At 42.1% G+C, this 72,089-nt stretch overlaps 1 long non-coding RNA gene across 1 annotated transcript; it reads right to left on the bottom strand.

Annotated features, from left to right (window-relative positions):
* Window positions 1-22,551: 22,551 nt before the first annotated feature.
* On the bottom strand, window positions 22,552-57,582 carry LOC112623259. The gene is made up of 4 exons (XR_003119113.1): window positions 57,458-57,582; window positions 50,345-50,463; window positions 45,756-45,900; window positions 22,552-22,655 (listed from the first exon to the last, which is right to left on the bottom strand). It is a non-coding gene; the product is annotated as an uncharacterized LOC112623259 (long non-coding RNA).
* Between the last annotated feature and the right edge of the window lie 14,507 nt (window positions 57,583-72,089).

The following is a 72,089-nucleotide window of genomic DNA, read 5'->3' as shown; positions in this document are numbered from 1 at the left end:
CAGTGCTAGACATAGTTATTTTTCTTATTGGGTATGGGGACATGTTTGCCATCCTATTCTTGAGCTTTTCTGGGAGAGGCGGTAAGTTACTTGAAAGTAGTTTGATTCTGAGCCATTTGAGTTTTGCTTTGTATATATTTTAGGAGAGACCAGAGCCGTGCTTTGTCCAGCCCCGATATTTCCCCCAGCTGGGCAAACCCCTTGTGCAACCTCTCCAATGGGCTGTGCTTCTGAGGCCTTTCTGACTAGTGGGAAAAGGCACCATTCCAGGCCTGGGTGAGCTGTGGGCACTGTTTCTCTCAATCCTTCCAGATGGTTCCCTCCCTGGGAGTAACTACCTTGGCCTCAGGTGGTTTTTCCCATAGGCATGTGCTGATCAATATTCTATTGAATGCTGCAGGATTACCCTGGGAAGATCAGGACAGATCAGTGGAGTTCTCATTCCAGCCCTCTCATCTCAGAGACTCACTCCAGTGGCCTGCGTAGCCCCTTTGGTCTTCCTGAGGCCTGAGCTCTGCCTCCTCCGCTCAGGGAGTCACCAGGTTCTTCTCGGTTTCCTCCCGTCTGGGCTGTGGCCTGGAACCCCCTCAAAGCAGCACCTTTGGGCCATTGTGGGGCTCAGTGCTTTTTGCTTTACTCTGTCATGGGTCACTGTCCTTTGTTGCTCCATGTCCAGTGTCTCAAAAGCCATTTTAAATAGATTCCATCCCTCTTTTGGTAGATGGATTAGATCCCTTTCATACACTTGAAGCAGAAGTTATCCACTAGTCTATGTTTGCATATGTGCACTCACTACCAGTTTTCACACATTGTGAATCATGAACTTAGTAACGGCCACGTAATAGGTTCTCACACAGCCAACATGAGGTTGGTGGTAAAGACAAGGCCTCAGAAGTCTAAAGTTAACACAGCTCTACTTTTACAACCAGCAGAGACTGCTCAAAACGTTGCTAACAATCACAAGCACAACCACAACAACAAGGCAAACCTACAAGTAGTCATCTAATTCTTTTTCTGGAGTTTTAAAACTACGACAACATTTAATGACTTTCTCTGTCTTAAGCAGAGGGTTGGGAAGTGATGCAGAATTTATCATTGGGATATGAGGTTTGTGCCAATCCTGTGGCATATGGCGGAGGTTGTGGAGGCAAGCAGGCCAGATTTAGGCCCAATCTCTTCATTCCATGAAGTGGGATTTTGGTGGAGTCATAAAACATCAATAAGCTTCCACTTCTTTTCTGCAAATATAACAGTATTTCCTGCCATGCGAGGCTGTTGCAAACACTGAGAAAATATGTAAATCTCCAATACAGTAAGAGCTCTAACAATGTTAACTGTTATGGAATAATATTGCTATTGATTTAATATTTAATAATATTGTTATTTTATTTATTTATAATATTGCCATTATTTATCTTTTTCTTACTAATAATCAAACACAACTCAGAATCAGAGAAAATATTTTTCCCAGAAGCGTTTTCACTTTGCGTACCTATGACCAGCAGAGACTGCTCAAATCGTGAACTTACTAATGCGTCCAAAGTCCCATGTCATGGAAATATTCTCAGGATTTGTCACCGCTCATTGTTTCTCCCTCGTGGGCCATGACTGCTCCTCATTGCTGTCCAGGTGGGACTCAGAGTTCCTTTCCACTTGGTCTGCAGGGTCTTCAAAGGCGTCCTTAGAAAAAGATTAATTCCAGTATGTCTTAGGCATGATCATTTGATTTTATTCCACTATGCCCAAGGGCTAAGATGTTTCTCACTGGCCCGGTGCGGTGGCTCAAGCCTGTAATCCCAGCACTTTGGGAGGCCGAGGTGGGCGGATCACGAGGTCAGGAGATCGAGACCATCCTGGCTAACATGGTGAAACCCCGTCTCTCCTAAAAATACAAAAAAAAAAATTAGCTGGGCGTGGTGGAGGGTGCCTGTAGTCCCAGCTACTCGGGAGGCTGAGGCAGGAGAATGGCGTGAACCCGGGAGGCGGAGCTTGCAGTGAGCCGAGATCGCACTACTACACTCCAGCCTGGGCAACAGAGCGAGACTCCATCTCAAAAAAAAAAAAAAAAAAAAGATGCTTCTAATTTTTTTCCTATTGGATCAAGGAAGCTATGTCCCAGTGTATAAATCTCACTTATTACACATAAATAAACTTAAAATATGATTGAAATCTCTGCATGTGGTTTCCACTGCGTCAGACAGAAGTTTGGAGACAGAAGTGGTTGAATACAGGTCAGACGAATCATACACCCTTCGCCCTTCGCCCTCCCCATCTTAGAGGTCGGATGTGGTGCATCGGGGCTTTCCACATGTCTGAAATGTCTGACATGGAAGTGGTTTTTTAAAATAAACTTCTTATAACTCTGTTTTATTTTACATTTACAGAAAAATTGAGAAAGCAGTACTGGAATCCCACGAGCCCCACACTGCTTTCTGCTGCTGTGATTGTTTTCCCTGGTGTGGTGCGTCTGCCTCAGTCATAGAAGCAGTGTTGGTAGTCAGCGTCGTGGAGGCGGTGTTGATAATCAGCATCAGCTCAGGGCGTCCTTCATCGGTGTCCCCTCAGTCTTCCCTCCTGCCCAGGATCCCACCTAACACTTAGTCCGCACATCTCTGCAGCTTCCTCTGCTCTGTGACAGTTTGACGTGCTCTTTTTCAAGAATATGTTTAAGATTCTTCTTAATTATTCCAAAAGCCCATTACCTAAAGTGGAATTCTAAATCTCCCTTTAAGAAATAAATAGCCAGGCACAGTGGCTCATGCCTGTGATCCCAGCACCCTGGGAGGCTGAAGCAGGCTGGGTTCACTTAAGCCCAGGGGTTCAAGACCAACCTGGGCAACATAGTGAGGCCTTATCTTTACAAAATAAAAATTGACAAGATATTGTGGTGTAGGCTGTCGAGGCCGTGGCCCCAGCTACTCAGGAGACTGAGGTGGGAGGACGGCTTGAGCCCCAGGAGGTAGAGCCTGCAGTGAGCCAGGATCGCACCACTGTACTGCAGCCTGGGTAGCAGAGCAAGACCTTGTCTCAGAAATAAATAAGAAAGGAAAGAAAGAAAGAAGGAAAGAAAGAAAAGAAAGAAAGGAAGGAAGGAAGGAAGGAAGGAAGGAAAGAAAGAAAGAAAGAGAAAGAAACAACGGCCGGGCGCGGTGGCTCAAGCCTGTAATCCCAGCACTTTGGGAGGCCGAGACGGGCGGATCACGAGGTCAGGAGATCGAGACCATCCTGGCTAACACGGTGAAACCCCGTCTCTACTAAAAATACAAAAAATTAGCCGGGCGTGGTGGCGGCGCCTGTAGTCCCAGCTACTCGGGAGGCTGAGGCAGGAGAATGGCATAAACCCGGGAGGCGGAGCTTGCAGTGAGCCGAGATCTCGCCACTGCACTCCAGCCTGGGCGACAGAGCGAGACTCCGCCTCAAAAAAAAAAAAAAAAAAAAAAAAAAAGAAACAAGGAAACAAAGAAAAACGTGAGTCCCATCTGACTCTGTTTTGTAAAGCAGACATGTATCTATAACCCTTGTTGTGGTTGTTTAAGTTACAGAGCAGCGATGATCCTCCCGGGTGAGGAGCAGAGTCCTCTGTCTTCCTGGGTGAGAATCGGGGTCCTCTCTGTCCTCCCGGGTGGGGAGCGGGGTCCTCTCTGTCCTCCCGGGTGAGGAGCAGAGTCCTCTGTCTTCCTGGGTGAGAATCGGGGTCCTCTCTGTCCTCCCGGGTGGGGAGCGGGGTCCTCTCTGCAGCTCCTCCTGCCTCTGTCTCCCCTCTTTCCTCCTCTCCTGCTTTCATATGCTCCTCCTCTTCCCTGCTTCTCTCCTCTTCCTTCTTTTCTTCTCCCTGCCTCTCCCTTTGTCTGACTTGCCCCTTCTCAGGAGTGCATATCCTCACACAATCTCCACCACAAGCATGTTCTGCCATTTCAGAATTTTTTTTTTTAGCCAAATCTTCAAAATTCCATAAACTTTGGTTTCCTTGAGTCAAAAATGTAGAAGCTTCTAATACTCATTGTGATAATTAGTACTGAGTGCCAACTTGACTGGATTGAAGGACACAAAGTGTTGTCCTGGCTGTGTCCGTGCGGGTGTTGCCAGAGGAGATTAATATTTGAGTCAGTGGGCTGGGAGAGGCAGACCCACCCTCAGTCTGGGTGGGCACCAGCTAATCAGCTACTGGCTTGGCTAGGATAAAAGCAGGCAGAGGAACATGGAAAGAGGACTGGCTGAGTCTTCCTGCCTCTATTTTTCTCCCGTGCTGGATGCTTCCTGCCCTCAAACATCAGATTCCAAGTTCTTCAGCTTTTGGACCCTTGGACCTTGGACTTACACTAGTGGTGTGCCAGGGGCTCTCCGGCCTTTGGCCACAGACTGAAGGCTGCACTGTCAGCTTCCCTACTTTTGAGGTTTTGGGACTTGGTTCGGCTCCCTTGCTCCTCAGCTTGCAGACGGCCTATTATGGGACTTCACCTTGTGATGGTGTGAGTGAATTCTCCTAATAAACTCCCTTTCATGTATACATCTCTCCTACTAGTCCTCTAGAGAACCCTGACTAATGCACTCAACCTTGGAGAGTTATCGAGAGAATTAAGTCAAATAACAGAATCAAAAGACTGACTCAGGTCAGGAGCTGAGAGATCCAGTTCCTTCTCTCATTCATGCTCAGATTCCCTCATCTCCTGCAGCACCAAAGGCATGGCGGGCTCACCCTGTAGCACACAGGTAAATTACAATTACATGATCTCATGCTGCCCACTGAATCTGGCACAGGCTTAAACTTATACCCCACTTTTTCTGTCTTCACTGCCCCCTCCCATGTATATCCCTCTATGACACTTCATTTCCGCTTACATCCTGAAACTCTCAGCTAGCAATTCTTTTCCTTGCCTCAGTTTCTCCATTGTGACCAGCATGCCCTGAGCCTCCTCCAGGTTCCCTTCCTTCCCATTATCGGGTGCGCTCCTGCTTAGCACCTTATCCCAGCTGCTCCTCACACCCTCACCTTTTTCCAGATAGATCTCCCTCTTCTGCACAGACTCCTCCCGGCTTCTCATCTGTTCTGAAAGTCAGCACGATTCCACGATCCTCAAATCACATTGCACACCAAGGACCCCGATGCTCACCTATTGCCTGGAGCATTCACCTTGCCCCACCACCCTCTTGTTCCTGCCTATCCAGCGTGGATTTCCTTACAGCACTGGCCTAGAACAAAATCAACCTGCAACTTTCAGTAATTCCATTTCTTCTGACTCAGTGAAAACATGGATGGAGCTCTGTCTTCCCCCAGGACTGGCCCCTCCTGCACTTGGATGGCTTTGCGCACTTCCCAATGTCCTGTCACGTTGAGTTTGCTTCAACTTCTATTTGTTCAATGAAATCAGTTTAACATTTTCGGAAAACATTCCTACATTCCACACCCAGTGCTGAGGGTAGGATCTCTGCTGAAAGCCACACTTGCTCAAGTCACCTGCTGAAAGCCACATCGGCTCAGGTCACCTGCTGAAAGCCACACCTGCTCAAGTCCATTGCTAAAAGCCACACCTGCTCAGGTCACCTGCTGAAAGCCACACCTGCTAAGGTCACCTGCTAAAAGCCACACCTGCTCAGGTCCACCTGCTGAAAGCCACACCTGCTCAGGTCACCTGCTAAAAGCCACACCTGCTCAGGTCCACCTGCTGAAAGCCACACCTGCTCAGGTCACCTGCTGAAAGCCACACCTGCTCAGACCCACCTGCACCCTGTGCTGCAGGAAGACAGAGGAGGCTTCTACTCTCATCTGGCCTTCCACATGCCATGCAGTGCATCTCATCCATAGGTTCTTAATACCATCCACAATCTGCTGACAAGGAAATTTGGAAAGTCTCCCCAGGTTTATATCTTTGTGATCCAAGGGGAAGTGCCAGTCCTGCCAGAGAACTGAGCCCTAGCTCCCTAAGCCCCTGTGTCTTTCCACTCCCTGTCCCAGGTGGTGCAGAGGCGTGTTTGTCAGTTGGGGAATGGGTGTCCTGGGAGGCACAGTGTTGTTTTAGTACTGTAGGGGGACTGCCCTCTCTTTCATTAGCAAATGTTTAAGCAACATTGTAAACATTTTTCGTGCAATAACCCATTAATGCTCACATAAGCCCGATTATGTGATGAATTAGTGACAAAGATTTTCTATTACAAACAGGAAGTGGGGGCTCCAGAGGTGAAGGCCCTGCCTGAGAGCACAGGACTGCTAAGTCTGGGCAGATGGAAGCAGGCTCAGCCCGCGGGACCCTTGCATCTAACCACTGCACAAAGCCCTGCCCTCCAAGAGTGGTGACTTGGGGAGACACCTGAGTGTGGTGGACCCCAGGGGAGATCCAGAGGAGAGTGGGAAATGCCATGTCTGCCAACCACGAGGAACCATCCAGTGAACACAGGCAGCTCCCCAGGACAGAGATGTGCACACAGGAGCCGCCGGGCACCGTGAGCTCTGCTTTCGTGAGTGCTTGGCATCTGGCCACAGGGTGATTGTATTTTCTGTGACACTTTTTATTCAGCGTGAGGTTTTCTTCTCCTTTATAGAGTTCTCTACTGAGTCCCTGATGATCCTTGGCTTAGAGCAACTCTATATCACATAGATCTCCAAATTCCCCAGACTAGAAAATGCACTTTTGAACAAATTGTGTGGCATTACTAGAGCATGATAGTTGGCAAAAAGAAAATTTGCAGGACTCAGGGCCCAACAGCCTGACAATCACAGATCAATCTCCATAGTTTTTGTCCACCTGTTGTGGCAAAGAGAGAATCTGAACTGTGGTCTTAAACCAGCGGCTGATGTGAAGCCCCTTGGGACCGAGTGGTGAGGAGCTCCTGTGCCAGAGTCATCCGACTGCACGTCCGGTGCTGTGTGACCTTAGAGGGGTCATCAGCACTTCCCAAACGCCAACACTTCCAGCACTGAAGAGGGGGTGTTGGTAGTGACTACAGCGTGGGGACTAGTGGCACCGAACGCTTTGCCACGCGGAATAACCAGGGCGGTCCATGGACACCCACGTGGAGTGGTGTGTGCTTGAATGAGCCCAGATCATCTGTCCCCCGCTCCCCCATCCGCAGAGCATTCAGACATCAGACCTTCTTACACGACTCACCCACACCGGAACAGAGGGGGCTGCTGTATCATTTTTGCTTGAAAATGATGATGGTGATGGAGGTTGTGAGACTTTGGGTCTGGTCTCAGTTTAAAAGGATTTAAGCAAGAGACACACAGCAAAGGAGATGCAGTGTGAAGTAATTTATTGCAAAGGAAAAATAATATTTTGAAAGTTAGGTGCAGAATAGACAGGAGAACTTGGGAGAGAGAGGATTCAGGGTGGGTCCTCTCCGGGGTGAGACAGCAGAGACCAGCAGGAGGGAGGCTCCCTCTGTGGGAATCTTCCATGGTTACCCAGGAGGGGGTGGGAAGACACACTGCTTGGGGCATGTTCTGGATGGTCCTCTGGGTGCACGCATGGTAGCTGTCCATGCTTGCTCACATGCCACATGTCTCAGGGTCTTGTATCTCCACCCAAGGTTTGCGTTTTATGAGTATAAAGAGCAAAGGGTCAGTTTGAGGACGGTAAAATCAAAGTGCACATGCTCTCTGCAGGGGAAATTCCCTACCGAAGGTAGCTTTGTTTGAGCGAGCTCAATGCCAATGCCAACATCGAGGCTTGCTGTATCAATTGTACAGTCACCATGTACACCAATGTCCACCACTACTGTGGACCGATGTCCACCCAAGGACACGGCTACTTCCTTGACTACCTATCCTGCCTCAGCGATTGGTATTTAATTTAAATTTTGGAACATTTTGAATTTAGAGTTTTTATCAGGGCTTGCTTCTATCCAGTGCTGACACTCCTAGCGAACCCCTGTGGCACAGAAGCCTTTGTTCTCTCATGGATATGTCACTCCCTTCTGACACCTCCTGTGATCCAAAAACCCAGGACTGACCAGCCCCAGTCTCCAAGGAACAGGCACGTTTTTCCTAAAGATGGATGTGCATACATTAAGCTGAAACGTGTGTACCAATGTGAAAAATAAGAAGATGCATTTAAAAAATGTTTCTACACAGAGTTATTTTTGGTCAATTATTAACTGATAACATGGTTGGATGAAACAAAGTGAAATGAAAAGATTAAATGTCTATTTACTTGAATGTGTGATTAATTCTATTTACCAAATATTTAAAATGAGCGTGTAAATGATAGGCACAGATTTTACTTTTAGACATGGATTAAATAGTGCGGACAAACAGACGAAAGGCCACTTGGGACTGGGTGCTCAGCGATGCCTCATCTGTGACGGCGGGTGCATGGCAATGCCTCACGCGTGACCGTGACATGAATATTTACAGATCCTTCTTATGCATTTGGCAGCTACTTTTCTCTTGGTTGAGTAAAATTTAAATATTTTATCAGGTGCTATGATAGAGTGGCAAAATGTCAGAAAAAACTGACTCAAGCTAAAGTGAGATTTGACTACCCCCTGGCTTGTAATCATTTTGCTGAAAAAATATAAACAAACAGAGTTTATTCTATATAAATTACATCTCCTCTATCCATCTATTTATCTGTCTGTCCGTCCGTCCGTTCATCCGTCCGTCCGTCCGTCCGTCCATCCATCCATCCATCCATCTATCTATCTATCTTTCTATCTGTCTATCTGCCTATGTATCTGTCTATTTAGATACAGTGAGAGACAGAAGGAGAGAAAGTATGTGTGGGCCTGGGCTTGATAAAATGAAGAGTAATCGAGTCATTGCAAAGACGGTTTATGTATTATTTCACTCAGGTTACTTTATTTTTGAACAAGCAGCAGATTTTTTTTCTTTGTTTTTCCCTTGGGTAGTTGGTTTAACAAGAATGTGACCAAATTATATGCATGTATGTAAGACCCAGCATGCAGCTCTGTCTCATGAAGTGGAATCACACCTTCCCCACAGGCTGACCTCTGCAGAAGGGGCCCGGCCAGGGCAGCACTGGAGCAGGGGCCACCCGCGGGTTCTCACCCACCCCAGCCACTGGATGGCCCCATCACCACGCGGGGTCCCCAGCCATCCCCATCTCCAGGTTTCGTGAGGACGAGGTGTGCTGGGAGCAAGCGTACTTGTGTTCCAGTGTGGGTGTGCACCGTCAACCCCTGTGCTCCAGTGTGGGTGTGCACCGTCAACCCTGTGCTCCGGTGTGGGTGTGCACCGTCATCCCTGTGCTCCGGTGTGGGTGTGCACCGTCATCCCTGTGCTCCGGTGTGTGTGTGCACTGTCAACCTTGTGCTCCTGTGTGGGTGTGCACCGTCAATCCCTGTGTTCCAGTGTGGGTGTGCACCGTCAATCCCTGTGTTCCAGTGTGGGTGTGCACCGTCATCCCTGTGCTCCAGTGTGGGTGTGCACTGTCATCCCTGTGCTCCAGTGTGGGTGTGCACCGTCATCCCTGTGCTCCAGTGTGAGTGTGCACCGTCAACCCCTGTGTTCCAGTGTGGGTGTGCACCGTCATCCCTGTGCTCCAGCGTGGGTGTGCACCGTCAATCCCTGTGTTCCAGTGTGGGTGTGCACCATCATCCCTGTGCTCCTGTATGGGTGTGCACCGTCAACCCCTGTGTTCCAGCGTGGGTGTGCACCGTCATCCCTGTGCTCCAGCGTGGGTGTGCACCGTCAATCCCTGTGTTTCAGTGTGGGTGTGCACCATCAACCCCTGTGCTCCAGTGTGGGTGTGCACTGTCAATCCTTGTGTTCCAGTGTGGGTGTGCACTGCCAACCTGGAAGTTTGCCAGGGAGCTCTGACATCCAACTATTTACTGTGGAGTCGGTAGGAACCCCTAACCATGGGGTGGGACTCTGCTGGGGCCAGAATTCACCTGTGACCTCTGTGCCAAGCAGCACAATGGGCCTGGCGCAGCGCTGCCTTTGTTTGGTTTGTTTTACGCGCGTGCTTCTTTGACATGTGGTACTCAGCTTCCGAATCACTTTTGTTTGATTTCCATGGTCTGTTTCCTTTCATCACGTACATTTCTTCTCTGAGCCACTTCTTCCCGCGTGGCGGTCAGCTCTGGGTAGCCTGCGGGTGTGTGCAAAATGTGTAAGACGAGTGTCCTCCTGTGACCTCCGGTCTCTGGGGTAGCAGTGAAGCCACTAGGCCTGCTGAGAACAAAGCTGTCACTTCCCAGCTGAAACGCACCCCACCATGCAGAAGCTCAGAGGCCGCCCCCAGTCTTGCAGGGCCCAGGACCTCCTGAGCCTCCATGTCCCTGTTTTGGCTCCTCAGTTTCCCCACCTTGTAGCTCATTTCAGGATGGCCTTTCAGTTCCTGCCTCCCTGACTCTCTCCCCGACTTCCATCCCTCCCTCCGCTTCCTCCCTTTCTCCTGAGGAACATTGGTGCCGCTGGCCACCCCGAAACCCCAGGGGGCAGGGGAGGCCCGTGTGAGGGCCGCAGGATAGAGCGGGGAGCATGGGGAGGTGAGGGCATCCCTTCGCTTTGGTGCACACAGGGCTCCAGTGCAGGCGCCTGCTGAGATCCTGGGACGTGGCACTCACCGCAGAGCTGACAGACATGTGGCTGGGAGCCAGGGAGCCCCACAGCAAGACGGCACCAGGGCTGAGCTGGAGGCAGCAGGAAGCCCCGCTAGGACCCAGCCTCCCAACTGGCTCCAGATAGCAGGGCCTGGAGCTAGGATGTGTTTGAGATTTTTGAGGGTTGGAACACAGCTTTAGCAGCAGCAAGCCAGAATCTTGCAGAAAGCAGCACATTGGCACCTGAGCGTGGCTTCTGCCTACAGAGGTAGGAGCATTGTGGCAAGCAGAGGCCGGCTGCACTGGTGGCTTCAGCAGGGACAGGAGAGGACTCAGGAGCAGCCCCCAGGGATCACCCACAAGCATGTATAAAATGGCTTTCAGGACTTCCAGAAACAGTCCGGGGAGGGGATGCTTTATACTGGTAACTAGAACAAGAGAAGTTATCATTATTACTGTTTACATACAGCTTTACAACAGGCTATACTGGCCTGGAGAAAACAGATAGAAAAGCAAACATACTCATTTATTATTACATAAGAACAATTCATTCACTGAATCCCAAATATTCATGGAGCACCAGCTGTGACAAAGCTGCTCTGGGTGTCCCTGTGAAATGGAAAACCACATATGTAAGAAAGCTTAATGTATGGATATAGAAGAAGAGTAAGAGATTTTGCCAATCAAATTTTAAAACATGACTAACAAGTGAAGAGTTTAAAAACACCATTATTCTTGAACAAAATCCTACACACCTAAATCACAAACATGGGCAGTCATCGCCTGATATATGAGGTTTTGCGTGTTAGCAGACGACTGCGTCGCACTTTTTCTTTTATAGTCAGAAGCGTGTGAAACGGGCACATGCTGATCCTCTGCCTTGAGGAGCTTCGTGAAATTTGTGTTATGATGTCACTCTGAAGCCCTTTGAGATGAGCCTGGGAGGTGTTGCCTGGGTGCACAGAGACGCGTCACAGTGTAGACCGTGGCCCTCCCAAGTCAAGTCAGGGGTGCTGCTGCAGGCATGTGGAGGGGACCCCATGCAGGAGCGCGTCATCATCCCTGGGGAGCTGGGGGACTCCTGGCAGACGCAGCCCCACGAAGCTGTCCTTGGGCCCCCCAGTGCTCGGTGTCCGGCTTCAGATAGACAGGCAGCTGTCCTATCGCTTCCTCTTATTTCTAAGCCACTGCTTGAATGCTTCTTACTCATATAAAGGATTTATGACATTGCTTTTCAGAATCGAGGAATTTCTTCATATCCTATGGCTTAGATTTTGCCAGATCAGAGGAAAATTGTGGCCACCCAGGGCAGGCCTATTCCCGGAAATGGCCTTTGCCAGTCGCGAGATCTCTAATCCACAGGCCTCCCTGCTGCCAAATTCCTGGCTTTTGAAGCCTGATGCTGGGGAAAAGCCACTCTGCATCAGTTAATGTTTCTTTTTCAAACTTTTTCCCCTTCTATTATTTCACAACCAAACTCTGCCAGGGCTTGGCTTTGAGTTATTAAAGGGCCAAAAGCATCATTTTCTTCAGATGCTTTTAAAGAGGAGGGGAAGGGTTTCCCAGAGATATGTGGTGCCTTCCCCGTGCACATGCTCCAAAATCACAGCAGCCTTCTATGAACTCTCGTGCAGGGCCTCATCTCCCATGGTTAATTTAGCAATAGGGATCGTGTGCTTCAAAGCAATACCTCATTCCTAGGGAGAAATTTATTTAACCTCAGGAAACTTTATTGCTGAATATATTAAGAACTACATGTTCGTGATGATGATATGAGAAATTCATCTATCAAAACATCACTAGAGGGCCGGGCGCCGTGGTTCACACCTGTAATCCCAGCACTTTGGGAAGCCGAGGCAGGTGGATCACTTGAGGTCAAGGATATGAGACCAGCCTGACCAACATGATGAAACCCTGTGTCCACTAAAAATACAAAAATTAGCTGGGCATGGTGGTGCATGCCTGTAATCCCAGCTACTCAGGAGGCCGAGCTAGGAGAATTGCTCGAACCCAGGAGGCGGAGGTTGTAGTGAGCGGAGATCGTGCCAGCACTCCAACCTGGGCATCAAGGGTAAAACTCAGTCTAGAAAAAAACTCACTAGGCACCCCATGACTATGTACAATTCTTTCTTGTAAATTAATAAAATAAACTTCTTTTTTTTAAAATGAGGATTATAGTTAAGAGCATTACATTAAAAAAGAAATGTTTATTTAATTATGAAAACTGAGATAATGAGGTAGAGTGTTTTTATTTTTATTTATTTGTTTATTTATTTTGAGTCCGATTCCCGCTCTGTCGCTCAGGCTGGAGTACAGTGGTGTGGACTCGGCTCACTGCAACCTCTGTCTCCCAGGTTCAAGCATTTCTCCTGCCTCAGCCTGCCGAGTAACTGGGATTACAGGCACCCACCACTAAACCTGGTTAATTTTTGTATTTTTTAGTAGAGACAGGTTTTCACTATGTTGGCCAGGCTGGTCTCGAACTCCTGAAATGAGATCGATTTTAAATGTTGTATATTGCAAGAGAGCAGTGAGAGACCAGGGGGCCCGGGAGACCAGTGTGAGTTTGCAGCCGAGCTCCCAGGAGCCACCGCTGTAGAGATGCAGGCAGGTCTTGTGTCTCTCTGAACCTCAGTTTTTTAATCAGTGAAAATGAGGGTGGTCCTGCTCCTCCCTGGACTCCTGGTGAGGGCTGTAATGATTACATAAAATCACGAGGGAGCGTGTCCCTGTGTGAGGCATCAGGAGCCTGTCTGGCCTCCCTGGCGGCTTCTCTCTGCTGTGGGCCCTGCCTTGCTGTGGCTTCTCAGTCACCCTACCATGGATGGGACAGGGTGAGCCAGAGCTTCTTGCAACAAGGAACCATCCACTCATAGTTCTCCCAAAAGCTTCTTAGTTGGAGCAGTATTTTGCAACTGTAGAAGTGGAAAAGATAAGTTATGGATTAATTTAGAGACGGCCAGATATGGTCCCATTTTTGTGTGTGTGTTTTGTCATGCATTGAATGAGACATAAGTAGTGATTTGAAGAATATGCTGTTTAAAATGGGCTTCAGGCAGGTGATGGGGGAGGGGGTGTCCTGACAGCCAAGCCTTAAGGGAATTGTTCACTGAAGCTAAATAATCATGAGATAAGTCACCAGAGGCCCCCGCTGTCTGCCCTGGGATGTCTGTAGTTAGGATTGACAGACTTGGCCAACATGCAAATGAAGCAGGACACCTTGTTAAACTCAAATATCAGATAAGCAAGGGATACTCTTTTAGTGTCATTATATCCCATGAAATGTTTGGGACATACTTATGCTAAAAAAAATTACAGTCTACCCTCAATTGAAATTCAACTGGTGTCCTGAATTTTATGTGGCAATCCCTGAGCAGACCTGCTGGTCCATAGAGGGCACCCTGGCTCATCCTGCAGTCTTGAGGTGTCCCGTAAGCTGTGCAGAGCTCTGATTTCCAGATAAAGTCACCATTTGTGGTACTGCAGGGGTGATCATGTGTTCTACAAGAAATTTTAAATTCATTTCAAAAATTATCTAACAAAATTAGTCTAAGAAATCCCACAATACCTGCATGACCACAGATAACGAAGTAATTCCATTACAATGACATGGCATCCTTGTTCAGCGGCGTTTCTTTTTGTGTTTCTCATTAAATAATCATGATCGCCTCATGAAAAGTGAGGCGACTTTTAAAACATAATTATAAAGCTTTTTCCCCCCAATTTTCAAATCTAGCTAGACGAATTTAGTCTGTATTTTTAAATGTTGAAAAAGCAAGTTCAGATCAGTTCATCCATTTCTTCAAACCATAACTGTAAAGAAAACCAGCAGAAATTAAGCCACAGAAATATGTTAAAGCACATTGCAGATGTGACTTGAACCCACAGTCCAGGAAACTTGGGTTTGAGGCTAAAACCTCCTCTTAGCATATCTTGTACCTTGCTCTCATGCTGATCTACTTTCATTTGAGTGTTCAAATTACAGCGTTCTAGTACATTCTGAAAGTGTTAATTTTCATGCTACAGTGGTTGTTTTCCACACAGCGACCTGAGGTTTTGGTTGAGTACAGTTAACGTGGTTGTAGAAAAGTCTGATTAAACTCTCATGACTACTGACCTTGAAACAAAAGTTATACAAACACCATGCGTCTTCAGCTTTCACGCTGTGTAAACTTACAAGTCAGACCTGTTTTGAAACTTGTTTTTAAATTAACAAATGTTTTGAAAAAGAGTTTTTAGAAACTTCATAAAATTAATCTTCTGGAAACCATAAGGCTTTTTTTGATTTCTTGAGAAGACCAGAGGTTGATGGTGCAGGTTCCTCCAGTGGCCTGAGGATCTCAGCGTTCTGGGCTATTGACTCTGCACTTTCCCTGGCCTTACCCCGTCGGTGGCAAAACAGTTGCTGGAGCACCAGGCGTCAAGTCCTTCCGCCTGCACCCTGGCAGAAAAGACAAGTCAGAGGAAGACACATTTCCCACAGAATTAAAATGACATGGCAGAAGATCTTTCCCGTAAGCCCAGTAACGAGCCTGGCCTCCACCCTTCGCCCGGTGCTCCGTATTTTCAGAGTCTCCTTGTAATCGGATCTGGAGCTTCCGAGGGCTGCAGATTCAGCCTCAACTCCCTGCTCTCAGATTCTCTTTGATCCCAGCTTCATGAGAATGCTTGTTTTATTTTTGAATGTACTACGATTTTAGTAGCTTACTTTCTTTCTTAACATATTTTTAATATTGTGAAATATAACATAAAAAATAGGCACAAGGCAATAACGTTCTCCTCAATTGTTTAATCAAGAAATGTGACCACACCCAGGTCAGTGCACAGAATGGCCAGGACTCCAGAAGGCCTGCGCTTTGTATGCCCTTCCCCGCGTTGCAAAGTTCACTATGCTACGGGCTGCAGTGCAATCACAGCTTTGCCTTTCTGCAGAGGCTTAACTCATCATCACTAAGTACGACGGCATTGCCTTCCTTGTGAATGTTACAGACATGCCATCATGCAGTCCAGTCCTTTGCATTCTCTCGGTTTTACTTGTGAGGTTCACCTGCTGCTACCTGTAGCCATGGTTCCTTTGGTGTCGCTGCTGTACACTGTCTTATTCTATTGCATCTGTGTTCCGAAGTTTATTTATCTATTCTCTGGTTGAGAAAAATGTAGGTTTGTACAGCTAATGCTAATAACATGGCTCTGAATAATCGTGTATGTCTCTCCATGCCCATAAACATAAATTCCCATTCACGAGTGGAACTGCTAGAACCCAGGTGTAGACACCTTCACCTTTAGTAGATATCACCAAACCATTTCCAAAGTGGTTTCACCAATTTTTGTCCCCCCAGCAGTGTGTGAGGATAATTATCATCTCTTGCGAATGCCTGGGACCATCAGTCGTTCCGAGGGTTGTGGAATAGCACTTTCCTGTTGACTTAGTTTTCATTCCTTGAGAATTATTGAGATTGAGCATATTTTCCTATATGAATTGTCCACTGGATATCTGTATCTTACATAATTTTCTTTTGAACTGATTGCTTTTGCTGTGTTGATTTGCAGAAGATCTTTATGTATTTTTGATAAGAGTCCTTTGTTAAATGAGTCTCAAATATTTCCTTTTTCTCAGTGGCTTACCTTTTTACTCTCTTAATGGGTCTTTTGTGAAAATAATTTCTTAGTGTATATGTGACCCCAATATAATTTTTCCCCCTTCTTGGCTGGTGCTAACTCCTGGAGAGGGTTAACTTACTGGCTTATACCTGCATTTTCGTTTCTTCTAATATACACATTTAAGGCCATAAATGTCCTTTAAGCATGGATGGAGTTGTATTTTGTAAGTTTCCATGTGGAGTATTTTCCTTGTCATTTACTTTATATTACTTTTTAGTTTACATTTTTTATTTGGCACGTGGTATTTGGAAGTGTATTGTTTAATTTTAAAACATATGCGTATTTTCTAGTCATCTTTTTGTTATTAATTTTTGGCTTATTACACTGTGGTCAGAGAATGTGCTCGGTATGATGCCAATACTTTAAAATGTAGTGGGATTCAGCGTTTGGTCAAGCTTAGCAAACGTTTCAGAAGTGCTTGTAAGACAGCAACAAAAACATCTTCACAAGCAGCATCTTATTTAAGTCTTGCAAAAAGCTAAGGCATGAGCACTACCATTACTTACATTTATAGGGAAAGAAATTAAATGAGGTCATACTTGTTAAAACTTGTGAAGATCGAAATATATTTTTCAGTAAATTATTATTATCACTTTAGATTTTTGATTTCATGCTCTGAGCTAGTTATCGACTTCTGGTATTGTATGGTTAGGGGAAGGTTTGGGCTTTGGTAACTGTGGAAACTCAAATCCTCACTACCTGTGTGGGTGGCCAGGAGGCCTGTGTGGCCATCTCACCCTGGGAGTGTGACTCCTCCAATGTGGGACATGTTGTAGGTGTAACACACACCGATTTCAAAGACTGTCCAGGAGGCCTGTGTGGCCATCTCGCCCTGGGAGGGTGACTTTCCCAATGTGGGATATGTTGTAGGCGTAACACACACTGATTTCAAAGACTGTCCAGGAGGCCTGTGTGGCCATCTCGCCCTGGGAGGGTGACTCCCCCAATGTGGGACATGTTGTAGGTGTAACACACCGATTTCAAAGACTGTCCAGGAGGTCTGTGTGGCCATCTCGCCCTGGGAGGGTGACTCACCCAATGTGGGATGTGTTTTAGGTGTAACATACACTGATTTCAAAGACTGTCCAGGAGGCCTGTGTGGCCATCTCACCCTGGGAGGGTGACTCCCACAATGTGGCATGTGTTGTAGGCGTAACATACACCCATTTCAAAGACTCTGTAGGAAAGAAAGAATGTAAAGTATCGAATTAATATTGTCATATTTAGTACATGCTGGAATAGTAATCTTAGGAATAGACTGGGCTGAATCAAACATATTATTACAGTGAGTTTCATCCTTTTTTTTGCGTTATCAAGGCCGCTCCTGAAAGATTGAGGTAGTGCTGGCCGTGGTGCTTTCTCGCAAGCAAAGTGCAGGTCTGGGAACAGGCACTAACTAACCACAGCTGCTTACTGCGACCTACAGGTGTCCTGGATTTTAACCTGTTTTAACTGCCCATATCACGGCCATTTTCCATGTCTTTTCTAAATCTGCATTTATAAACATAAATACAAATCAGTTGTATTTACATAGTTGTGTATTCAACTGTAGACAATCAGAAATTGACAAAGAATGGTTTAAGTAACAATATTTTCTCTCTTAACCGTTTGTTAGAAGAAATTGGAAAGAGGGAGTGACAGGCTCTGTGCACTCAGGATGTCAGTGGGAACTGTGAGTCTTATGTTGTCCACACCCCATTGTCTCTTAGGTTCAGAATGGCTGCCACACCTCCAGGCATCACATCAGCATCCCAGCAGGAGGAAAACCCGTCAAAAGCATTTGCTTTATAGGACTCTGTCCTTTTCTTCAGGGAGGGATATCTGCCCCCATCCACAACTTATAGCTCACCATGCAGAAATGAGTATTATTGTCTCCATAGGCCCCAGGGAGGCCGGGCGCTGAGCCTGCACTGAAGGCAGGACAGTGTGGGGTGGGAAGCTGCAGGCTACACCATCTTCCCAGGGGAAGAAGCCATAGCACCTTGGGTTACAAGGGTTTGACGTAACTCTTCCAACATTCCAGAAAAAAGAAATGAAGCAACAAAGCATAGTTTCTAAAAGTTTGAAAAAAAGGTTTTCATTAAAAGATCAACAATATAGTTTCACTGAAATATGCTTTTTAGAAAAGACTTGTTTATGTTTTTTCTCTTTTCAACCTGAAATCCAGCTCTGATGTTTTATTATTGTGGGTGGAGATGAATCTCCGCTCGTCTTCCCTCATCGGCTTTCCTGACCTTGTGAAGGGAAGACCGGGGTCCCTGACACAAAAGACTTCTTTTCACAGACCCCTCATCCAGGGGCGGGGCTGCTCTCCTCTCATGGTGGGCACAGGTGGTCTCCTATTTACATCTGAGCCTTGCTGTTGGCGTTCACGCCCCCAGAGGAGTCCCGCCCCGGAATCAGGCTCACTCCGTCTTCCTTTTTGAAGACAAAGTCATATTATGTGATTTCCTTTTGCTTTGCACAAATCAAGATGCCGTCCCACCAAGGCTGGGAGCTAGTTCTGCGTCTTTCAAGTCACAAGCTGATCCCTGACCTCAGGAGGACTCAGGGAGGCCCCAAGAGACCGAGGTCCTGTTCAAGCCCACGGAGATGGTGCTCAGGGAGCACTTTTCATGTGAAAAGGAGGCCACATCAGTCTCTCCCCATCTGGGGAAACCCCAAGCAAGCGAGCGAGCGGAGACTTCTCCGGGGACCCGGTCGGCCCTGGGCTCCTCTCCTGTCAATTACATCACCTTTATTTAGCCCGTGCTGCACTGAGTCATTTCTTCTGGAACAACTACAATGGATACTTTGTATCTTGTACCTAAGCACAGCCTCAAACATGTTCTCATTGGGTTTGGGCCCATGTCCTTCATTTAGCTTTTTTTTTTTTTTTTTCCTGAAACAGGGTGATAAGTATTATCTATTTATTTTTTTATTTTTATTTTTCTTGAGACAGAGTCTCGCTCTGTTACAGACTGGAGTGCAGTGGTGCAATCTCAGCTCACTGTGACCTCAGCCTCCCAGGTTCAAGCAGTTTTGCTGCCTCAGCCTCTTGGGTAGCTGGGATTACAGACATGCACCACCACACTCAGCTAATTTTTGTATTTTTAGTAGAGACGTGGTTTCACTATGTTGGCCAGGCTCGGTCTTGAACTCCTGACCTTTAGTGATCTGCCTGCCTTGGCCTCCCAAGGTGCTGGGATTATAGGTGTGAGCCACTATGCCTGGCTGAGACAGGATGATAAGTTTTAAAGAGTAAGGTCTGTGTTTATAGTGAGTGCTGGTAAATAAATTTGATGTATTTTTATTGTATTCATTTTGCAGTACAAAATATCTTACTTGGGTCCTAGGTGTCTTGATAAAAAATGGCTGAGCCAAAAATCCACGTTTTCCTTCATGACTAAAAGGGTGTGGATATTTCTCTGCCCAAATTTCACGTTGAATGGAATCCCTAATGTTGGAGGGAAGTGATTGGGTTACGGGAGTGGATTTCTCATGAATGGTTTAGCCCCATCCTCTTGACACTGTCCTCATGATAGTGAATGAGTGCTCACAAGATCTGGTTGCTGAAGTGTGTGGCGCCTCCCACACCTGCTCCTGCTCTCGCCCCCTGAGATGTCCACCCTCCCTTCGCCTTTCGCCATCTCTTTGCCTTTCGCCATAATTAGAAGCTTCCTGAGGCTTCCCCAGAAGCTGAGCAGACATCAAACCATACTTTCTCTACAGCCTGCAGAACCATGAGCCAAATAAACCTCTTTTTTTATAAATTACCCAGTCTCAGGTATTCCTTGATGGTAACCCAAGAACAGGCTATACAGTGAGCCACATGAATCCCATTAATGCAGTGCACACTGTAATCAGATTGCTTTCAAGTTCCGTCTAATTGTCTTCATTTAACATAGGTTGCAAGAACAGTTATATGTAACTGCAGTCAAACCGTAAGACGGAACAGGGTAGTTGCTAAAATAAAGCAACATATCAAGAAGTAAGTTTTGAAATTGTTTTACTAATTGAAATTGGATGATCACTTTTAACTTTATTCATAAACCTATCAAAACTTTAGACACGTTTTGCTAAGCAAAAAGACATCTTAATACAATTAAACAAATATATATGTACATGTTCACACATGGGTATGGGAAAAAAGCAAAAAACTGGTTGCTGAATTGCTTTTGTTAAGAAGCCAAACAACTGCACCTCAGTCTCTGGCAGCAGGAGCCTGAGCCTGTTCTTACAGGAGCCTGAGCCTGTTCTTGCAGGAGCCTGAGCCTGTTCTTGCAGAAGCCTGAGCCTGTTCTTGTGATAACAGACAGTTCTGAACACAAATGTGCTGGTCTTTCTTCTTCAGCTTCACCCTTTCCTGTTCTCTATCTTCAGTGTCTGTCTCGGGACCCACCTCTAACCTCCCTCGTGTCTTCCATTTCCGAAGGCAAGTTCCTTAAGTGGAACCATCTCTGTGAAAGGGGAGGCTGCAATGGTGCCGTGAAGAAAGACTGGGAATGGTTTCTGTGGAAACACAGCCAGGCCGGGCGCCACTTCTGAGTCTGATGCATTTGTCAACATATTTCCAGTCTCCTTCCATCTTCTGCTCCTTCCTCTTCCCTCTGCCGAATTTTGCTCTTCCGCAGTTCTTGAGGCACATTTTAGGCCCTGACCAACAAAGACTTAAACAAGCACAAGGGGAAAACAAAACTAGCTTAACCAGTTCACTGCTAATTATTGCCTGTTAGCATGAGAAGAAGAGCACAATTCTTCACATTTTTGGTTAAGGAAACGTTACCCACACATTCACATGTAAATTGATTCTGACCAAATTGTTTGGAGTGGGAATTTTAGTTCAGCTGTGAGCACTGTCTCTCAGGGGCTGAGAATGAGCCCAGCAATGGGCACCATCACATGCAGGAACACACATTTGCCACACACACACGCACGCAAACACAGCAACACATACACATGCGACACAACACAGACACACACACAGTGTGCATGATGCACACACACGTACACAAGGACAACACACACGTGACACCACACACATGAACACAGTGTGCACGATGCACACACACATGCACACAAGCACAGCAACACATACATGTGACACCACACACACAGTCTGCACAATGCACACGCACATACACACACAGCAACACATACACATATGACACGACACACACATGCACACAAGCACAGCAACATGTAACATGTGACACCACACACACAGTGTGCGTGATGCACACATACACACATGCACACACACAGCAGCACATACACATGTGACACCACACACATGCACGCACAGTGTGCACAGTGCACACACATGCATACACACCTCCCACACACTCACATCACAACTAAAAGACTGAGGCATCGTCCAGAGGAAACCTTTCAAAGTCATTGCATCCGCAGTGATATTGCCTATAAATCTCAGTCCATGCATTCTGTATGCAATAACTATCGCTAGCCTTATTACTGAAAATGCTATTTCTTTGTATTTCTGAGCTGAAATTTCACTAAGATTGGGGTAAACCTAACTTTAATTATTCTTGGGATGTAAGCCTCAGTTTAGGAGACTTGCACGAGGCCAATAGGTTGTGTACCTAGTATTTATATAATGCTTACCAGGTGTCAGGCACTGCTTCAAATGCTTTGTAAATATTAACTCATTTAATCTGCACAATAAATTCAGAGGGATGTGTGATTTTATAAATGAGGAAGCTTAAGGACAGAGATGTGAAGTCACGTGCCAAACGCGAGACAGCATTAGGAAGACAAGTGGCCTCTGAACTTCTTGCCTGGCTCCAAAGCTCATCTTCTCAGTCAGACCTCCTGAGGTCACCATCTCTCTGCTCGCTTACCTTCTAGTTACAACACCCACCAGGCCGGGCCCCAGAACTATTTTGTGAAAGTGTCCGTTGACCCGGTTTTCCTAAACACACCTTATATTCCTGTCTGATGCTTCTTTACTTCATGCCAGGAAGCAAAGGACTGGCTCCAACTGTCTCCAAATGCTTAGGCCTCCCCTCCGCACACAGAGGAGAGGTCTCGGTCTGTCATGGTGCTGGCATGCCCTGGGGTCCTTTTCCTATCCCACCCGCTTCCAAGATGCCATTTCCAAGACTTACCTGGTTTACAAACACCGTTCTTTTTTGTCTGAAAACTTCCAAGTTCTCCTGAAGGCCTAGGCTTTGGGAAAGATCAATTCTTGATATGCAGCTACTTCTGTGTGAAGAGGGAGAAGAGAAGGAGGAAGTGGCAGGGAGAGGAAAACCCCGTGTGTGCACATTCCAAAGCACCCACAGCCACAAACAGCAGATCTGATGTTTTATGATACCTTTTTACTAAATTATTGTGTTTCTTTCCTTCGTTCTACTGGCCCAAGTCCTAGGTGCTTACCACCAGCTGATGAGGTGGGCTTATTGGATGCCACCGAGATTTGAAACAAGAGTCTTCCAAACCAAAGTTTCGACTGTGAAGTCATTTCTTGCTTAAAAGGCCAGAGGAATCTCCTTAAAAAGGAATGGAACATCTTAGCACTCTGTATCTTTTGGCTTCAAAATAAATATTTTCCTGTAAACGGGTCCTTACTAAGTGTTAGGGTGAGTGAGTATGTGCTCTTGAAATGTGCTATGGTGGAATGAAAGCTTCAGTCACCTGCAGACATTTCCCCGATGGAGATAAGCTTCTTCCAGTCCAGGCCTGGAGTTTCCCTTACTCCATTGGAAAGGAACCCGGACTGGTGATAATGACAAGTCAGCAGTGTGGCTTTCATGCACCAGGGCCAGTGATGGAAATACCCTATTACCCAAGGCTCGCAGAGTGCTATAAACTTGGGGACGGAGGGGCCGCAATGCCTGGGGAAAAGCACAAAGCAGCCTGGAGACAAGAAACAGACTCACCAATCAAACGCTGTGCCTTTTCCCCCGGTCCCAGGATGGCTGCCCTCATGATTCTGGTGGAATCCCTGTCCTCCAGCGCCACTGTGCTGGGCTGGCAACGCCGGTGCTCTCCATTAGCTAGAAGGACAAAGAAAGATTTTAATTTAGTGTCAGAGTAAAGAAAATGCCTTCTTCCATGGAAACTGTAACACTGGCAGAGTTTTAAGTTAATGGAATCAGATATTTAAAAAGGATCTGCAGAAAGGAATTAGGAAGAATGCTTCAAAAACATTTTAAATACTGCTTAGTAGATGCTCAATGTTTACCTAAATCAAAGATGTGGTTTGCCCATATATTTATTTTAATAATTTAAAATATGTCTACATGTACTAATTATCTATATTTATCTATCTGATTTTTTTCCTCAACGACCAATACACAATGAGTGACATATGCTGCATGTGTACTGTTTTAAAGACATAATGTATATTTAGGAAAAGAGCTTTCACATTACTGCCACTTTATGGATCACTCTGCTTGGCTATCTTTTTAAATTTATAGGCCTTATTTCCCACTAAGACTGGAACACCTTCCAAAATGTTTTCTTTTTTTATACATCTATAATAAGACCAAATAACAGTAGTGGCAAATTCACCATGCTCTTGAAGCATGCGTTGGAACTCTCTCTTTGCACGGGTAAACGAGCCGCCAAACAGATCACCTGCACGGAAAGTCCTTTGCTCATTTTGTGGATCTGTGTTGCTGCCAACTTTTCCGTGTGCTCATGTTCTGAAGGAGAAGCAAGATGGCCCTGTTAAAAAGTCCTACTTGGCATTTGTCAAGGACGTTCTGCTCAGGAGAGAGACTGAGGCTTCATGTGTGAAAACCCTGCAGGCTGGGGAAGTGCAGCTCGAGCTGACCCCTTGTTCGGGGAGCTGATGAAGACACGTGCCACGGGAATGAGAAAGCTACTCCTTAAGCATCAGTAACAGAGGGTGTCATGTGGATAATACAGGGGCTGAAAAACAATAAGATTATTTGGGTGTCCCCACCCAAATCTCATCTTGAATTCCCACATGTTGTAGGAGGGACCTGGTGGGAGGTGATCGAATCATGGGAGCAGGTCTTTCCTGTGCTGTTCTCAGGACCATGAGTGGGTCTCACGATCATGAGTGGGTCTCACGAGATCTGACGGTTTTAAAAACAGGGGTTTCCCTGCACAAGCTCTCTTCTCTTGTCTGCCACCATGTGAGACGTGCCTTTCACATTCTGCCATGATTGTGAGGCCTCTCCAGCCACACAGAACTGGGTCCATTAAACCTCTTTCTTTTGTTAATTGTCTTTATCAGCAGCGTGAAAACACACTAATACAGGTGGGTTCAGACAAAGAACTGTTGGCTCCACATGGTGGCAGCTCCTGTGCCTCCCGCCTGAGCTGAGGGTCTGTGGCTGCAGGCCCAGCTCAGGAAAGGAGCTGCTGGAAACTGTGGAATGAAATGAAATAGTCCCATCTATAGTTTTTCTGGTCATCTGTTGAAAAAGACTTCAATGCTTACAAAATAACTGTTATTGGTGGTAATAGTCCAGGCCCATGACATTCTTTAATATTCGGGAGTATCAGAAATCTAAAGATTAGACCTAGTTATCAATAGAATATTTATTTAGGAACTTAAAGACATCTGGGCATTTCATGTAATGAAAGTGGCAAAACCCTCCCTCTTTGCACGGCTCTAGTATGAATCATGACTGCTATTGGAGAGGCTCTCATACTCTGTGCATGCAGATGGTGTCTGAGAGCCAGGGGACGATGGTGTCTTGCCTGGGCTTTCTCCTTTCCATCTGGCAGGTGCCAGCTTCTAACCATCTGGCAGATGCCAGCTTCTAACCAGCATCGGCTACCATGTCCACTGTCATCTATTTAGCTAATGGACAGGGAGCACCTACTGCGGGCCAAGCCCCCAACAGGCACCAGAGATTGGGTGGAGACAGACAAAACCAAGCCCAGACAAATTCAATTAGTTGTTTTATGGAGGAAAGAAACAAGGACCATGCATGAGAACAACTTGTTCTTGACGTCTTCAACCAGACACTGAGGTCAGCTCTCGTCAGCAGCTGGGTCTCCTTGAGGTTGACTGGATGGGAAGGTTGTCTGCATTTCACGTTTTAATTAATTTTAAAAGTTACTTAGATGCATTATTTCATTTACTATTTCTCATCCTGTGCCAGTGGAGAAATTGTGAAGCCCAACAGCATATATATTTTAAAATGCAGTTATAAAAAAGCATAAATACGAAAACAAAAGCAAAACAACTAACCATTATTGATTGTGTCATACTAAAACACTGTTTTAATTTTGTGGTGTGTTTTGGGGAATTTTTCCAATTTATACTCTGAAATAATGTTGTATTCAGAGCATACACCAAAAATAGGGGCCCTTTTCTTTATCCATTTAAGATTCTCTCCCTTGTTTCTATCTATTGGTCATTCACTGAACCTCTTGTCCCTTTGACTAACTGTATTTATTTTAAAGGCCTAATGAAATATTTCAAAGCAGTTATGAATAACCAGATAATCAGATGACAGATGAGTACAAGCCACTAGCAGAGGACATGAAATGTGGCGAATGCTGCCAAAGCAAAGGCTTCACTTCCATCGCTTCCTTCTCCCATTCCTCAAGTTATCACTGACTGCATTGGTGTTTATTCTTCCCAAATATCTATTCGTATTTTACTACAAATGTGTGGAGGTTTGCTCAATATTTGGTATTGATCAGTCTGTGTATTTTTTTTAACGTGTAGAAGGGGAATCTTACATTTTACATTTTTCATGACTGACTTTGTATGTTAAACATGTTCCTCGTGAGATTAATTCAGGTTGAGATGTGTAGTACTGTTTATTTATTACCCCACCAATGAATGCATTACTATTCACACAGTCTCCTGTTTTCATAGACTTTTAGTTGTTTCCAATATTTTGTCCTTCTGTCTTTATGAAAATCTGTCCCATTAGGCCCTTGTGGAAGCACTTTTTCTAGACTGGAAATCTAGGAGTGGCATAGCTGGGCCACGGAGTCATAGGAACTCATGTTTCCAACTTCAGATGCAGCCACATTTTCTCCCAGTCTTTGCAGGAATCACACTCCCATGAATGTGGAACAGTTTTCTTAACCCTTTCCAGATTTCTATTTTGCTCATAAATTCACTTATTAGTCCAGATTCTCCAGAAAAACAGAACCAATAGGATGTAGAGAGATATAAGAGGAGATGGATTAAGACCATTGGCTCCTGTAACTATAGAAGCTGAGGAGTCCCATGATCTGGCGTCTGCAAGCCAGAAAGATTCTGGTGTAGTTGAGTCTGAATCTGAGGCCTGAAGGCTGGTGAGCTGCTGGTGTTGACTGAGGAGTCCAAGACCTGAGAACCTGGAGCTCCAGTGTCCGAGGACAGGAAAGGATGGATGTTCCAGCCCAAGGAGAGGGAGGGAGTGAAGGAGGGAGGGAGAGAGGGAGAGAGAGAATGTGTATTTCTTTTCCCTGGTAAAGTCGAATATCCTGTACTCAGTTTATTGATTCAAACATTAATTTCATCCAAAAGCATCCTCACAGAGACATCCACAATAACATCTTACCAACTGTCTGAACATCCCTCAGCCTAGTCAGGTTAACACATAAGATTAGCCATCACAATTATGTTGTTTTAAAAGTACTGACATAACTAATTGTGATACCTTGTATCATAATTTTCATCATCTTTTTTCTTCTTTCTTTTGTACCTGTATTTTTGTGACTACTTTATGACCTTTGTTCTTTATTATAAGGCCTAGACAATCTTGCCACATTTTATTAAGAAAATCCTGCTGAGATTATAATGAGAAGGGCATGAAATCTATAAATTACTTTGCAGAGTTTTGAGATCTTCACAATATTGAATATTTCTATCCATGAACATGGTAAATCTTTCCATTCACTTATCTGTTTTTAATATGCCTCAAAAATTTGTAATTTTCTCCATTTCTATCTCATGAAAATTTTGTCACTTTCTGTTTTTATGGGGTTTTTTTTTTTGTTACATGTAATGTTTCTAAGTCTTGAGTTATTCTTTTTGATGGTGCAAGGGAGTATAATGGAATTTTAGCTGTGATCAATAACTATTTTAATTTTTCCTATTAACCTATTTAGAATAGTGCCTGCTCTATATTGAATACCACATGAATGTTTGTTAAAAAATAAGGAAAGCTGCTCGTTCTCTAAGTTAACTCTCAGGTAGCTCTGGCGTGATTACGACATCCTCTCTTCCTATCCTGCACCTTGCACTCCCCACTCAGTGCTAACGTGCATCTCCAGCGTAGCACTGAGTAGAAGCTGGGATCATGAGCTTCCTTGGTTTCATCTGAAGTCTTCTAGGGAATGTTGCTTCCATGTCACTGTAATTTCTCATATTTGACATGGTTACTTTAGTTAGCCATTCCTTATTGGAATAAGAGTATTCTTTTATATTTTTAGTTTGCTAATTTTTTTTTAATCTCACCATGTAGGATTTTTTTTTCTCCTTGAGTTTGTTGCCATAGTAAATTTTGAAAAGCATTAATAGATTTTCTAACCTTTTTGTCTTGCTGACTTAGAATGTACTCAACTATGTCATGATGTAAATATTTTAGTATATTTTTTCTGGATTTTCTTTCTTAACATTTTGTTTATTACTTTTGCATCTATATTCATCAATAAGATTGACATGTAATGTTTTATTTTTATGCTGTATTTTGCTGGGCTAAGATTTTGATATCATATTCAGTGATTTGGGGAGTGTTCCTCATTTCCTGGTCTCTGGAAGAATATGTGTGGTTATACAGTTATTTGCTCATTTAATGATTAACAGAACACATCTCTAAAAAGACTCTGAGCCGGGGAGATACTTCTTTTCTGTGTATACACTTTTAACATGTATTTCCATTAATAGTCATAAAGAACATTTGGCGAGGATTGAAAGGTGCCGAGGATCTGTCTGAAAACTGAATGCCATGGACAAAGTGACAACACACGGGGCAGAGGAGACGTGAGGCGACGCCGGGCAGCCTGCTCATAAATGCTCCTAAAGGGGAAAACAGAGGAATGAAGGAGCTAGTGATAATATCAACCACTAACACCTATTAAGACTTCATGGCTCTCAGGCGCTTGAGAAGTATACTTCTCCAAACACCTTAGGTTGGTGCTGTTATCTTCCTTCTACAGATAGGGAAACTGAGGCATGGTGCATTTAACTAAGAGGTCTTGGATCCCACAGTCCTTAGTGGTGGAGCCGGGATTTAAAACCAGGCAACCTGACACCCCAGCGGGTGCTCTTAACTCTGTCTCACATTTTTTACCGAGGGTGCCTGTGCCCAGCACGCTTCAGGAGGTCACTCCCTGGTGCTGAAAGAAGGCACAGGCCTTCGGGGATCAGTAAGTGACTGGCAGTATGTACAGGTAGTAGTACATGCCTGCGTATAGTCTTGTGAATTTCAAAGCATCCAGGATGAAGTTAGGGAACCAGAGGGAATGAACAAAATTCCAACTGCTTTCAGAAAGAAAGACACTAACTCAAAAAGCAGCAGTAATCAGGTTGGCATGAAATTGTGTTGGTTGTTGCATCCTGGAGGCAGTGGGGTTAGATGTGTAAAGATGTGAGGAACGGTGACAGGCACCCCCGGCTTGCCAAACACTTTCACTGTCTGAACTCAAGAACCAAACAGATCTGGATTTCATGGTATTGCCCGAGAGCAAACTGGCTACCAGGTTCCAATTACACTCACGTTCTTCATCCAAAGACCACCAGGAACGCTTGTGTCCAAAAAGTTAGATTTATTTAACTTTCTGAGACAAGCAAGAGTGGAATTAAAATGAACCAGGAAACCCTTTCAATAAGGGGGAGTTAAGAGGGGCTTCTGAAAGCACGGGGGCTTGTGCTAGGTGATTCCAGAGATTAAGGAGAGGGGAGACAATGCTGGATGGGTGAAGAATAGATTAAGGAGAGGGGAGCCAATGTTTGATGGGTGAATCCCAAAGAGAGATTAAGGAGAGGGAGCCAATGCTGGATGGATGAAGACACCGTCGTACATGTCGTCCCGAGAGGGGAGATTCAAGTGGGCGCATGTGGGCACGGATGAAGTGGCAGGTGTCCCTGTTAGTCCGAGGGGCTGCATGGTGGTATCTGATATGTGGTGGGATTGCCTCCCTCCTGCTCCAGGCCCCGCTGCAGTGTGGTCTCAGCTCAGCATCACTGCTGCCCTCTGAGCCTGGCTGGTCCTCAGGAACAGCAAGATCTGGCTGTCGGCAGAGTCTTTCCTCTTTCCGAAAACCCAGGGGTTACACAGACTCAGACAGCACAGTTTCTGCCTCGGATTCAGGCAAATTGGTTTGGCAGAAAAAACATACAAAATGTAAATTTGCATTCTTTCCTTATAGTACTTTCTCTTAGTTTCAGATAGGAATAGAAGCCATTTGTCATTTATTGATTTAGAGGTTTTTTTTTGTTTTCTGTATGTTTTCAAGACAGAAAATAACTTGTGGTTTCAGCCTAAGACTAGGCCTGGTAAAGAGTTTATGCTCATGACTTAGAGGCAGAGGGAAGGGAAGAAGATTGTGTCAAGGAAGGAGAAAGGAGGGGGAAATCTTCCCATAGATGGAAATGAAGAGAAGTCAGTGATCCTGTGAGTGGGCGACAGGAAATTTCTTGAGGGCAGGGATTATGCCTAATTCATTTTCCCCCCAAATAGCTAAAGAAATAACCAAACAGAGTAAGTGTTCACTGAATATTTATTAATGCAAACATTTATGAAATGAAGAAGGAAAGAAACAGGATAGAGATGAACCCACATTCATTAAAAAGTGTGTGATCCTGTAATGAGGTAGGTCCTGATAAAAACTGAATAATAAAGGAAAGTATCCCAACACCAAAGTAAAATCTGCAATTAGAAGCTAGGAAGAGAAACCGGGCCAATGCTTAGCTGCCTTCTTGCGCTTATCTTCTATAGTGTACATGGTTTGGGGGTCTTGGACAGGTTCCTGGGAACTACAGTAATCTGGCGCCAGCTCTCACACGTGCAATTTGCAAGGAGGTCTGTGCTTGCGCTGCTTTTTAATTTCAAGCTCATCTTTTAAAAAAATATCTACTATTATTTATCTGGCTCTGTGTCTCTCCACTTTTGTCACAGCGTTTGCAGCGTTTACGTCTTAACGTGTTTGAAGAGTTTTTATCCATGTATTCGACACAGTAGCTGATGCACCACCCTTCATTTGATGCAGCCAAGGTTAACCACGTCACAGTGTACCAGGCGTTTAAAAAGATGTAAGGAATTTCAATCAGGACATTGCTTTAATACAAATCATATACGTAGTGATGTTGAGGGATCAGAAGTTTGGGAAGAATGTGATTTCTCTCCGGAAAAGTCATCTCCGCAGTCCTGAGACCTGCAGCACAGCGCGGAGACAGGGTCCAGGCTCTCAGCGTCATTTCCGTTTCTCACCTCCTCAGCCCTTAGAGAGCTGCGCCTGTGCTGTGCCTGAGCAAGAGGGGAGGGGCTCTTTGGAAGGACTGGGAAACTTCGTTTAAACAATCCTGTAATTAAATCATAACTTACTGCATGCCTACTGCATGCCTGGCGGCACAGATGCATTCTCCATCCAGTACCCGAGACACCCTCTCTGTGGGCACCTCACTTGTTCCCCAGCAGTGGGGCTGGCCACCGGAGCAGCTGGCCCCCGGCAGGGCCAGGACTGAAGAGATGTCTAAAGTTAGATGCTGGAAGGTCCAATTTGCTAAAATCACTGAAAGAACTTAACATAGATGTCTACCAGATTGCAACAGTGTTGGTTACTACAATACAGTGACCTATTCAAGATAAAGTGGAACTGGGCATGGTGGCTCACGCCTGTAATCTCAGCACTTTGGGAGACCGAGGCAGGTGGATCACATGAGGTCAGGAGTTCTAGACCAGCCTGCCCAACATGGTGAAACCCTGTCTCTACTAAAAATACAAAAATTACCCAAGTATGGAGGTATGCACCTGTAGTCTCAGCTACTGGGGAGGCTGAGGCAGAAGAATTGCTTCAAAATGGGAGGCGGAGGTCGCAGTGAGCCAAGATTGTACCAATATGCTCCAGCCTGGGCAACAGAGCCAGATTCTGTCTCAAAAACGAAAAAAAAAAAAAAAAAAAAAAAAAGATAAAATCATACCTCAACATCTTTGAGACTTTAGTGATAATGAGACTGAACATTTCTTTACAAGTTTATTTATTTATTTATTTATTTATTTATTTATTTATTTATTGCTTTAAGATGTCAGAGCCTGGCGTTGTCGCCCAGGCTAGAATGCAGTGGCGCTCACTGTAGCCTCAATCTCCTCAAGCTATCCACCCACCTCAGCCTCCCACAGTGCTGGGATTACAGGCATGAGCCACTGCGCCCGGCCTACTTACTCTGAAAATATTTTTTTGCTTACATTCGTTTCCTCTTTAAAAACTGAAGTTTGTAAGGAAGTTAAGGATTCTGCATTTTTACAAGTGCTCCAGGTAATTCTGAGGCCATTCTGAGTTCCGAATTAAGATTTTCTGGATTATAGTAAAAGGAAACATCTGTTCAGAACATAAGAAATGCTTCTCTGAATTAGACGTTGTTATTTCGTTTTTGCACATAGGAAAACTGAAGCTCAGTATTAAACCGAGTTGTCAGATGCGCAGTTTATCAGTGGCAGGGCTATGCTTTATACCAGGTCTGTCTGACTCAGGAGCTGGTATTGCTCCCAACATACACTAAATATTTTCTAAAAGAAAGCCAGTATTTGCATCCACTAAATAGAATATAAAGCCAAGCTTTATATTTTTAAAAGTCTGGATTTTAAAATAGATTATTTCATAAGCCAACTGGTTAAAAATTTCTGATGTAACTGCATGAAAATTCTAACATATCCTGTCATCTTATGATTCGATGATATCTGGTTTGTTGGAGGAAAAGAGAAAATCCATAATTGGCTGTTGAGAAACTTGAGATGGGATTTGTAGTCATTAAAGCTGAGGATCAGGAGGGCTTATGCCCACAGCCAGTGGGCCCCAGGATGCTGGACACGTTCGCCCGTGATATGGGATGGGTTCACTTCTTTGTTAACAAACCCGTCACCCCAAAGCGGCTGTCTCACCTCCACTGTAAGAGAGGGTCCGCAAAGGCACAGCTGTGGGAGAGTGTCACACACTGGTGCACAGATGCCAGGGGTCCAAGACACAGAGCCACGTTTCACTCTGGTGTGATCTGCCCAGTGAGGAGTTAAACGTGTGTTCCCTACCGAGAAACAGGAAGCTATTTCTCACTTGGTAAATGTCGACATGACCTGAGTGGACGGCGTTATTCTCACTCTCCTGTCCAGAGCTCGCAGAGAGTTTGATCATCCTCCAGGAGAGTTAAGTGACCTGGCTTTAAAATGACCTTTTATGGGTTCAAGGCAAAATCAATCAATCCTGAGATGCCATTCTAACCTCTCATCCTGCTGGTCGTTTCCTTTCACTCTGAATTCCATGTAACTGACAGAGTTACACAAAGGAGGTGGAGACCCAGCCGTCAGTGGGAGCCATTTGCTGCTGGGGTCTAGGCCAGCAGCCCTTCCTTGCCTGGTGCCCGGCTGCAGCTGGCAACATCTGTGACTGACCCTAGGGATCCTTGCCTGGTGTCTGGCTACCGCTGGCAGCCTCTGTGAGTGACCCTGAGGATGAAGCACCCAACGGTGGTGAAGGAAGGTCTGTTAATGAGCAGAATGTGGAGAGACCAGCAGGAAGAGAAGCAGAGGTGGCGGCAACAACGCTTTCCACACTTTCTTGCCTCGTGGTCTCATTTTTCCCTCCGCCCTTTATCCCAGGAGAGTGTTCTCCACTATTTACAACTAAACTTGGGGCTCCCGTCCTTGCTTAGCTTTGACCAACGTCTTAGAGCATTCAGGCTTTCACCCATTTCATTGAGGAGAAGCCCAAGATTTCATTAAAACGGGGGTTTTACAAACTTCCAATGACAGAGCCTAAATCATCATCAGTGCTGATGGCTTGGATCCTCTCATGGGGCGTCTGATCCATGTTTACCGGGTGCCCGCTATGTCCTCTCCACCAGGCATGCAGCTCTGCAAAGAAGAAACACCCGGCTCATGCTCTCAGGGAGTGTGGGAAAGCCATGGAAAAGTTCTCCTGAAAAGTGAACACGCACAGCGTTAGGGGACGACTGTTAATAAATAAAATGCGTCAACTGCTTTTCATGTGTGCGTTGACTGCTGTCACCAAGGTTGGTCCTCTGCAGTGCAGTCCCAGCCTGTTTTGACCCCATTCCTATAAACACCGCAGGAAGGCACTACTTAGCTTGGTATTTGTGTCACTTAAACATGTTCCCGTTAAGCACATATTTGTGGTAATTGGGTATAATCCCCTTAGTCTAGGTTTCTCATGAAAAATGTGTGGAAGAATTCTGTGCCCCAAGCGTTGATGGGTCAGACACAGTGAATCAGAACTGTGTCCAATGCACCACCCTGCTTAATACCCACCTATGACATGTCCATCTCAATGGTGTCCAATGCATCCACCTTGTTTAATACCCACCTATGACATGTCCATCTCAATGGTGTCCAATGCACCACCCTGCTTAATACCCACCTATGGCATGTCCATCTCAATGGTGTCCAATGCACCCACCCTGGTTAATATCCACCTATGCTGTGCCCATCTCAATGACACATACATGTGTCAGAAAGTAGCTGTAATAGCATGTCTCTGGTATTTACAGTTTGGGCTGTTTTGCCTGCGATTTCTCTTACCAGAAATTACAGAACGTCCTTGGCGATGGCTCCTGCACACTTTCCCAGTGTGGTGTTGAAGGAGCAGCTTTTTAATCAGTTTCGTGACAGAGAATCTTTTCTTTTCTGCAGTTTTCCCTGAGGAGGTGGCTCTGTGCTGTTCTGGTTTTCTGTCTGTCTCGGTCTCTATACCTTTTTGAGTTGTCTTTGCAGGTTTGTTATATATTTGTGGTTACAGAAGTGCAATTTAAACCCCACTGGATGAGAAGACACACTTTGTATTTGGAGTTGAAGCTCTGAGCAGATCCCACTGGGCATAACAGGGATGCCCTGACACTTCCTATGGCTGCCATTGGTGACTCCCTGCCCTCCACTGGATAACATCATTCTGGGGTCATGATTCCCATCCATGGTCAAGAGATCCTGTGCCTTACACACGGCTCCTCTGAGAGCCACTGAAGAGCGTGGAGGAAGGGACAGCAAGGAGAGAGGGAAGCAGAGTACTGGATCTGTTTTTATACATTGGGCTTCCATTTGTGTTTGAAGTAAGGATTCTGTAACACACACGCACACACGCACACACACATACACAAAATTATAAAATCACAGCATCAGGATAACCCAGGATGTCTCATTAACCTGCGACTAAAGAGACAGGGTTATGCTAACAATAAAAGACCAGATTGTATGGGAGTTTAAAACATCTTGGCCCTCTGCAAAATGACCCTCTCACACGGGCTTGGAAAGGGTTTGAGCCAACTAGCTATGGAGCCATAACTCCTATGTGCACGGCACAGCTCCCCAGATTCCAGAGGAGAAGGCTGACTGGCTGGACACCAGAGTGGAGACCTCCTTTGCCTCCCTCATCTCTCTGGGTCAGGCACCATCAGAGGAAACCAAGGCTGTGCAGTTGTGCCTGGATGGCCTCTCAAATGTTGGTGCCATTGGAGAAGCAGAAGCACACATTTTGCAGCGTTTGAAGAGCAGGGACTACAGAGCCCCTGTATTGAGCTTAGCACTAATTTGATATTTATCAAAAGGCTTCCCTTAGGGGTTGGAGCACATGTTAAAATCCTTTTACTCTTTGCAGTTTAAAATATAACCCAGTCCCTTAAAAGCCCTCCTTGTTATTGTTCACCATGTATGCCACTGCGGGGGTGCCCCGTCCACAGGGTCTGGGGTGTGCAGTCAGGCCTCCTGTGATGGAAGGCGGTGGGAATATCAGGTACACGGGGTCAGGTGTGCAGTCAGCCCTCCTGTGATGGAAGGCGGTGGGAATATCAGGTCCACAGGGTCAGGTGTGCAGTAGGAACACCCAAAGCACAAGCTCTGCCTCGTGTGGTTCGTGAAGCAGTGCCTTTTCCTCCCAGTGCCTGATTCTCAGCTGTGTGTGCTGTCAAGGAGGCAGTGCCTTCTGCTGGCCAAGGGGTGTGGAGTGCATGTTCTTCTTGCTCACTCAGTCCTCCCTCAGCTTTTGCAGCTCTGCACCCCACGGTCTCCATCTGACACCTTGTCCCTTAGAGAAACCCTGCACCATGCTGTGTGCCGGCTCACCTCTCTGTGGGTCAGATCCATGGCCCTGGGGACCAGAGGGGTGAGGCTCCCGCTAGTAGCACTAAGGCCACGTGGACGCACAGAGGCTCCTAAGCGATGCCTGAGCCTCCTCCCGCTGGCTGAGACATGCCACCCTGTGACCTAGGCCAAGACACCCCAGCAGCCCACACACCACCCCACCAGTTCCTTGCTTTCCCTCAGCTCACAGGCATGTCCATCCTCTCCAGGAACACATCTGAGCTCTGTGCCCTGAGGTCCCACTCCTCCTCCCCCCTATTCTTTGTGACTAGAGTGTAAAGATCTGTATTCCAGGCACAGTAGTAGGTGTTGTAGCTATGGTTTCCCCACAATTTTGAGAAAGTTACTGTTGTTTTCTTCATTATGCAGAAGAAGCTGAGATTCAGAGAAGTGAAGGGAGCTGCTTAAGACCCCAGGTGTAGGGACTGACGGGACTGGACACAGCAAGCTGTTCACCATGACTGTCCTGAGCCCTTCAGACCTCAGGAGAACCTGAGGAGGCAGGTGCCGCTCTTAAGCACGTTCTGCCGCCAAGGACACCGAGCCATAGAGGAATAAAGGAACTCGCCAAAGTCACCCACGGGACAGCGGCAGACCTGGGAGGCATCGGGTGAACCCAGCAGGGCAGGTCCTGAATCTGCCCCTAAACTAGGGGCTGGTGCCTGTGGTCATTGCAGCGCACGCCACAAATGTTTCTGACAATAGTTTTGCTGGCACACAGCCACAGGCATCCACTTCACGTAGACATTGTCTGTAGCTGCTTTCAAAGCTGTAGCAGCTGAGTTGAATCATCGCAACCAAGACCGCAAAGCCCAAAATACATATTTTGGCCCTTTACAGGAAAAGGGTGCTGACCCCTGGTCTAAAGCACCAGATTGTACTGCTCCCGCTGTGTGGAAGGCCTTGACCACGGACAGAGTATTTTATCTACACGGTGGAAGGATCTCTGAGGTCCTCTTGAAACGCTCAATGTTCTACTGCGCATGCGCAGCGAGACCTTCACGGAGGCGTGAGAGCTGGACTAGGGACTGCACCTCTGGGGTGACGGCAGAGGCCGTCTAAGCTGTATATCCAGATGCACAGTTTTAACACCTGCAAGAACGCAATCTCCATCACAGCTGCCCAGGCCTGGGTCCCGCTGCACTTCCGCTTCCAGGAGAGGCATGCAGGAGCCAGCTGGGGCTGGCCAAGGGGAGACGGGCAGGAGACAGACAGCGCTCGCCACTGACGATGCTCCACCCCTGACCACCTAGACCCCTCGACTGGCAGTTATCACTCCTGCTTTTATTTCCTTTGGGATACGCTCTTTCCCAGGAGGCTCCTAGATTCTTTTTCAAGCAAGATTCTAGCAGGCGCCTCCCATCAATCTTTCAGATACATTTGGATGTGTATGACCCCAGCTGGGGCTCGACCCTGCACGTCCTAGCACCAGAGACTTATATCAGAGCTCCTTGAAGATTCCTAGCGCCGGAGTGCTCCTAAACTAAAGGTATTCCCTGGTTTCTAACAGAAGCAAATGCAAATCCTCTCCAAAGAAGAGCATTTCTTCGGCCATTTTGTATGTCTGTGTAGCAAGGCGAACCACAAAGAAGCTCACAATTAAAAGTTACCAGAAAAACCCAAAAAAGTGGTACCAGAAATGACAGTCACAGAAACCAAATCAAAAATGAGCCCAAGGAAAGAAACTATTAAACATAACCAGACATAATTAGAATAGATAACTTTTAGGAAAAAAAAAAATCAGTGAATTAAAAACTCAATAGTTGTTAAAGTGAATGATGAGAGAAGTAAAATAGAAGATTTCTCTGAAGAAATTACACAGAGATACCCAGAAATATAATGAGAAGGTAAATATAAAAGAGGTTAAGAGATGTAAAAAGTCGATTGAAAAACTCTAGCTTCAGTTTAAGCTGAGCCACAGATGAAAGAGTGAAGGGAATGGTGTGAAAGCCATACTATGGAAGAATAGTAAGAAAATAAAAAAGAAATCCACACTTGTGCATTTTCTAATAAAACTTCAGAACAGCAAAAACAAAGAGAAGATCTTAAATGCAGCTACAGAGACACGAGAAACATCTGTAATGAAATAATTTAACTGCCAGAAGATTTGTGAACAGAAACAATGAGAATTAGGAGACAGAAGAATAACCTTTTCCAAGCACCGTAAGAAAAGAATTACCAGCTGAGGATGGTATACCTAGCAAAATTAGCTTCAAGAATTACAGCAATATAAAGACATTTTAGATAACAAAAAACTAAGTCACCTGTAGGGAGAACATTATTATTAAGTATAGCGCTAGAGGATTATTTTGAAGGATTTCAGTCAGAAGAAAATAATCCTAGAACGAAGATCTGACATTAAAAAAAAAAAATTAAGAGAAAAGAGAGTGATAATTATGTGACTAAATGTAAACAACCATAATGATATAAATAACAATAATAAAATAATAATATATCTTGGGATTAAAAAAGATATGCAACTAAAATACAAGGAAACAATTGCAAATAAATTGGGAGAATGGTTAGTGAAATTAAACTTTCCTAATGCCAAAGTCTAGTCTTCCCCTTGAAAAGGTTTCAGTGATAGATTTCTTTTCTTGTGTTTTCTTTCATGGTTTTGGTATCAGGATAATTCTGAGCTTATAAAATAAGTTGAAATGTTTTCCCCTCTTTTATTTTCTGGAAGAGGTTGTATAAAATTGCTGTTAGCTCTTCTTTAAAGAAGAGAATTCTGTTAGAATCCTCCAGTGAAATCATGTGGGCCTGAAAATCTCTTTTTGGGAGATTTTTAGTTAGGCTTCAATGTCTTTAATGTTTATAAAACTCTTCCAGTTATCTATTTCATCTTGGTTGAGATGTTTCGGTTTGTGATTTTCAAGGAAGTGATTTATTTCTTCTGAGTGGTCAGACTTATGAACATAAATTGGTTGTTGCAGTCCTTTATTTTATTTAGATCACGGTAGGATCTGTAGTGATATCACTTATTTTACTCCTGATATTTCTGGTTTGTATCTTCTTTCGTTTGTCAGTCTTGCTAGAGTCTGTAAACTTCGTTGATTTTTTTGAAAAAACAGCTTTAGATTTTAATTTTTTCTATTAAATTTCTGTTTTGGTTTCACAGATTTTGCTCCCTATTATTTCCTTCTATCTACTTGATTTTAGTTTATTTTGTTGTACTTTTCTACTTTTTTGAGGCATTCACTTAATTGATTTGAAACCTTTACTGTTTTGTAGTATAAGCAATTCATGTTATAAATTTCCCTCTCAGCACTGCTTTAGCTGTGTTGCACATATTTTGAAATGCTGTATTTTCATTTTCATTCTATTCTATGTATTTTTTAAACCTTTGGAGACTTTTTCCTGACAAATGGCTCATTTAAAAGTCTGTAGTTTAATTTCCTTATGTTTAGAGATTTTCCTGTTGATTTTTAGTTATTCATTTCTAGTTTGCTTTCATTATGTTAGATAATAGACTATATGACTATAATTTTTAAATGTATTGAGATTTGTTTTATGACTCAGGATGTGGTCTATCTTAGTGAATGCTCCGTGGACACCTGTAAACATGCATATCCTGCTATTGTCGTATGGAATGTATTGGTTATGTCAATTAGATACTGTTAATTGATTGTGATTATTCAGATCCTATGTATCCTGGCTGGTTTTCTGCTTATTTATCAGTTGCTGACAAAGAGGTATTAAAATCTACAATCATAATGTTTGATTTGTCTATTTCTCCTTTCAGTTGTTGATTCATGCATTTTAAGGTGCTGTTGTTTGGTGCATATACATTTAGAATTATTATAACTTCCTGGTAGATTTATCTTTTTATCATTTTTGTAGTGTCCCTCTTTGTCTCTAGTAATTTTCTTTGCTCTGAAGTCTACTTTATTAGATATTAATAGAGTCTCTTCTGATTTTTAGATTAATGCTGCATGGTCTATCTTTGTTCATCCTTCTACTTTCAAACTGGCCATATAATTGAATTTAAAGTGAGTTGCTAATAAAGGGCATATAGGTGAGTGGCATTTTCTTTATCCACTCTGCCAATCTGTGTATTTTGATTGATGTATTTAGGTCATTTACACTTTATATAATTATTGATATGTTAGGGCTTATCTCTGTTTCCACAAGCAACTTATATCTTTCTACTTTTCTTTCATCTGAGTATGTCTTTATTTGGAGTTGAAAGTTCTTTTCATTCAGCGGTTAAATGGTGTGGGGAAAACAAGAAAAAAGCTATTGGGCTGCTTCTTTGTGGCTTTCATCATTTCAGATGATAAATCCTTCACATTTTAACTGCTGTTCACCTATAGGTAATGGGTTTCTTTCTGGTCAATTTCAAGATGCTTTTTCTTTGTGTTCATTACCTACAGGTGTGCGTTGCGCTGTGGGATTCGGCTCAAATCATCCTTCCCCCATTAGTTGTGCACACATTAACTCAGTTAATCTGTGCAATGAGGAAAGCACGTCTAGATAAGACTAACGTTTTTAAAACCACGAAGGCATGGAAAGTCAGTGATCCACAGATTAGAACGACATTCCATTGTAAAGCATCTCTAAGGGAAAGCATCCAAGATAAAAAGATAACGGCCCGAGAAAATGTTTGTAATAATGATGTTTATCAGTTGTACATCTACCTGGGTTTGGTTCTGCCATTGGTTTGGGCTCTGGAAATGGTGCCTCTGGGTCTCCTTCTTGTATGGGTAGGGGTATATCGGATGCCCTGCTGCTGTGCTCATGTTTTCCTCTTTTTTAGTTCTTAGGTACCAAACCATTCCACCTTTATCCAGCCACCATTCAGAGTCCTCCTTTGGTTGTTTCTTGCGTTATTTTCAGAGTTTCTAGTTGTAGTTATTGGTATAAGCAGGAAGAAACAGGTCTATATAAGTTTGAACCGGTCAGAAATTCTGCTAAAGCTACAGTCTCACAGAATGTCAAGGTTTATTTTAGCAGAACAAAAAATAGTGTATAAATCCTAATCAAGTATACTGAAGGCAAAGAAGAAGAAGAATTAAGAATAAGAATAATATCGAAAGTTTATGTAGAGCTGATGGTGTGCTGGGCATACACACTTACGCACATGTATATGTGCTCCCTGATTGTAGGAATCTAGGTTCCATCTTGCTGATATTCTTAAATTAATACATCGAGACCTAACCTCTTTCTTCAACTTCAGGCTTGTATCAGCTTTTGCCTCATTAAAGTCTCTATTTTGCTACGTAAACAGTTCAGACTCAACATGTCCAAACCACTTTCCATCTTCCCTGCACACCAGTTCCTCCTGCAGATCCCTCACATTTGTTAGTGATGACTTCTCCCTTCCAGCTACTCTGGTCAGAGATCCTGGAGTCATCTTCTGATGCTTCTCCTTATCTCATCACTCAGATCCAATCATCACCAAGCCCCGTTGGTGCTACCGTCAGAACATATCAAGCATCTAACCTCTCCTTTGCATTTTTCCAACTAGCCATCTTCTTAGGCCATTGTCCCTCTCATTGAATGATGGTAGCAGCCTCCTAAAGTTATCCTGCTTCACCCATTTCTCTCTTCTGCCCTTTTCAACACATCAGCCAGAAGGACCTTTTTAAGTCTGAGTCAGACGCAGTCCCTCTCCTGACTGTGTCTCCTACAACTTCCCACTCCAGCAGGGTGAAATCCCTTGCAGGGTTTTCAAGACCTCATGTAATACACCCCACAACCTCTCCTCTATCTAAGGCTGTGCATGTCCTCTCTGCCCGTTTCAGAGAGCTCTCCATTCTTCCCCACTGCTAGGTGCCAGGAGGCTGAACCTCATGACCTTTAGGTGCAGGCTCCTTGCTTTCTGTTTTCTGCTGGGTTTAGAACTGGGAACACCAAGAGGACCTCGGGATGTGGGAGAAGGGTGAAGCTGGGGAAGTCTCTCTCTCTCCCTTCTCCTCGGCCAGGTATTGGCAAGGGCTGCTCTTCTGTGTGTTCACAGATCCTGTCCAGTGGGCACCCTACAGCACAGGTTCTTGTGGGGCTCCATGGTTATACCTCGCCTTGCTTCAGGCCAAGGGTTTGGAATGGTTTGCTTAACTGATCACACCTCCACACTTCTCTTTTGAACGTGCCATCTGCTTCCTGCTAGGGCACTTATTTTCTTGCTATGCACCTCCCTGTTGTTGTTTTCATGGCCTGGCCAGGTGGTCCTCCTTCCTATCACTTTAACAACAAGCATGAATTTGAAGTTGTCATCATTTCTACGTGGAATGCGCTTCCAGACATCCATGTGCATCACTCTCCAGGCTTTCTAAACAGAAGGATTGAGTGTTGTGGATAGTGACTAACTGGGGACAGCGGTGCATACAGGAAAGGAATTTACAAAGGCAGTTTACCTTTACCTACAAGGCAAAGAAAGGAGGATTTATTAAAGAAAGTATGAAAATATGTTGCAAGGATGCAATGGGTAGATCAGCAAGAAAGATGCTGAGTTCCAGGAGATAAAAGCTTGCTGAGTATTTTATAGGATGGTCCTTGTGCTGGAGAGGGATATGTGCAGTACTGGTAACACTAAGATTGCAGTGAGCTCACTTGCATTTTTCTATCAGCTGAGGTGTCTGCTGGTAAGTCAGGCATAGGGAGATTGTGTGTTAGATGGACTATTTGTGCAGGAGGGCTGTGTGTCCTGCACCACGAAGAAAGGCAGATTTATAATTTATCTGCTTTGTCTTTTTGCTTTCCCTGCTCCCCCTAGCCTGGCTCCTTTTCCTAATCAGGACCCCACATCAGATAACACCCTCACTCCCAAGGCTGGTCATTTTGTTTAAAGTTAGAATATATCCACTTCCCACTGCAATGCTCTGGAGTCCCTTTATCTTGGCTTACTTCACATAGAAAAGCATAATTTATAACTTAACAAAAGTGAGTAGCTAAAGAAGAAAGCAGGTCATACATGACACCGTAAACTGTAAACAATAAAAGCTGAATTGGTAAAGATCTTCTAACTGGAAAGCCCCATACTGAGATGGTGTTAAATGCATCGTTTCTATAAATGTTCATGGTATTTTTATGAGGTGGACACTATTATTTCATCTTATAAATCAGTAAACAGGCTTTGAGAAAGGAATTAAATTGCCCAAGATCAAACAGCCAGTAACGTCAGGGCAGGGATTAGAAAAATTTAACAATTATAAAATTTCATGAAACATGAAAATAAGGAATACATCCTTTCAAAGCAGCTAGGAGTCGTATGTATTAGAGCAAAGGAGCAGTGAAAGTTACTGCATATTTCTTGGTACTTAGTCCACGGATCGCTTTCACAGTGTTATTATTCCTGTAAGTCACAGGACCTGACAGTTGTGAGCGTTGTTACTGCCCTAACTCCTGCAGCCTCAGCTGTGAAACACTTTCAGTATTTTTCTTTTGTTTGTTGAGCCAGTTATATATATATAAAAAAGAACTACCACAGCTAATTCTTTCTGTTTATCTAAATGCTTGTCAAAATGCCTAAGCAGTGATTTGCCGGGTTTGGGAATTACGCGTGCATATACATTTTAAATAAACTGTGGCAACAGGCCTTAGCTTTTGTGGCTCCGGCAGGCGTGAGTGAGTGTGTGTGCTCGCTCTCTCCGCATCTGCTGCTTGACATCTTTAATTTATTATTCCTGTTATATAACTTTGTTTTGGTGTTTGAACTTCCATTCCCATGACTTTATGTTGAAAAACAGTTTTAAATCTAGGATTTGCATTTCACCACAGTGATAGAGCCTGGTTATTTTTTGTTATTTGCAATATGGCATATAATATGGCAATAATCTATGTCTAGTCACCAGCCAGGGATGACAAAAGATTTATGGCATATTAAAACAAAATTGATGTTCCTCTGATGAGGGAAGTTATTGCTGGCCTAAGCAAAAAAAATGGCCAGAGTGAATTTCACAGGCTGTGCAGCCCTGGAGGCCGTGGCTCTGGTCTCTCAGCCCTGCTGACACCCAGACCCCTGCACCCTTCTGTGAAGAGCCCCTGTGATTTCGAGCCTGCAGTGTGAAGTTGCCATGACTGAGTTAGCATGTTTCAAGTCTCCTGGGTGACAGAACACATATTTGGGTCAAACTCTGAGGCACCGATGCAGCTGATGTTGAATAAATGTGACAGATTTACCTAGTTAGTGACTTTTTATGAAGGAAGAAACCTAATGCACGTGTGCGTCTTGAGACGTGTGGGCCTTCTGTCCTGTGTGCAGCTGTGTGTGCTCCCCCACTGGCCCGGCCTGCGTGCTTTTCTGCCCCGGCACTCGGCAGCTGCCCAGTCCAGCTCAAGCCAGGATTTTCCACGGCTGCCTCTGAATGGTCTCCAGGCTGCTTCCTCACCTCCTGCTGAGCTCCAAGTGCCATTGCTATGAGGGGACAGGAGCAGGGCGGGAGATTGTCCTGAGTCTTGACTCTGACTGTGCTGTGTGCAGGGTTATCACCTTTACACATCCCACTTTCTTCATCTTTACAGTGGGGACAGTAATTTTTTACCTTCTCCATCCTGAAGCAGGGGTGTGGTGGAAGATCAAAGAAAGTGCTTTAGCTTTTAAAAATAGAGAAAAAGCCAACAGTTCTTGGGTGGACATATCAGACCTGTCCCTGACAGGACAGATGGCAGCACAGCCAGACCCGCTCTGTGTCCCAAGAGCGGCCCCGGGCAGAGCAAGGTGGGGAGCCACCCCTCACCAGCCCAGCTGTTCTCACACACTCCCTCTGCAATGTCGGATGGTTCACAACAGGATCTATTGTTTTCTTTAATTTCGCCTTGTGGAAACCCTTGTATCCCTTACTCTCTTGTGCTCTTATTGAAGGTTTAATGGGTTCGTTTTGACTCCTCACATAGACTATGCTTGATAGCTCTTGCAAGCTCAACACGATGCCTGGAACAGGTAAGTGTGTGAGTGAAAAACAGTTTGGGCTGCTTTTTAATTAGAACTATTAAAAAAGAATTTTGGTTGCTTTTTAATTGGAGCAATGAAAAATCAAACGATTACCTGCTCAAACCAGAAAATTCTTAGTTTTCCAACTTAGTTTATAATTTGCTTCCTTATATCTTTGGGTTTAATTTGCTGTTCTTTTCCCAGTTTCTGGGGGCAGAAGCTCTGGGCCTTTATTCCAAAACTTTCTTCCTATTAAATATATGCAACTAAAGCTATACAGTTTTCTCTAAGCACTGCTCTAGCTCATCCCTCATGTTTTGATATGACACTTATCATTTTTCAATACAACACATTCTCAATGTCCGTCGTGCTCCTTCTATGCGTAACAACGTGGAAGTGTTTGTGCGATTATTTCAGTTATCTTTCTGTTGTGTTACAGTGTGATTGTGTTGTGCAGGAAAACAGAGTTTGTGTGATTTTACTTATCTTTTTATTTTTAATTTGTTGAGATGCGTTTTATGGTCGAGTCTGCTTTGGTAAATGTTCCTTGTTCCCTTGATAAAGAGTTGTTGTTGTTGGGTGCACTGCAGTTGTTGGGTGCCGTGTTCTGGAAAATTTAGTTGTGTCCCTCAAAGGCTATTTTTATACTTTTTTTTTTTTTTGGTTTGTTTATTCTCTCAGCTTCAGAAACAGGTGTTAAAATCCTCAACTATGCTTTTGAATATTTATCTTCCTCTGCTTAGTTACGTCTTTTTTTTTTTTTCCTATACATGTTTAGCAATGTTATTAGGCACACGCACACAATTATGAGTTTTGTATCTTCCTGTTTTTTGAAATGCAGTTTTTATCTTTAGCAATGTTTTCGCCTTAATTAAAATCAACTGTCTCGTAGTGCTATAGCTACCTCAGCTGCCTCTTAAACACAGTGTGTCCATGACTCCCACTCTATAGACATTGATCTCCAGCCTGTCTGTATTATTTCATCTAAAATGTGCCCCCTGCAAATTTCATATTGTTGGATTCTTGGTTTTTCATACAGACCATCTTTGTCTTCTAATTAGAGTGTTCAGTTTTATACATTAAATTACTAAAATAATTGTGTTTAAGTAAGCCTACCATCCTACTAAATGATTCTATTTGTCTTGTCTGTTTTTATTTTTGTTCCAGTTTTCTTAATTTCTTTCAGATAAGTATTTTCACGCATTGATTTTTCTTTTTCATTGTATTTTAGTACATTATTTTATTATTCTCTTAGCAACTACCCTAAGCATCTTTGAGTAGCTAATGTTTAAAGTAGTCATTTTAATATTTCTCTGAAAATACAAGAAGCTTCCAATAGTTAACTCCATTTTTGCACTAATATAAAATTTTACTTATACACACATTATAAAACTTGCACTAAATTGTTATCGTTGTTGTTTTAAACAGTTCTTGTTATTTTTACAGTTTCTGGAGTGCTTCATTCTTTCCTGATGATCTCTGCTTACCTGTAGGATGTTCTGGACTTTCCTTTCAGCTCAAGAAACTTCTTTTACTGTTTATTTCTGATGTCATTCTGTGGCAGGAAATTGATCAACTCTTCTCTGACTTGAAATGTCTTTATTTCATCTTGTGTTTAATGAGGTGTGATGGCTGTAAAATAAGTTGCATGTATTGATGAATACTAATACAGTGACATATTGATTTCCCATGAAAACGTGTGTTTCTGTAACCTAAAGGCTTCCTCATGTTCCTTGGTGTCCATTTCTCCCTCCGCTCCTGTCTGAGGCAACTGGCAGTTTGATTTCTGCCACTGTAAAGTAGTTTTCATTTTCCACAATTTCATGTAAATGGAGTCTTACAGTGCATGTTCTTTCTTACTTTTAATCCGGCTGCTTTAATTTCACCGAACAATTTTGGGGGCATCATCCACTCACTACGTCCCCCAGTAGCTTGTTGCTTTTTATGGCTGAGCCGTTGCCCCTTCCAAAAGCACAGCACAATTTATCTACCCATTCACCTGCTAATGGACATTTCTATTATTTTCAGGTTTTGGTTATTAAAAATAAAAAGTGATATGAGCATTTGTATCCAAAAATTTGGGTCTCAAATGTATTAATTGTAGGATTAGAATATCTGAGTCATATGGTAGGTGAATGTTTAATGTTTTATAAATTGACCACACTGTTTTCCAAAACAGTTTACATTCCCAGTTGGACTGTATAAGATTTGAAATTGCTCTCCATCCTCACCAGCGTTTGCTATGGTCATACTTTTAAATATTAGCTATTCTCACAGGTGTGCAATGGTATTGCCCTTATAGTTTTAACCTCCTTTTCCTTAAAGACTAATACTATTGAGCACCTTTTCCACTGCTTATTTGCCATTTGTGCATCTTTTCTTGTTCTTCTTGTTGTTGTTGAAATATCCATTAAAATATTTGTCCAACTCAGTCCACAAATGTACGGAGTTGTTTGTTTTCTTACCATTGCATTTTAAATTATTTGTATATTCAGAACAAAAGCTCTTTCTCAGATATTTATTTTGCAATACTTCCTTTCAATCTATTAAATCATTTTAATGATGTCTTTTGAAGAATAAAAGATTATAATTTTCATTTTTTAAAATTTATAATGTATAATTTCTTGTGTCCTTTTTAGGAAAACTTTGCCAAACAGAAGATCACTAATCCTTTGTCCTATTTTTATTCCATAAATACTACTAAGTATTATTGGCATTTATAGAAAATTCCTCCAAACAGCAGCAATGTATATCTTTAAATTGAAATATTTTACCAAGACAGCTGATGTTCTGTGCCATAGACTAAACCTTAAACATGATAAAAGAGTAGAAAACAAGCAAAGTATGTTCTGAGACCATAATGAAATTAACTGAAAATAAACAAAAACATATCTGGAAAATCCCTGAATATATGGCAAATAAACAACACACTTCTAAATCAACGATGGGTCAAAACTGAAGTCTTACACTAAACTAAAAATATTTTGAATCAAATAAAAATTAAAATACTATATATCAAAATTATCAGGATACAGCTAAGCAGTGCTTTGAGGGAAATGTAGAGTACTAGGTGCTTGTAATAGAAAATAGGAAACACCTAAAATCAGTAATATTATGAACATCTCTATGCCCAAAAGGAAATAGCTTACATGAAAATTAAAAATGTTTCTACCTGCAATAATGAATATTTGGAATTTGAATTTTATAAAATGTCATTTGCACAACATGGCTTGGCCTGGAGGACATGATTCTATGTGAAATACTCAGACACAGAAAGAAAACAATTGAATGATCTCACTTATATGTGAGATTAAAAAAAAAAAAACTCTCAAATACACAGAGACAGTGTGTGTAACAGTGTTTCCATGGGTGGGGATTGCAAGAGGACATGCGGGGATGTAGGTCAAAGGAATCAAAATATCATAGAAGGTATGAGGGCCAACAGTTCCGGAGACTGGATGCACAACATGAGGGCTGAACTTAATAAAATTGCACCAAGTTAAGGATTTTTGTTAAATAAGTAGATTTTCGCTGTCTTTGTCACAAAAAAAAAGTGAGATAATAGATACGTTAATCTGTTTCACCATTGTAACCATTTTACTATCTATATTTTGTAGCATCATATTGTAAACCTAAAATATACACAATACTATTTAAAATGCATTAAATTGCACTAAAACAAATGAAGCTTTAGGTATAAACATAACAAAATAGGTGCAGTGTTTGTATGCTGAAAACTACAAAACACTGATGAAAGAAAGAAAAAAATCTAAGTAAATGAAGAAATATGCAGTTTCATGGATTTGAGACTCAATATTTCAAAGATGTCCATTCTCCCATTTTCCTTGATTTGAGCAATGCAATCTCAATAAAATTCCAGCAAGTCTACTTTGTAAATAACAACAAGCTGAATCAAAATTAACATAGAAAGGCAAAGAAACTACAATAATCACAAAAATTCTGCAAGAAAACAAAACAAAATTCTGGAAAACGAACAAAACAACAAAGATAAAGTACTCATACAACTTGATTTTAAGACACTATAACGCGACAGTAAACAATACAAAGTGGTATTGGCGTTGGGACAGTCAATCAATGGAATAAAAGCAAGAACAGAGAAACTGACTCAGACATATATTGACAAGTGACTTTTGGCAAAGGTACAAGTCAAGTTAGGAAAGAAAGAGAATCTTTTCAGTTAATTGTGTTGGAACAATTAGTATGCAAATGTCCCAAATACGACCAATATATACCTTTTCCATATACAAACATTAATTCGTAGTGCATTATAGATTTGAATGTAAAATGCAAAACCATACAACTTTTGAAAAAAACATAACAGAAAAGCTGCATGACTTTGGCTTTGGTAGTGAGTTTTAAGATACAATACCAAAAGCACACTCAATGAAAGAAGAATTTTTAAAATTTGACTTTAACAAAATTTAAAGTGTTTGCATTGCAAAAGACACTGTAAATATGGTAAAACAGCAAGCCACAGACTTGGGGCTATTACTTGCAAATTTCATATTTGATAAAGTACTTATATCCAGAATTTTTTTTCTCTCTATCATCCTCAAGTACTGCTAAAATTAAAGCTTAAAATAAAATTGACAACACCAAATGCGGATAGGTATGTGAAGCCACAAGAATTCCCATTGCTGGTAGGAATGCAAAAGTAGTATTCTACTTGGACGCCCATACACCTTGGATGGCAGATTGCCTATTTCTTATAAACGTACACTCATCTCACGGCTCACGAAGTCCTGTCCCAGATGTTCATCTAAGTGAATGGAAAACTGCGTTCACACAAAAAACAATTTGCAGATGTCTGTAACAGTTTTATTCATAACACCTCAAACCGGAAACAACCAAGTTGTCCTTCAACACATGAGTGGAGAAACAGACTGTGGTGTGTTCACACGACGTAAGACTACTTAACAGTGAAAGGAGTGAGCAACTGACTCACATGACCTAGACGAGTCTTAACTGCATTTTCGTAAGTGAAAAAGGCAGCCCCCAAAGTCTGCATATTATATGTTCCACTTACATCACATCCTGGAGAAGGCAAATGTGCAGGAACAGAAAAGGGTGCAGGGCTTCTAAGGGTTTGGGGATGGGTTGATGAGTGATAGAACTGTTCTGTGTGGTAGTGGGTGGAAGATTTTTGACTGCATTTCTGAGTTGTGCAAAGACATAGAAAAGCCAAAAAGTCAAATTTATTGTATGCAAATTTAAAAAAAAACTCAACTAGGATTTGAGGGAATCTCAAACTAGAAGAACGACTGTGACAAATGAATCTAACTGATTACAAATGATGACACAACTCAGAAATTTTGCAGAATCAGAGAAGAGAAGTGTGAATCTGGTGGGGAACTCAGCCAGGCAGGCTGGGGGCTGCCAGGCCAGCCACTTGGTGGTGCCAGAGGACCTCCAATAGAACCTTGCACATGATTTTTACATAATTTACCCAGACAACAAAGAAGGCTCAGTCACTGCACTCAATCAATACCAGTGACGACACTACCACTTGCTGAACACGACCTTGGAGCATGTCTACGGGTCAACAGCATGACACCGATAACACTGAAAAATGGAAAATGCACAGGAGCCCGAGCCTCTACACACAGAGTCTGGGCCCCTTTTTGAATTTCATATGACTACACTGTATAATGAGTTTTGACTGTGTCCTGGTCATTGTTTAACTTTTCTCAGAATTTACTTGGAGTTTTACTGATCGGAGATTTATGGACTGTATAGTAGAGAAAGCAAATATATAAATAAGCATAATTATGCTGGCTCCCAATGTAAATAATGAATTCATTGTTCTAGTTTTGCTGGCGTTGTCACTGAAGAGCTTTGAAAGAAGCCTTCTGCTCGCTCAGAACCTTGAGGCATCCAGTGGTACCACAGAGTTAAAGCCATCCAAAGCATCTGGCATGGGTTCCCTGGTGAAGACATCACACTCATCCCATGAGTCCACACTCCCTGGCAGCCCTATAAACTCTCACCCTGTGAAACTATCACAGGTTTGCCATTATGCAAAGTATTTACCCCCCGATTTTCAACTTTATCTTACTTCAGGCAGACACAGAAAAGGTACTTCCACAGGTTCATGCAGTGTACTCAGGCTCATGGTCAATCGGCACAGGCTGCTTTTTCTTCGTGGCTCCAAAGCAGCATCCACTAGACTAAGACCTGGAAATGTTGTCTTTTAAGGAAAGATGAAAAGAAAAATCATGCCCTAGAGTCACGTGGAAGGAACACCATACTTTGCTTTTGGCCACTAGTCCACAATTAACCTGAGAGTTATGTCACCCAGGTACACCACCGCCTGGGCCCCAGTCCCATCAGAAAACTTTACAGCAAAGATGGTGAGGAACGTACCAGAGCAGATGACATTCTGGAGAACTCAAGTTACGCAAATGAAGACAAGTTATTTCAGAAGAAGGAGAAAATCGTGAGAAGTGAAGTTTCCGTCAACACCCATTATAAGTGTGCCAGATGACTGGCTCTAGAGTGTCATCCTCAAATCTGGGGGCTTTCCTTCCCTGTTTTCCTAGGCATTTTCTTAGCATGTTGCCTATGTACGGTTCTGTACTGTTAACAGGCACCTGCTGCCTCTCAGCAATGGTGTCTATAATGTTCCTCCCCTACTATGCCTTGTTCATCCCTAGTGGCTTCTTGTCATGAGTCTAATTTCTGGTTTGATATTCTCACAATGGGGCTCATTCTGATAATCAGAATCATTCCTAGGCTTGGTCTCACTGTCTCTGTGAGACAGCCAGACTCTTGGTATCAGTGTCTTGTGGCATATATGTTGGTTTTCTGGGTAATTTTACTGAAACATGAAGTGACATTTTGCATGCAACTCTAATATTTGTTTCAAGGCATTCCTATAAATCAGTTTATCAAGATAAACAGTTTGTTTACCTGTGCAAACTTCTATCAGGACAGCATGTTGCTAATCTGAGCAAAAAGTTCATTTACCAAACAGCAATGTTCTTGTGAAGGCTCACTTCAAAACTCTTGTCTTCTGTCCACAAACCTTACGTGATCACATCACAGACTTTACCCAATCCCAATCAATTTTCATCTTAAAAGAATCACTTAAACCTACCATTTATTCTAGCAAACTCTGGTTCCTGTGTAGTTGATAATTCACACTTAATCCTGACAAAAACGTTAATTCAGGAAATTCTTCTAGCACAGACTGGAGTTTCCTTATCTTCCTCCCTCCCACTATGATCCGGGCTCTTCCGGGATCCCATCTCCGTTGAGGAGTCGTCACTGGGGTTCTGGGAGCCCTGGAGAGACTTGAGACTTTAAAAGCTGAAGATTCTTAAGAAGCTACAATATATATTATTTGTTGTTTTATTTTATTGATTGGTTCTTGTAGCATACATATGTATGAAAAACTAGTACTTACCTTTCTTGTCTTTCTAAGAAGTCTTTGCAAAAAAGAATTATGTGCTGGGTTTGTGTGTGTGTGTGTGTGTGTGTACGCTGGTGTATGTGTGTAATGGGGGAGGTGCTGGTTGTATTATTTGAGAATAAAGAATACAAGGCTTTGAAAAGTCACTTTGCCCAGGGCTACATAGTAAGTTTTTTGGGTTTTGTGTGTTTGTTTTGTTTTCTTCAGACACGGTTTCATTCCTGTTGCCCAGGCTGCTGTGCAGTGGCGTGATCTTGGCTCACTACAACCTCTACCTCCTGGGTTCAAGTGATTCTCCTGCATCAGCCTCCCAAGTAGCTGGGACTACAAGCACGTGCCACCACACCCAGCTAAGTATTTTTTGTATTTTTAGTACAGATGGGGTTTTGCCATGTTGCTCAAGCTTGTCTCAAACTCCTGGCCTCAAGTGATCTGACCGCCTTGGCCTCTCAAAGTGCTGGGATTACAGGCGTGACCCACTGCACCCGGCCGATAGTAAGTTTAACAGCTGGAATTCCAACTTTGTGAAGCACTGATAATAACTGGAAAAAAAAAATTCAGATGAGTAACTTACACACATATAAAATTCAAATCCCCATTGAAGTGTATTAACTAGACATTACTTAATAAATTTCATTAAATAAATTCCAGTAGACCTAAACATATTGCAATTACATGCACTGATATATTTTTGGAAACTGAACATTTTAATAGCCTTGTTGAAATATAATTAATAAACTGTACATGCCAGTTAGTATAGTCTCAGTGCTGTGCAACCACAACCATAAGGTAAATTTTAGAACATTTTTACTTTGAAAGGAACCCCACACCCGTCAGCAGCCACTCTATTGCCCACCATCTCCCTCCACCAGTTCCTGGCCACCACCAATCTACTTGATGTCCCCATGGGTTTGCCTGTTCTAAAACTTTCGTATAAATAGAATTACAGAATATGTGGTCTTTTAAAAATTCCCTCAAACTCTGTATTTTTCCCAAAGCATGTATTTAACCGAATTTATGAAATTTTTGCAATAATTTTAAAGGAAAGTTTTGAGTTACTTATTTTCAGAAATGGTAATATACAGTATTTTAAAAAAAATTCTACACAGAGACAAATCTCTTTGAAAAGCTCAGCTGTTGGAAGTGAAGATGCTTTGTCTAAATGGAGAAATAAAATTAGGATGAAGAGACGCTAATTCAACTAGATTTTTGAGACGCTAAATTTGTGATGGGAAAAATGCAAGACATTTACTAGAGAATCCATTCCTGATCCTGCATAAAAGGGCACACACTTTGGCCACAGAGTATTTTGAAGGGGATACATGATAATATTAAGTATATATACGGGGCCAGAATTGTATTTTTAATAGACAAGTTAAAATACCCAAATCCATGCAAGGCCTAAGAATGACAGTTTTGTGAGGAGCAAGCAAGGCCTCCAGGAAAAGGGCAGGGAGGGAAAATGGGAAGCGGATGGAGGCTGGGCTGAGGCCCTGGTCTCTGCTCTTCCCTCCTCCCCACCAGCCCATTTCTCTTTTCCATCTTTTTCTACCCTCTATGACAAATGAGAGTGTATCAAATTCACCTCCAAATGGGCTAATGTACTTTCCAGGTCTCCTTTCACTTGGTTTAAATATAGAAACAGAGGAGTGTGGAAAGGCACTGGCCCCAGCAAAGCGGGTTGGCTTTGTCCCTGGGTTCACTCTTGCATACTGGACAGGTCACTTCAGGCCTCGGATTCCTCATTTGTGAAGCACAGGCAAAAACTCAAGGCTCCCCACCTTGCTGTGGTGGTGAATCAGCGGGGTAAATGCTTAGCCGGGGACTGGCTTGCTGTACCCTCCACAACGACCACTTGAAGTGGATCCCAGAGGCTCTTTACTTTGCCATAAAGACAGTTTAAGGAAATGAGACTTTTAAATAACTTGTCTGCAACTTCTACAAGAGATGGTAAGTGCATATGGTGTCTTTCTAAGCTACTTTCAGATGAACCATAAATCTCAGTGCGTTCTCCTGCATTGGAGGGAGAGGCTGCTAATGCAAGCTCAGCCCTCCTGTGCAGCTCCTAATGAGGCAGGCCCCTTAGTCCCCTCTGCTCCCCAAGACCAACCCCATAGCTGGGCAGTTGTTGCAATGTGACACACTTGGGCACGTATCTGAGACGTCATTTTGAAAATGAAGAACCGATATTTTTCTTACTTATAAAAGCAGTCCTACTTCTCAAAGGAGACGCCTGTCCTGGAGGACCTGCGACAAGGTAGAGAAGAGGTTTTCTCCCCTCATGCCTTCATGGAGAGGCTCATGTTGCTAGACATGGCGACGTCTGTCAGGAAATGTCGTGTCCTCATCCCTTCACGTAGGCAGCGTCCTACGTGATTCAGCGTCGTTTGATTCAGCGTCCTGGGGGCACTTCTTGTTCCTGCCGACATGTGCTCACGCATGCGTGGTGGAGCTGGCCTTTTCAACATCCGCCATCTAACCGGTAGGTAGCAGGGTTATTGATATCGCATGTATTTAATGTGTTTAATTTTCATCCATATATCTTCTTGGCTGATCTGTCTTTTCAACTCTTTTGCCCATTTTAAATTGTTTTTTCCTGTTATTGACTTTTGAGTCTTTTTAGATGTGAAGTACAAGCCATTTTTTCAGATATATGGTTTGCAAATGTTTTCTCCAGATCTGTAGCTTATATTTTTTATTCTCTTAACAGTAGTGTCTTCTGACTGGTATATGTGCTTCATTTTGAGTATGTCCAATTTATCAGTTTCTTTTCTTTTATGGATTGTACTTTTGCTGTCAAATTTAAAATATCTTTGCCTAACTCAAGGTAGCACAGATTTTTTTCCTATGATTTCTACCATAATTTCTACTTTTGTATTCTATGTTGTTTATAATCTATTTTGGTTCCATTTTTACGTAATATGAGATGTAGATAAAAGTTAATTTTTTTGCGTAAGATACTCAATTGTTCTAGCACCATTTGTTGAAAGGCTATTGTTTTTCCTCCATGGAATTATCTCTGCATCTTTGTTGAAATGAACACACCACAGATGTGTGGGCCTATCTCTGGGTGTGGATACAGCTCAGGTGATCTATTTCTACATCCTTATGGTAACTCCTTACTCTCAGGCCACCACAGCTGCTGCTGTGCAGAAGAGGCAAGGCCACCAGCGGCCCTGGCATTTGCTCCCCTTCCTAGTCTATTCTCCAGGTCTGGGTGGAATTCAGAGCCCAGGCTGCCTCTGGCCCCTTCCACCAATGGGCGGGTTTGCCCCTGTGCAGATAAGCTGAGGACCAACCCCAACACCGGATGGCTGGTGGCCACAGAGATGGACTCAGCACAAAATTGCTTAGTCCTGTGCTGGGTGGAAGCCAACACCTGCAGCTGGAGGCTGGGTTCACTGCGGACTGAGTGAGAGGTGAAGCTGGCTGGGCTTCTGGGTTGGGTGGGGACTTGGAGAACTTTTCTGTCTAGCTAAAGGATTGTAAATGCACCAACCAGTGCTCTATGTCTAGCTAAAGGTTTGTAAATGTACCAATCAGTGCTCTGTAAAATGGACCAATCAGCTCTCTGTAAAATGAACCAATCAGCTCTCTGTAAAATGGACCAATCAGCAGGATGTGGGTGGGGCCAAATAAGGGAATAAAAGTAGGCCATGCGAGACAGTGTTGGCATCCCGCTCAGGTTCTCTTTCTTGGTGTGGGAGCTTAGTTCTTTTGCTCTTTGTAATAAATCTTATTGCTGCTCACTCTTTGGGTCTGTGCTGCCTTTATGAACTGTAGTACTCACCATGAAGGTCTGTGGCTTCACTCCTGAAGTCAGCGAGACTAGGAACCCATCAGAAGGAAGAAACTCTGGGCAGATCTGAACATCTGAAGGAACAAACTCTGGACACACTATTTTTAAGAACTGTAACGCTCACCACGCAGGGCCTGTGGCTTCATTGTTGAAGTCAGCGAGACCAAGAACCTGCCAATTCCGGACACACTAGGTTGCTTTAGGCTTTGGAATTAACCCATTTATACTGAAGGCTGCAAAATTTTTTTGTGAAAAGTCAGACCTTGGGAATGGTTTTGAGTGGTAGGATATAAATCCCACAAGCTTAGCATTCCAATAATGGAACACTAGGCGTAAATGGGATAAGGGCATCTTTATTTCATAGTAGGCTTGTTAAAATTTTTCTCGGTTCATAAATTAAGGGTAGAGAAAGCACTCCTTGGTGAATTCCCGCTTTTCCTTAGGGATTTTCCTGGGAGAGGGCTGTTTATTAGCTAGCATGGTGGTGAGCAGCGTTAGAGGTTGTCTCTGAAGAAGTTAAACTGGTTTGTATTTCCTCCCGTGTGCAGTTCTTCAGAAGCTTGGTCCTAGGGCTGGGAGGAGACAGGGGGCAGGGAATCAAAGACTTGCGTGGTTACAGGGGAAGAGAAGAGAAAGGCCCTGGCAAGAGAGTGTACATCTAGGGTTGGCTTCCAAAGAACCGGCAAGTGACAACACGGAAAATGTGAAGACAAGCCCAGGGTCGTCTTCCGACTCTCCATGTGTTTGTGATGATCCGGAAGTGACGTCTCCCTCTGGCCTTATCTTCCGATTCTCCATGTGTGCCTGAGGATCCGGAAGTGACGTCACCCTCTGCAACCCATCATTCCAACCCAGAGGACCATGAGGGTCCACGGCTAAACAGTTACACGTGTAAAGCACTCAGATTAGTTCCTGGGACAACAAATTACTCTAAAATATATGTGTTGCCCATATAAACTTGTCATACTGTGGGAAATGGGTACTGTGGGTTCTGACTTACAGCCTAATTTTAAACCTTCTGCTTTAGAATGTAGAGGAAGTTCATAATAAATTCCTAATCAGTTTATAGTTGAGTCTGCTTTCAGGGAGCCTGTTTTCAATGGAGAGTCTACCTCTGTTTCTAACCCATGGTGAGTTGAGCTCTCTCTGATTTTACACAGCAAATTGTTTCCTATGCTGTTCCTCACTTGTTAGAATCCCATCAATAAGAACATAGAGTAACTGCCTCTAGAATCAGGTTCATTGGAGACTGGGAAAACTGATAAAAATCAATCAAACATAGAGGCATCAAAGAGTTATAAAAGAGGTTATACAGGAAGATTTTCAGTTGGTCTCCACTTCTGAAACGGCTCATTTTTTAATACCTGAGACTAAACCATATCATGTTTCTATTTTCTTTAAGTTGCTTTTAGAATTAACATACCTTAATTCGTGTCTGGTATGCTTCAGAACTTTGGCTCAAACCATCTTTTTGGACCTTAGGCTCTTTTTCTTGGACTTCCACCGGGACCTGCCCGAAGCCAGTGGACATCGAGCATGAAACGGCTTCCTTTATTTCTCACACCCCAGTTTCCTTCTGTTTGAATTTTTGTCAGTTCATACATTAAGGGTAGAGGAAGCACTCTTCCTCCAAGGGGAGAATTCCCGCTCTCCCTCTAGGCTCTTCCCTGGAGAGGACCCTTTTCAGCGAGGAGTGGTGATGAGCAGGGATGGAGGTCTCTCAGAGGAGGTTAAATTGGCCCTGTACTTTTTCCTCAGTAATTCCTGAGTTGTACCTCTGCATAAACACACCCAGTCTGACATGGAAGGCTGACTCAGCTGGAGTCTGATCTCACCTCTCCTCCCTGTGCACTTGCAGGGACGTCAGGCTCTGCAGGCGGCCCTCTGGGCACCAGCACCTTTCCTGACCCGGGCCCTGGTCACTCTCCCTAGAGGCTTTACTTGGGGGAGCTCCCTACCATTTCCCCAGCTAGGAGGAAGCCAGGCCCCTCTTGGGAGAGGTTGGTGATCCAATCCAGGTGATGGGGTCAGTGGAGATGTTCTCTCAAATAATGTATCAGACATAAAGGTCAGGAAGTGTCTACCATTCTGGAACACTGGGAATTGTGATGACAACATGACTGCGTGTACTGGGAGAAGATCTGCTGCGTGGTCTAATGGAATCTATGGTAGACGAAAGTGTCTCATAAAAGGGTTTTTTACTGAATTTGGAAAATTCATGTGTTTAGCCAGATGAATCAGAAAAGATTTTTTTTTTTCCCTTTTTTTTAGCCAGAAGCGTCCATATGTTTTCAGATGCACTAGCAAAGCAAAAGCACAGAAACATCAATTTTCTAAAAGGAGGGCAAAACCACATTTTCTTCCTGGAAAAACTCAAGAGTTGAGAAAGGGAAATTGGACGTGTCATTTGGGATTACACTGAGGCAAAGTTGCCATCTGGACAGAAACTAGCACTGGCGAAAGCAACGTTGCCACTCTCACATCTTCCAGAAACAGCTCCTGACAAGGCTCTGACCCTCACTCATGGATGGTTTCTTGATTAGCTGGTGGGTTGTGTATTTATAATGGCACAGGAGAACGCTCAATCAACATGATCTCACGCGAATAAAGTGAGCATTCCAATAGGTGGTTTAAGCCTCAAGCATTTTTAAAAAGAGCTGGGTGGCTTTGTGCTTTTAGGATATAGCTGAAGGTGGAGAACAAAGAGAGAGCCCATCACTGCAGAACGCAGAGCTCTGGGGGTGAGGATGCTCGGGAGAGAGGCACTGCCTGCTCTTGGTACATCATGGACAGCACACGTAACACAGGCCAGCCAGGCACTGGAGCAAGGTGATGAGCCTTCTCCTCACTTCACAATCGGAATCCTTCTGAAAAGTCCATTCATAAATGTGTTTCTAGATTTATTCACTCATATGTATTCGGGCCAAATCTTCATGGTGAAATCCTCAGCAATCTGGCAGTTGGTGGAAAATCGGTATTTTTCAAGTCACTTGAATTGTTCAATGGTCACGAGAAACCACAAGTTGCTTATGTTTAGTGAATTATGTTGCATTCAGTTAAGTACCCAATATACGTATAACCAGCAAGTTTTACAAACCTTTGTTACTGAATCAGATCAAGGATAATGATAAGCTCAGCTGGCACCTTTCCCACTGCTAGGGAAAGGACTACGTTTATATGTTAAATATTTACCAAGTGAAAAGCACATAATCATTCATTTAATCCAGGCAAATTGAATGACTACTATGTGCTGGTTAGAACAGTGGAACCACAATGGCCCTTCTCTCCAGTAGTCACATCTGCTGTTTCTTGAGAATAACCAATATGATTCTTTTACAAGTGTTTTGTAATTAAAACATTGTACACAGGGACTTTAGAAATTCTCATATTGCAGACTTTACTTATTGCGGGTGAAGAAACAGGCCCAAAGAGGTGAACTCACTCATAAAAATTTCTGGAAGTTAGTAAAAAATAGTTATTGTTATTATTAGAGTACTTTATTATTGTAACTACAAGATAGTTGTTGAGAATCGAGACAAAGCAAGCTCTGAGACACACACCTCTTATGGATGTAAATTGATACCATTATGTAGCAAAGTTATTTGCATTATCTAACCAAATTAGTTTATTTAACTAAAGTGGCATTATTGAAAGCTAGAAATCCCACTCCAAAGTATATAAACTCAACTCGCAGCTTTCAACCTTTTTTTAATGATAAAAAGCAGAAAACATTTAATATCATAAGATAAAACACAGTTATATAATATAAAAGTTTTGCAAAACATTAATTTTGTTTACTTTGTGCAATGCAATCTGATTTTTATTTTTTTCTTTTTCCTCCCCTCTCCTCTTTTCTCCACTGTCTTCCCTTCTCTTCTACTGAATTTTATTTAATTAAATAATACTTTCACCACCTATTAAATGTATTTAATGATCCACTAATAGATCAAACTCTTAATTTGAAAAATGCTACCTGAGAAGAAGAATTGTGCTTGTTGAGAGAAACACAAAAATGTGCAAAGCAATGTCAGCAAGAGCAGAAAAGTGGAACTATCACAAATGACATGGTTAAAAGGGGCAGTCATAAAATGGAATGTTAAATATGAAGAAAAGTTAGTGAACTATAGGTGTACTTGTCTCAGATGTTTCTCAAAAACCAAATGAGTAGAAAACAAGTTCCAGAAGAATGTGTATAGTGTATCTATGTTTATTTGTTAGTCAAAAACCAACTGAATAATGAATTACTCAGAAATCATATATATAACAAAGTTATTTAAAAAGAAGGAATGATTTATGCAAACTTTAGAATCACTTTTATCCAGGAGGAGGAGAAAGTGGAGGAAAGATAACGTATTTGGAAAGATGAACAGTGTGAGCCTCATAAGTACCAAAACTACTTCATATCTTGAGCTGTGTGCTGAGTATATGATTTTTTATTTTATTTTACAAACTGCACATTTATATGTTATTTTACATGTGCAATATGGTATTAATAATATTAAAAATAAGTAATATGTCAGAGAGAGATTCAATATTTTAAGTACAATGATGTTCATAACTATGTTAAATAATAGAGTTAAAATTGTCAACATATTAAAAGTGCAAGAATAAGGAAGAGTAATCAAAGTATTGTATATCCACATATAAAAATTTTATAACTATGTTTTCAATAAAATTATACTTTGCATATACTTTGATATACTTTGCATAAAAAGCATATGCAACTGTATATACAGTGTGATATAATTGTGTGTATATATATTTTGTGTATATATTTATATATAAAACATTAGGAATCATACCAATGTGATAACATCATGATAATGATTTTGACTTTTTTTCTATAAAATTTTCAAATTCTGTAATGAGAATAAACTACTTTGTAAACTAGACATGGTCAATGAGTCATTTTAAATGAATCAAATTTAAAAGAATAGCCTAGTGCCCTCTCTGCTAATCCCCACAAAAGTATTAATAAAGTGTAAGAGAAGTTTCTATAATACATTCCCGGGAGGGTCTTTCATGTAGACACCCCATTAAATTAAGACAAGAATAAACCATGGTCAGCTGTAGTTCAGCCTCCATACTTGGTTATGTCAATTCCTTGGGAAAAAATTCGCAAAGTGGAAATATAGTTTTTGACTCCCAGTGCAAAAGAGGGACCAAGTACCATAGGCTAAAAGATCTATTAAATATGTTCTTCGTCACACAGGTCTCATTTCTGAGAGTATGAGAATAATGAGTGAGCCATTTTGCCCAGTGAAACTTTGTTAAAATAAAGGTCTTTGTCCTTTGGAGTTATTACTTACCAGCTTCATCTACTGACTATGGAAGATACTTAGTTCTCTAACTTTGAATTAATTATTCCAGATATTATATAAGTACATTATCTGTAACATGTATGTTAATGTTTTGAAAAACGACACCCAGGAAAATGTTTAATAAAAATTAAAATGTAAAATATTAACAGATATTAAATCCAAAGCAAGTTATTTTATGGGAATAACCTCCTGACAATAGTCTCAACCTTTTAAATTCATTAACAATCTCTGCCTTTTAATTTGAATGCTTTAACCAATTTATATTTATTGTAATCATTGATTTAGCTTAGTTTAAATTTACCATCTTGCTGTTGTATTTTTATCTTACATCTTTGTTTTGTTTTGTTTTGTTTTTATACTTGTTTTTTGTCTTCTTTTGATTTAGTGAAGTAATTATAAGTATGGTTGACATTTGCACAATGCAAGATTAGGGATGCCAACCACCCCAATAAGTTGAAAATTTATGTATAACTTTTGATTCCTCCAAAAAAGTTAACTACTCATGGCCTATCGTTTACAAGGTGAATCATCTCTAAAACGGCAGCAACCACAAGTGTGGAGCTCAATTTACTGTACATATCAAGACTTCAACTTTTTCTTGTAATGATGTGATTTTTCTTTGCTTCTTGGGATCACTAGTGGCACGTTGTATGAGTCTCATGGTGTTATTCAGTGTTTATGTCATTGCACTAAACACGATGGAAAACATGTGAGAACTGCAAGAAATCACTTTTTCTGTGTTGTGCAATTTACAGGAGCAATGAACTGCCCACATGGAGATGATCAGTGTTACATGGTGCTTTAAGCAGATACTTAGATACTAGCAAAACTTGATCTCGCCCAAATAGCAACAGGAGGTGGCTACAAAATTATTACAGTAGTATTGTATTTACTAGAGTCAATTTTATGCAGTTATAATATAATACCACATCTTTACATTTGTTTACATTTATCTTGACTGTGAAGGGTATCATGTATGGTTTGTAGATGTTTGCATGCATAAGTTTTGATAAATTTTAGCTTTTTATTATAGATTTGTGTATATTTTATGGTAGTAAATGATAAAATAGACTAGTATTTACACATATTTTGTGCATTCATGAAATACTTAACTTTTTCTTGAATTTCTCTGTTTCTAGGTGACACAGTTTGTGAGTTTTCCAATTATTTCAAATCTTCAAAAATATTCTAATATGTATATTTTAAAAAATCTATACACAAGGGAACCTGCACAGTTGAAACCCGTGTTGTTCAAAGGTCAGCTGTATTCCATTTTATTTCCCTTATTTAATTATAAACTGATTGTGCAGAATTATGTTATAGATATTTCTAGGACTACAAGGTGTACATTAACTTGTCTCAGTCAATCTTGAATCAATATTATGAAATATAGGCATTACACAAGATGTTTTCAGACTTTCCATGTATTTGACTAGTACATATAAAATAAGCTTTCCAATACAGTGCTCTAGTTTTAAAGTCAATTCACTTTTAGAAAGAATTAGGAAAGAGAAAAAACAATCTTTTATATTTATGCATACATTTACTCTTATTTGACTAGTACATATAAAATAAACCTTGCAATACAGTGTCCTAGTTTTTAAAGTCTATTTACTTAAAAAAAAAAATAAGAGAAAAAACAGTCTTTTACATTTATACATACATTTACCAGTTCTGGAATTCTTTCTAAGGATTCTGGATTCTACCTGTTACGAGTCCCCTTTAGCCTGAGGAATCATCTCTTCCACTTCATAAAATTCAAGTCTACTGGTAAGAAATTGTTTCAGCTGACATTATTTGAAAATGGTTTACTTTGCGTTCCTCCATTTTGAAGGATAATTTCCCTGGCAATAGATTCTAAATGGACAGATGTTTTCCCCCTTTCTTTTCACATTAAAAAAAAAAAAAATTCCTTATCTGTAAGTGATATTTTCCCTGGCTATCTTTAGGATTTCCTTTTCGTCTTTCATTTTTTCACAGTTTATGATGTGCATAGCTGTGGAATTATTTGCATCTATCCCCTTGGGGCTTCGGTGTCTTGTACCTGTCCATTGCTTTTCATCAGATTTGTGACATTTCCACTTTTCTTTCTTCAGATGGTTTTCTCTTCCCTACTCTCTCCTCCTGACAACCTGATTACATGCATGTTGGGCCTCTTGACACTGGCACACAGCTCAGTTTTTATTCATCTTTATTTTCTAAGCTTTAATTTACACAGTTTCTACAGATAGACTTTCAAATTTAATCATCTTTCTTCAGCACTCTCCATTCTGTGGTCAAGCCTATCAGTGTATTTTTTGGATTTCAGATGTTACAATTTTGTGATCTAGAATGTCCTTTTGGTTCCTTTTTCTAACTTGCTTTTCTCTGTTCTCATTCTTCATCTGTTCACTTGTTCCTTCCTTTTCCCCCTATAAATACTTGAATGTCTTTATGATAATTATCTTCAGACTTCTATTTGCTAGCTCCAATTCTGGAACTAGAAGAACATTCTGTCCGTGTCTTTTTTTTTCTCTTGTTTGTGAGCCTCATGTCACTTTGCACACCTCCGAATTTCTAATGGTGTATAAAACATTGTATATAGAAGGGCATTGAAATATTCTAATGTTTTGTGTTTATCTTATTTCTAGAGCTCTTTTCTGTGTCTGTGGAGTAAAATAAGGAAGTAATCATCAGGTTTCACCGAAAGTCATGTTGAACCAGGGCTACGCTGTTACTTTCATAAGAATGAGTTTGCCTGCACTGAGGCCAGCCTCAAGCCTTCCACATCCCCACTGTGGCCCCAGTGGAAGGACTGGTCTATTATATTTTCACTGTAGAGTGTTTGATCCAGAAAGAGGCTGGGTTCAGCTGTATCAGGCCCTCAATTCCACCACACACCATGAGAATAAGCAAGACTGTGCAAATTCTGATTTTCAGTTTCTACTTTACTTACTTTTCCTTTTTTCCTTTTTCCATAAAGTTGATGTTGTGCCATGGATAATATTCAGCATAAACAAATTATTGTTTCATTTGGTAATCTTCCAGATTCTAATCCATCCCACCATGTCCACCATTGCTAATAGCTTGGCTGAACTTACCTTGACCTTGGAGAGTCTAGTGTTCTTTAAAAGGCCTCTCATGCTGCTTCAATGATTGAGAGACCTGTGTTCTGTCCCCTGGAACTGCCATGGCTCTCTGATAATCTACAAAGCTTTTCTCTTGTCTAAATCAGTTCAACAATGCCTTTCTCTTTTCATCATGCATGAATATTCTCATAGAAAAAGATAGCTATTATACATCCATTCTTCTTTTAATGTTTGTTGTTCTTTCCACAATCATGCATTCCAAGTATATATTGTTTTACAATATCAATGCGTAACGTAAGAGCATATACTAACATTAAAAATTATATATAATAAAATTGACCATGAATATTAGGTGATGGTTCTATTCATCTTGTTTTATGTTTACTACTCAGAATACTGAGCAAAATTTAATACATTTTGAATTGTCTGTACAATGTTAGTAGCTCTAGACTCTGCGAGGTTGGCAGGTGATAACAGAGTGTTGTTTTCTATTAAAATAGACTCTAAATAACTATCTGTGAGCATGAGTGTGTCAGTATTTACCAAAGCAGCTGTGGCTGTAACTCCGTTTGTTAGGTCGCCATGGTGATAAAGTCGAGATTGAGGTTTCATCACGTGGGACCAATTAGTTTCACCCTGTTCTCCAGTCGCGCATGACGTTCCCCTTTCTCCTCACTTGGCTGACTTCACTGAAGAGACACTGGGTGACAGAATGCAGATAGATCAGCACACATGTGTCTGTGACTCATGCATCGGTACACGCGTGTCTGTGGGTCATGCATCGGCACACGCGTGTCTGTGGCTCATGCGTTGGCACACGTGTGTCTGTGGCTCGTGCGTCGGCACACGCGTGTCTGTGAATCATGCCTGCTCATGTATGTATCTTCATACAAATGATTACGTTTATATAAATACTGATGTTAGGTAGATATTATTGCTACATAAATTGAGTTGAAGTTCGATGGTTGGCAAGGAAACTACTCAATGACACAAAATATAGTCCTTTAGTCCACAGCAATATGTTTTTGTATTGTCAAATCATGTTTCTATTAAAAATGCCCGGAGCTTCATTCATAGAAGGCTTTCCTCACATATTGTGGAATTGATGTTGTATCTCTAAACATGAACACTTATGATGAGGTAATTATTTCTATTTGACAAGTTATTTTAAAATACTTGCTGAGCTTTTTACTTGATTAGAGCTAAAATGATGAAAGTTACTATAACTTACAAGCTAGCATAACTAATGTGCTACAAAATCCCTCAAGAATGACAACATGCAGATATTTCAACTGAATGTTGCCTTAAAAAATTATGGCAGAAATTTAGAATACCTGTTATGCTTAGAATGGAATGGACATAGGGGTGGATTTTCCACCTCATCTTTGGCATTTTTGAAGACGCTAAGTGTGCACAAGACTGATAGAAGCTCACAAACTGCTGTGTAGTTTTTAAAACATCTTAATGGTATCTCTTTCTTTCTTCATACACATGGACACTCTTCTATACACACAACTTTAAATTAAATAGAAATAGTCCTTTTTAGTGTATTGTAATTATCATTAAAATTAAAAACAAATATTCTATGCAGACATACTCAGAAATAGTCCCAAACTTTAACCCTGAAAAAATGACTATACGCTTTACATATAAAATATTCGCAAAAGTTCATTGAGAACTGACTATCCTTAGACTAGACTGTAGCTTTAATGGCTCTGCAAGTGACTTAAGTGGCAAAGAGAGAAATCAAACCCACCTCCCAAAGCTTTTTCCAAAAATGAGAATAAAAAATGAGACTGTTATCTTCCATTGAGTATTTTCCACTGAGTCCTGTTTTGTTTTTGTTTCTTCCTTGGGCTCCTTTGGCTTTATTTGTTTTTAAATTTTTGCTTTGCTTTTTGATGTCATTAATTTTTTGTTTTGTTTTTGTAAAATGTGTGATCTACGAACACATCCAATTTTCATATCAAAGTTACCATTTCTGAAGTAACACTGCACACTTTTTAATTCGCTGTAAGGCCTTTCTTACACGAATCTTTGAAATAAGAAGTATGTGATCAGTTAGCTTTTTCAGTAATCGTCACTAGGTAATTTAGTAAATTCCATCATCCTGGGAGATAAAATAGTATATTTTCCCATGTCTTGAAAAAAAAGGGGAGCAACTTGTGAGTATGTTTAAGAAAATAACTGATATTTGAAAAATTATTCTATCACTGATGCATTTTGTTATGACTATGAGGCTTCCTAAGTATCGTCTGGAACCTGTATTAGATTAAAAGATAGTTAAAATGCACTGCATAAGAGAAAAATAGAAATTTTAAAGATTGAGGGAAAGGACATTAGAGGAAGTTAGAAGGCAAGGAATCCAAGTACGTGATTATCATAGACATTCCACGTTGAAAAGGGAATTATGAAAAGTTTACTTCTAGGAGCAAAGAGGTCTGCTATTCAGTGTTAAAATATCCAGCTTTAATGACCTGCTCAGGTGGGCTGTAATACAGCCCCACTGATGAGTCTGTAATGAGCATGCGTTATAGGAAAACAGAGTGTGATAGGAAGTTATCATGGGCTGTAATACACCCCACTGATGAGTCTGTAATGAGCATGTGTTATAGGAAAATAGAGTGTGATAGGAAGTTATTATGGGCTGTAATACAGCCCCACTGATGAGTCTGTAATGAGCATGCGTTATAGGAAAACAGAGTGTGCTAGGAGGTTATCATGGGCTGTAATACACTCCCACTGATGAGTCTGTAATGAGCATGTGTTATAGGAAAACAGAGTGTGATAGGAAGTTATTATGGGCTGTAATACACCCCACTGATGAGTCTGTAATGAGTATGTGTTATAGGAAAACAGAGTGTGATAGGAAGTTATCATGGGCTATAATACACCCCACTGATGAGTCTGTAATGAGCATATGTTATAGGAAAACAGAGTGTAATAGGAAGTTATCATGGGCTGTAATATACCCCCACTGATGAGTCTGTAATGAGCATGCGTTATAGGAAAACAGAGTGTGATAGGAAGTCATTATGGGCTGTAATACAGCCCCACTGATGAGTCTGTAATGAGCATGTGTTAAAGGAAAACAGAGTGTGATAGGAAGTTATTATGGGCTGTAATACACCCCACTGATGAGTCTGTAATGAGCATGTGTTATAGGAAAACAGAGTGTGATAGGAAGTTATTATGGGCTGTAATACACCCCACTGATGAGTCTGTAATGAGCATGTGTTATAGGAAAACAGAGTGTGATAGGAAGTTATTATGGGCTGTAATACACCCCACTGATGAGTCTGTAATGAGCATGTGTTATAGGAAAACAGAGTGTGATAGGAAGTTATTATGGGCTGTAATACACCCCACTGATGAGTCTGTAATGAGCATGTGTTATAGGAAAACAGAGTGTGATAGGAAGTTATTATGGGCTGTAATACACCCCACTGATGAGTCTGTAATGAGCATGTGTTATAGGAAAACAGAGTGTGATAGGAAGTTATTATGGGCTGTAATACACCCCACTGATGAGTCTGTAATGAGCATGTGTTATAGGAAAACAGAGTGTGATAGGAAGTTATTATGGGCTGTAATACAGCCCCACTGATGAGTCTGTAATGAGCATGCGTTATAGGAAAATAGAGTGTGATAGGAAGTTATCAAGGTTTTGAAAGAGGTGATATATTACAGATACAGGAGACAGAGTGATGAAAGCACCGAGCATTGGATGTTAAGGTCAACAGTAGACTGGATCGGTGGAGCCCAGCATGGCAGTAAGTGGTGGAGCTGGCATTCAAGGGTTTGGGAGGAACCAGGTCATGAAGAGCCTTTTGTGCCATTGACTGGGTCAGCCCTTGCGATTTTGACAGATCATGGAGATGTATCTATATAAACACAAGTTGCGAGAGACTAGATTGGGTTGGGGAGACATATACCCAACACACACACACACGCGCACACACACACAATCTTTGCCAGTTTGGGCTGCTATAATGAAAACATGAATTTATTTTCCACAATTCTAGAGACTAGAAATCCAAAATTAGGGTGCCAGCATGGCCAGGGTCTGTTGAGGGCCTTCTTTCTGGCTTGCCTTTTTTCTGTAACCTTACATAGTGGAGAGAGAGAAAGAGAGAGAGAGAGAGCTGTGATTGCCTTCCAAATGCACTGATCCCATCATGGGGGCTTGGATCCAGTCTTATGCCCTCATGTAAACCTAATTACCTCCTAAAGACCGTGTTTCCAAATACCAGTACATTGGGGATTAGGGTTTCAACATCTATATTCTAGGGGGACACAAGCTTTCAGTTCATAGCATTTCACCCTGTCCCTCCAAATTTTGCATCTTCTCACTTGCAAAATACATTCATCTCAACTGCTTTAAAAATCTAAATTTGTTTTATCAGAAAATCTAAACTCCAAAGTCTAAAGCTTCAACTAAATAACCTCTAAATCAGATTTAGGTGACACATGAGGTAGAACTTATCCCAGGCGAAATTTCTTTCCGACTATGAACATGTGAAACCAAATAAGCTAAGTGCTTACAAAACACAGTGGTGGAACAGACATAGTGTGGATATTGCCCTTCCAAAAGGGACAAACAGAAGACCAAAATGGAGTAATGGGTACCAAGCAGGACCTGGTGAAGTAGAGGCCCAACTTTTGGTCCACTGGGGCATCAGACCTGTTTCCACAGCTCTGCTGGGCAGGGGCCATGCCCCCAGGACTCCAGTGTGTGGTGGCCCTGCCCCTAGGCTGCAAGTGACCTAATCTCCACAGCATTGGGTATAGACTATTTTGTTTCTTAAGACCCAGGTAATATCCTCCGTCTTTTAAAACTAAAGAGGCAGCCCTGGTAATCTCTGAATTACTATTTGGGTCATTCTTCCCTTCGCTTGACGAATAGTGCACATTGGCAGCTAAACAGCTCTATAGCCCTATCCTGTGATTGCAAGTTCAACGGTCTTCCTTCATTCTGTTCCATCTCTGCCTCTTTCAGTTAAAATTGGCTATTTTCCTGGTAGTGCATTGACTAAGTCCAGAGTTCATATCCACACTAATCTCGTATAAAATACTCAGTATGCCACATCTCGAGTGTTCGCTTGTCGACATGCTTTTTTATTTTTTGTAATATGTCCAGGTTTAGAATTTCCAAATCTTTAAATTCTGGTTCCATTTTGCTTAACAATTCAATCTTTATTTCTTTCTGCTTGCATTTTACTCTAATCAGTCAGGAGGAACTAAGCCACTCCTTCAACACTTTTCTTAGAAATCCACTCAGCTAAATATTCAATTCCAATATGCAGAAGTTCTACCTTCCACAAAACATTAGAACATGAACACAACCTAGCAAATTTCTTTGCCACTTTGTAACAAAGATCCCCTTTATAACATGTTCTTCATTTTCTTCCTAAGAACTCCTCAGAAGAGTGTTTATTAACAATATTTCTATCAACATCCTACACGTGATTACATTTTATCTCTAAGAAGAGGGAAGTTTTATCCGCAGCCTTCTTTTCTTTCTTAGCTCTCACCAGAATTGCCTTCAGCGATCCTTTTGGAACAGTATCAGCTTTTTCTAGCATGGGCCTTAAAACTTTTCCAGCCTCCACCTACTACCCAGTTCCAAAGCTTCTTCCACATTTTTAGATATTTGTTACAGCAGAACTCTCATCTGATACCAATTTCTGTTTTAATCAATTTGGGCTGCAGTAACAAAAAATGCCATAGACTGTTGGCTTAAACAATAGAAATTTATTTCTCACACTTCTAAAGACTGGAGGTCTGACATCAGGGCATCAACGTGATAAGGTTCTGATGACTGCCCTCTTTCAGGTTTGTAGACAGCTCCCTTTTGCTCTATCCTCACATGGCAGACAAAGAGAGAGAGAGAGAGAGAGAGCACTCGGATCTCTTTATCCCCTTATAAAGGTACTAATTCCTATGAGGGAGGCTCCACTTTCATGATCCCATCTAACCCTAATCATCACCCAAAGGCCCTACCTCCAAATATTATCACATGGGGTACTGACGATTTGAACCTCAACCAACATATGGATTTGGAAGGGGACACAGACAAAAACATTTCCTCCCTTTCTCTCTCTCTCTCTCCATACGTGCGCACACATACATATATACACATACAGACATATATATACACACATACATATATATGTATATACAAACACAAACATTTCCTCCCTTTCTCTCTCTCCATATGCATGCACACACACACACATATATATACACACACACATATATATATGTATATACAAACACAAACATTTCATCCCTTTCTCTCTCCATACACACACACACATATACACACACATATGTATATACAAACACAAACATTTCCTCCCTTTTTCTCTCTCTCTACACACACACACACACACACACGTATATGTATATGTATACGGTTCCATTTTGCTTAACAATTTTGTCTTCAATTCACTCCCATAAATAAATTTTTATTTCTTTTTGCTTAACCAGAAAAATGAGTATTATCATTTTTTCCACTCTTAAAGGAACGTCAAAGCCTCTCTAGTGTTGTAATATGTTAGAATATTCAAGAGCCTTTTCAGGACACAGTCTATTGAAACATTTTACAGGAATTTAGATCATTGCACTGAGCATTTAGGAAAATGACCAGATTTTTCCTGAGGTGTCACTGAGTCTCTGGAACAAATGGCGTTCCTTAAACATTCCTAATTGACATTCCATTTATAATAACAGGACTCAAATTTGAGCAAGGCTGCCATGGACATTGGCCCTACCCTGCTCATCTCTCAGCCTCTTCTGAATATCTTCCCTGCCCATGATTAATTAAAGATAATTGATAAAGTACAACTTTTTCATGGGCAACTTTCATTATCTGTTTTGTTCACAGGACTATCACTGGCCTTGTAATACATACTCTGTAATATTGGCTGCCATAATCAAATGGTGAAAGTGGGAGAGTGAAGGTATAAAGACTAGGGATGGAAGGGGTCTAGAGATAACACTCATCCCCTTTAGGAATATCCAAGCCTGATCAAATGAAACTATCTATTTTTTTCTAATTTTAAGAAAATGGAAATTAGTACTATGTCTACTGAATTTAATCAATAAACGTATTCAATACAGAATATATGGCATAATTTATTTTGTATGTTTTGGATGAAAGTAAGATAAATGGCATTATTTTCTCAAACGATAAATACAAATCATTGGTGAACCTCAAAATGAGAGTATGATGCTCCTAACTTTGCCCTTTATGTCCTTTCTGGCTCGGGTCACACAGGTCTGATACAGGTGGAGACTCTTGTTTCTTTAATATTTCTTTAAATCCCAATCCTAGGCCTTTCACTGCAAGAGGACTATAGAAACATGTTTAACGTAGGTAGCTCTGAGGATTCCAAACCCAACACATTTTCTCACTCTGCAATCTCTACACCACTTGATTTCATGCATTCCCATGATCTCAGTTATAACCTGTAATTGAATCTCCCAAATCTATATCCCCCAAAGCATATATACACACATATATATGTATACATATATTCTCTACATGTTTAAACAATCCATATGGGGATCCATGCTTTGTTATATTTGTTTTTAATAGCCACATCCACTTTTAAACAACTTGATTATTGAAGGGTTGTTGGAGAACAAATGTCATAAATCTCACTGAAATTTCCTCTAAATTTTCAATTAGCTGATTTAGAGACAATAATCTTCTATACAGTGAGCTAATAAGAGTTTACAACTCAAGAACATTTTAGTATTAAATAAGAAAATGCATGAAAAGCACTTAGCAAAGCAAACAGCATGAAAGAAATACATACAATGTTTTATGCTTCCATTAGAAACACTTCATTAGATTTGGTGCAAACATTTGACTATTTAAATTCTATTTCAGCCCTTTTAGGAAATGCATCCTTAAATATTTCATCACTTTTACATTATTTAGCATAAACTTAACTATTTCAATAATGAGACTTTTGTGAAAATAGAAAGAAGCATACAAAACAGCTAGAAAGGAATTGTTCATAATTTGACAATGGGCTAATACATTTTTATCATGACAGGTCATAAAACAGAATTCCAAAATACTGGATAAAAGAAGTTAAAGATTTAAAATGTAATTTTTTCCTTAAAAAGAAAAAGATAACATGTCAGCTCCAACATATAAAGAACTTGGACACTGTCATATTTTTACA

This window comes from Theropithecus gelada, chromosome 4 (assembly GCF_003255815.1).
Source record: "Theropithecus gelada isolate Dixy chromosome 4, Tgel_1.0, whole genome shotgun sequence".
Classification (NCBI taxonomy): Eukaryota; Metazoa; Chordata; class Mammalia; order Primates; family Cercopithecidae; genus Theropithecus; species Theropithecus gelada.
This window is presented reverse-complemented; position numbering and strand designations above follow the sequence as displayed.